This window comes from Carassius gibelio, chromosome A3 (assembly GCF_023724105.1).
Source record: "Carassius gibelio isolate Cgi1373 ecotype wild population from Czech Republic chromosome A3, carGib1.2-hapl.c, whole genome shotgun sequence".
NCBI classification, from domain to species: domain Eukaryota; kingdom Metazoa; phylum Chordata; class Actinopteri; order Cypriniformes; family Cyprinidae; genus Carassius; species Carassius gibelio.
The window spans coordinates 1,731,424-1,799,884 of NC_068373.1; the positions used below are offsets into that span (position 1 = coordinate 1,731,424).

The window sequence follows — 68,461 nt, forward strand, 5'->3', positions numbered from 1 at the left end:
ATTCGTAAACAACCTTGTTGAAAAGGGAATTGTTGTTGCCGATTCACTGTTGCAAGTAACGCCTTTGCGCGCACCTGCAACCAGGGTTACTATTTCAAATGCTCCGCCAATCATTTCCAACGAGCAAATTATGAAAGAACTGAGTCGCTTTGGAAAGTTTGCTGGATCCATTAAAATGTTGCCGCTCGGGTGCAAGAACGCAGCTTTAAAACGTGCTGTCTTTTCAAAGACAAGTTTTCATGTTGTTAAACGCGCAATCTAAGGAACTGGACATCTCGTTTCGTATTCAACATGGGGACAGTTCCTATATGATTTTTGCAACAACGGATAGCTTGAGGTGTTACGAATGCGGGGATTTAGGACATAAAAAGTTCACGTGCCCGCATAAGATACAATCAGAAAATGAAAAGAACGAAATAGATAAGCAAACAGTGCAAATCGAAAAAAACGAAAGTCAAGATAAAGAAAAAAGGCCCATAGTCGCAAAGGATGTAATGACTGCTGGGAAAAAACAAAAGATAAACGCGGTTAACGAGAACGATTCGGAGGCTACGGTATCGGCAGAGAAACCCAGCATTATCCCTCAGCCTGGTTCTCCACCCGAGAAGAGTGCTTTAGATCCAAGCTCAAAGTCGGAGGTGAGTGAGTTTATTTCATCTATGCGAGCTGGTGATAAGGATGTAGGCGCGATTGTTTTGGGGGATGTAGTGGATGTTGTTAAGGAGAAGGAATGTGTGTATGTTGAAGAGGCTGCGAGTGTTAGCATGTTACAGAATAATGTGATTATGGAGAGAGATTGATTGTAGTCAGGCGGTGGAGGAGGTGTACTCTGTCGGAGAATTAAATGCTTTTCTGGATTTAACTAAAGGGAAAAAAGTTGATGTTGCAAAATATTTCCCAGATGTTAATAAGTTTATAAAGTCCGTGGTGAAAGCACATAAGTTGACGGGCTACGAGGTCATTTCAAAACAGAAACGATTTCGACTGAAAAAGTTTCTAACAAACGTACGTAAAACTCAGAAAGAAAACGCAAAATTGTCAAAATGGAAAAAATAAAGCACATGGGTGTGGGATATAACCTAATTGTTGTTTTTCTTTTCTCTCATTTGATCTTCCCTGCCATGCAGATTCTTAGATTAGGATCCTTGAACGTTAATGGGTTAAGGGATGGAGGAAAAAGAGTTTTAGTCTCTGAGTTTCTTAGGCTTAAAGACTCAGAAGTAATATTTTTACAAGAAACCCACAGTGATATAAAAAATGAATCAGAGTTAAATTTGTGGTGGGAAGGAAAGTTCTGTTCAAGCCATGGCACAAATGTTAGTGCAAGTGTAGCTATTTTTATTTGCAACTCATCTTAATGTTAACATTTTATCAGAAACAGAAATAGAGAGAGGGCGTATTTTGATGGCGAAAGCAAAAGTTGAAAATCTGATTTTAGTTTTTATAAATATTTATGCTCCAAATAAAGGGGCAGATAAAATAATCATGTTTAGAAAATTAGGAGAGTTTTTAAAACGCTACACTTTAGATGGTATGTTAATCATTGGTGGGGATTGGAATTGTTCTCTTAAATTTCTTTTAGATAGGAATAATGAAGAACCACATCCTGTGAAGAACCACATCAGCTGCTGTTTTAAAAAGTTTTATAGTTCAGAATGATTTGGTAGATGTATGGAGAGACAGGAATAAAGAGGTGAAGCACTTTACATGGACCAAAGTTTCGCAGGGAAGGATAAGTGTAGCCAGACTGGACAGGTTTTATGTCAAGGGTGCTGAAAAAATAGAATAATGGGGTGTGATATTGTTCCATGTTGTCTATCAGATCACAATTTTATCACAGTGAATATTGTTTTGAATCAAGCTAAATTTAAAAGTCCATATTGGAAATTTAATACTGCATTGTTGAAAGAAAAAGAGTTCATTGAGAAATTTGAAATGTTTTGGAAGGAATGGGTTTCTAAAAAAAAGGATTTTGATAATTTGATACAATGGTGGGAAATAGGAAAGACACAAATAAAAATATTTTGTCAGCAGTATTCATGTTTTTCAACAAGGAAAATAAAACAGAAAATTTCTGAAATAGAACAAGAGATTTTATACATTACATCTGGAATGATTCAGGAATCTAATGCATGTTCAGCTGGCATGTTGGGTGAAAAGAAACGCGATCTAGAAGATTTGTTGCAAGTGCGGGCAAAAGGTGCCCTTATAAGATCACGATTTATGTCTGCTCATGAGATCGATGCTCCCACTGCATATTTTTTTAATTTAGAAAAGGTGTCAAAACAACAAAATGAAATGTATTGTCTGACAAAACCCGATGGACAAAAGACTTTTGAGGCAAGAGAAATGAGAAAGATTGCGGTGGACTTTTACTCAAACTTATAGAACTTATAGAAAGGAAGAAACAGATCCTGAATGTGTCTCACAGATTCTGCAGCAGTTGCCTTCTCTCACTAAAACACAGAGGGAGAGTTTGGACAGTTCTGTATTATTTGAGGAGTTGACTGATGCCGTTAAACAGATGAAGGCGGGAAGAGCCCCTGGAATCGATGGACTATCAGTGGACTTTTTTAAAGTTATGTGGAACTACATCGGAAAAGATTTGTATGAGGTGATCCAAGAGTGTTTTAAAGAAAAACGCCTTCCCCACAAGTTGCCAATGGGCAGTATTAACATTATTACCCAAAAAGGGGGACTTGAGTGATCTTAAAAACTGGAGGCCTGTGTCAATTCTTACAACGGACTATAAGCTAATACACTCTTAACCCGAATTAGTTGACTTTACTCGCAAATCTCGAGGAAACCCGTTGCCTTATACCACTTTAGTTTTTACACAAGCTGAAACTAAACATGTCGAGTTGTATTAACATAAAACCCTAACTTTTACACAAGCTGAAACTAAACATGTTTAGTTGTATTAACATGGAGCCCCAAGTTTAGTATTTATATTTATGACTTATTGCTACTCAACATTTAACACAATTACTGTATTTTCCTCTAATTTAATTCGCTTCTGATTTAAAAAAAAAAATATGTTAAAAAACATTGTTTCAATTAAATAGGATGGAAAAAAAGAAACACCTCTAAATGCTGCATGCATTTTATTTGTAAGAAAAATGGTAAAACACAGCCAATCTTATGACAAACTTAACATCAGGTCAACATCAACACGTTCAATCTAAAATGATGAATCTGAAAAAAGTCATTTCAAATCATTGAAACAATTGTGTGAGGGTGTCGTATATTTTTGTTTGTATGTGTGGGTGTTGTCCGTGTCAGTGTTGTGTCTGTGTTGTCCATGTGTGTTGTGTGTGTGGGTGTTGAATGTGTCACAAATTTACAAGAAAACAACCTTGATGTCTGTGTGTTGTCCGTGTCTGTGTTGCTGTGTGTGTTGTGTGTGTGGGTGTTGTCCGTGTCTGTGTTGCTGTGTGTGTTGTGTCTGTGTTGCTGTGTGTGTTGTGTGTGTGGGTGTTGTCCGTGTCGGTGTTGTGTCTGTGTTGTCCATGTCTGTGTTGCTGTGTGTGTTGTGTCTGTGTTGCTGTGTGTGTGGGTGTTGTGTCTGTGTTGCTGTGTGTGTTGTGTGTGTGGGTGTTGTGTCTGTGTTGTCCATGTCTGTGTTGTCCGTGTTTGTTGTGTGTGTGGGTGTTGAATATGTCACAAATTTACAAGAAAACAACCTTGATGTCTGTGTGTTGTCCGTGTCTGTGTTGCTGTGTGTGTTGTGTGTGTGGGTGTTGTCCGTGTCTGTGTTGCTGTGTGTGTTGTGTGTGTGGGTGTTGTCCATGTCTGTGTTGCTGTGTGTGTTGTGTCTGTGTTGTCCGTGTCTGTGTTGCTGTGTGTGTTGTGTGTGTGGGTGTTGTCCGTGTCGGTGTTGTGTCTGTGTTGTCCATGTCTGTGTTGCTGTGTGTGTTGTGTCTGTGTTGTCCATGTCTGTGTTGCTGCGTGTGTTGTGTCTGTGTTGCTGTGTGTGTGGGTGTTGTGTCTGTGTTGCTGTGTGTGTTGTGTGTATGGGTGTTGTGTCTGTGTTGTCCATGTCTGTGTTGCTGTGTGTGTTGTGTCTGTGTTGTCCGTGTCTGTGTTGCTGTGTGTGTTGTGTGTGTGGGTGTTGTCCGTGTCGGTGTTGTGTCTGTGTTGTCCATGTCTGTGTTGCTGTGTGTGTTGTGTCTGTGTTGCTGTGTGTGTGGGTGTTGTGTCTGTGTTGCTGTGTGTGTTGTGTGTGTGGGTGTTGTGTCTGTGTTGTCCATGTCTGTGTTGTCCGTGTTTGTTGTGTGTGTGGGTGTTGAATATGTCACAAATTTACAAGAAAACAACCTTGATGTCTGTGTGTTGTCCGTGTCTGTGTTGCTGTGTGTGTTGTGTGTGTGGGTGTTGTCCATGTCTGTGTTGCTGTGTGTGTTGTGTCTGTGTTGTCCGTGTCTGTGTTGCTGTGTGTGTTGTGTGTGTGGGTGTTGTCCGTGTCGGTGTTGTGTCTGTGTTGTCCATGTCTGTGTTGCTGTGTGTGTTGTGTCTGTGTTGTCCATGTCTGTGTTGCTGTGTGTGTTGTGTCTGTGTTGCTGTGTGTGTGGGTGTTGTGTCTGTGTTGCTGTGTGTGTTGTGTGTATGGGTGTCGTGTCTGTGTTGTCCATGTCTGTGTTGCTGTGTGTGTTGTGTCTGTGTTGCTGTGTGTGTTGTGTGTGTGGGTGTTGTCCGTGTCGGTGTTGTGTCTGTGTTGTCCATGTCTGTGTTGCTGTGTGTGTTGCTGTGTGTGTGGGTGTTGTGTCTGTGTTGCTGTGTGTGTTGTGTGTATGGGTGTTGTGTCTGTGTTGCTGTGTGTGTTGTGTGTGTGGGTGTTGTGTCTGTGTTGTCCATGTCTGTGTTGCTATGTGTGTTGTGTCTGTGTTGCTGTGTGTGTTGTGTGTATGGGTGTTGTGTCTGTGTTGCTGTGTGTGTTGTGTGTGTGGGTGTTGTGTCTGTGTTGTCCATGTCTGTGTTGCTATTTGTGTTGTGTCTGTGTTGCTGTGTGTATGGGTGTTGTGTCTGTGTTGCTGTGTGTGTGGGTGTTGTGTCTGTGTTGTCCATGTCTGTGTTGCTATGTGTGTTGTGTCTGTGTTGCTGTGTGTATGGGTGTTGTGTCTGTGTTGCTGTGTGTGTTGTGTGTGTGGGTGTTGTGTCTGTGTTGTCCATGTCTGTGTTGCTATGTGTGTTGTGTCTGTGTTGCTGTGTGTATGGGTGTTGTGTCTGTGTTGCTGTGTGTGTTGTGTGTGTGGGTGTTGTGTCTGTGTTGTCCATGTCTGTGTTGCTGTGTGTGTTGTGTCTGTGTTGCTGTGTGTGTGGGTGTTGTGTCTGTGTTGTCCGTGTCTGTGTTGCTGTGTGTGGGTGTTGTCCGTGTCTGTGTTGCCGTGTGTGGGTGTTGAATGTGTCACAAATTTACAAGAAAAAAAACATTGATGTCTGTGTTTTGCTGTGTGTGTGGGCATTGTCCGTGTCTGTGTTGCTGTGTATGTTGTGTGTGTGGGCGTTGTCCGTGTCTGTGTTGCCGTGTGTGGGTGTTGAATGTGTCACAAATTTACAAAAAAAAAACATTGATGTCTGTATTTTGCTGTGTGTGTGGGCGTTGTCCGTGTCTGTGTTGCTGTGTATGTTGTGTGTGTGGGCGTTGTCCGTGTCTGTGTTGCCGTGTGTGGGTGTTGAATGTGTCACAAATTTACAAAAAAAAAACATTGATGTCTGTATTTTGCTGTGTGTGTGGGCGTTGTCCGTGTCTGTGTTGCTGTGTATGTTGTGTGTGTGGGCGTTGTCCGTGTCTGTGTTGCCGTGTGTGGGTGTTGAATGTGTCACAAATTTACAAAAAAAAAACATTGATGTCTGTATTTTGCTGTGTGTGTGGGCGTTGTCCGTGTGTGTTGTCCGTGTCTGTGTTGGCAGAGTGTGCATGTTGAATGTGTCACAAATTTACAAGAAAAAAAAAACATTGATGTCCCCTGAGATTGAAGTGATAAATCCATAAACAAAACAAAATTGACAGGAAACACCCACTCAAATGTACAAAAAACGCAAACAAACAGGATGTTTCATCTGCTTAAATGAAGGGAGAACAGAGCATGAACCAACAACATATCAGAACAATAACTAATTTTTTAAGATTTACACCACAGGTAAGGAAGTAAAAAAAAGTCAACAGCTTAGTACAGTAGACTTGACATCTCTTTACATTGAGAGCTGATTTTTCAAACTCTGTAGCTTTGGCTTTAGGTCAGTTTGGCCTAACAAGAGCAATACCTGTTGGATGAACTGAAATGTGAGCTTCATTGTCTTGGGGTAGTTAAGATGGAGTGCATACGTGAGTCCAAACAGAATGCACATTGCTTTTGGCAGATCTGGAATGTTGTCCATCACGACTTCTCTCTCAAAGATGATTTTCAGCGAGGCTGGACTGAGATGCTGGGAAGATGTGAGCACAGCACCTTCACGCTCAATAAGAAGTATGCCAACGTCAAGGTCACGAAAATAATCATCATCATCTGATTCCTAATTAATGAATAACAGAAGAGCACAATCATTACATTATATTTCTCATTTGGAAAACAACTTTAAATCAATATAAGAGTGTCATGGTGAAAAAAATAATGGAAAAATTATAAGAAAGCAAAAGCTTACTTACAAAGCCTGCTTTGAAGAAGTTTGTGGGGTTGTCCCCAAGGATGATAGGAAGCCCTCTGAGCATCTGTGTCCGGATCGCAGTTGGCTCTGTAGTCTTTTGGGAATTAAACACAGTACCACAACCATCAAATAAGTGATCTATAAGAAAGCTTAAAAAAAAACAAGCAATTTTTGGATTGAATTATACAACTAATAGAGTAGCATTGTGATATGATGTTTATACAAACCCTGAGAAAAACAAAGCCAAGTATAGACAGTGTTGGGAAGGTTACTTTGGAAATGTAATAGGTTACAGATTACAAATTACCCTATTTAAAATGTAATAAGTAGTGTAACTTTTCAATTACTTTATAAAAGTAAAGTAAATGATTACATTGGATTACTTTTTAATTACTTTTAAGTTTCTAATATATATTTTCAACTAAACTATTTCCAAAAATAAATAAAAGTCAGGGTTAATGTTGTAGTAGTACTGAACTCTGTTTACTGTTAGAATTTCAAAATCTTTCATCACTTGAATTAAGATCATATTAATTTAATTTTAAAGCACAGTCATCACAAAACCAGAGTTCATAACAAAAAAAATTGTTTAATACTGTTTTAGGAATCAACTCTTTGCATAGCTATAACAGGACACGCTGGCGAGTAACAGTGCCTTGAAAAAAAAAAAAACAACCTAAAAGCATATACATAAACCCAAATAGGCAATAAAACCATTATTAAAATGGTTAATACAAAAAAAAAAAAAAAAAAAACATTGGTGTCTCATAGCCATCAATGCAATTAGGGAAAGAAATTAATTAAATCTGGGGTGTGTGTGTGTGTGCTCTTTATCCTCCAAAAATCAAACTGGACAATAGAGCAACATATAAAGTGCCCACACAAACACATCAGTCATCTTGGGCTAGGTTCCTGGGACAATGCTGTTTGTTGTAACGGAGCAGTAAGACCTGTTCCATGTGGTCATCACTCATTCTGTTTCGAGATGAGGTCAAAAGATTGCCTCCATGACTAAAAAGACGCTCCACTGGAGCACTGGAAGGAAATGTGGTGTTGTACTTGATAAAAAGTCTCTTAACTATGGGAAATGCTTTAAGAGAAGTCAGGTTGTTATCTGAATCTTCGAAGTACTTTCTGATTCATCATGAGTTGTGCTGTCAGATGATGATTTGGGATTATTAAAGACAAAAAAGTTTTCCTCTGACTCATCAGATTTCACAGAGTTGCCATCTCTCACTGTAGCTGGACTGTGTAATGGTTCCAGAGCAATAGCTTCCTGCAGTAATGTTCTCCTCATGTCTTGTCTCTTCTCAGGGCTAAGCCAGCTTAAGCAGAACTTTGGCAGGGTTGTGGTCACCATCTTTGCTTCATGGCTGGCTAACACTGATCCAAAGCGTTGTTCTATGGCCTCACTGATACTGGTGACAATGTGTGCATTATAAAGCAAATGAGGCATCTTTTCAAACAGCTTTGTCTTGAGGCTAAGCAAAGTAGGAATTAAAAATCCTAGGTAACACTTGCTTTCACCCTGGAGAATGTCAATGGCAACAGCTAGAGGCTTCAGAACCTCTGTGTACTCTTTAAGGAATGCAGACTCTTGTGGATGAAGCCTTGGCACATCAAGTTTATCACAGATCTCCCTCAGCTTTTCTTCTGGGAGTCCTGCAAGTGTTGTGATAGCCCTGAACTCAGAGTTCCATCTTGTGACCGATGGGACAGAAAAATGCATATTGGCAATCTCCTGAATCACTTCTGTGGCCAATGAAGATCTATGTGCTTTATTCCAGATAGATGAGCATTTAGCCATGGCACTTCTGTATATCTTACGTGATGGCCCATTTGATGCTGCTTTGTGTATCTCATTGGTAGCAATTCGATTTAATGTATGAGCAGCACAGCGCTGATGCTGTGGAAGAAAAAACTGCTCTCCATCTCCATCTTCCTGAAGAAGACAACTCACATCCAAAAATCTCACTTCATCACTGCAATCACCTGAGTCATCTTCTCTTACACCAAACTCACGGAATGCCTTTACAAAATTACTTCCATTGTCAGTCACAGTGGATTTGACTTTGTTTTGAATCCTCTATTCAGCATGGATTTCGTTTAGTTTTGCTGCAACTGCACCATAGGTGTGTCAACCTTTGAGACGTGTATATGCCAATGCTGCAGAATGTCTCTCCAGCGTGTCTTTGTCAATCCAATGGCATGTGACCCCGAAGAAACTGCGGTTTTTTGCTGACCAAATGTCTGCTGTTGTGCAGACAGTGTCCACATTAATAAGCTTGGAGATGACAGATTCCTTCATTACACCAAACTCTCTGTCAATGCGCTGCATCAGAGTTTTTCGGCACATTACCTTCTTTCCGCCACTGATCCCCTCAATCAATTTTTTGAAGGATTGCTGCTCCACCAATGAAAAGCACTGTACATCATCAACCAGAAAGTTGAACACCAGCTGGTTCACACGTTGCTGTGACACGCTAAGCCCTGATTCTATCCTTGCTTGCTTCAAAGGTGGTTGTGAAGCCACAGGGGTAGAGGAGTTGGGGATGCATTGTGGTTTGCGGATTCCATCACATCAGACTGACTTGATGTTGTGTCTTGCATCAATAAAGTTCTTGGATGTTTCCTCAAAAAAATGAGATGGTTATTTGTAGTTATATGTAAGAGAAAACACAATTCTAGATCATTACACTGTAGTAAAACATGTTTTTTTTTAATATAATAAAAAAATAGTTAAAATCTGCACACAATTTTTTTTACCACTATTTGTGTGTGAAGGGAAAACATTACACACAAGGCCTAATATTTATTTCTCACTAACAGAAGCAAGGGTAGATTCTAGTTTCATACTGCAAAATCCAAACAGACTTCCCCAGTGTAGCTGTCATAAAATCCATGACATTTTAGAGATTCATTAAGAATCATTCATTAAGAGCCAGAGATTTTTCCACTAGGTGGCACGTTAGGTTTACATTCTAAGAAAAAAAGTTTCAAACCCTCGAGAAAAATAGGTTATATTTTTTTTTAAATGAAACAGCAGCTAGTTGTCATCATTCAAATGAGTCACTTTTCAGGTGAAAATCAGTTGGTGTCCTGAATTTCAGAACTCGATGACTTTGTAAGTCAGTTATATTAGATTTGACATTACTAACACATTGTCAAGGGGAAAAAATGTGATATATTTCGTTCGCGGTACGGACATCACTAAAAACCAATAAAACCCATTAAAAATTATGCATTTGTTGCATCCAGTGGGGACATAATTACTGATTATAATGACTTAAGGGGTGGTCACACTACACTTCGAACGTGCACATTTTTTTCGGACGCCACTGTGAATATGGGCGTGAGCAGGTTTTTTTTTTTTTTTTTTCACGTTGCAGCTACAGTAAATCATCTGACTACTCCATCACTTTTAATTATACAGAAACGATTAATACATGAATTCAAAAGTAAAGGCTCTGTTCTTATTTCTGTACACTCACAATAATGATAAAAAAACTATATTATTTTATAAAATAAAGAAAGGCTGTTACATACCTGCAGATGCTTCCTCAGGTTCGACATTAAAGCCTTTGATGTCGAAAGCATTTTAACAGCTGGCAAACAAATTTTGCACTGAACTGTCAAATTTGCGCCCTCATCGGACTTCAGGATGAAATTATTTTTACATTTCCAGCAATGAAATGCATTCTTCTCACTCGCCATGGTGGCAACTCTCAGACAGCTTGTAAAGCTTTTAGCGGCGATATGGATTAACGTAATTGGTAGACGTGGTGCGTCGCAAATTCAAACCAGAGAACCAATCAAAAGCATCAGATTAGCCACGTTAAGAAATTCTAGCCACAAATTTATATTATTCAACATATCGTAGGCTTTTAAAGAAAACATTCAGATGTAACCCTTTTTGTAATCTTTAAAATTTTCGTAAGTAACTGTAATTTAATTACACATTTTTTCTCAGTAACTGTAACGAATTACTGTTACATTTATTTTGTAATTAAATTATGTAACGCCGTTACATGTAACTAGTTACTCCCCAACACTGAGTATAGAATATGTATGGACTTACATTGGTCTGTTGTGAAATCTGTGTCAACAACTGTCCAACATTCCCTCTCTTGGATCAAAATAACTCAAGGAGACGAGGACTGTGCCGATCGATGCTCTCATAAAATTCCTGCTTGAGGTTCTTGCCCACAATCCTGCTGAACAAAAAACTGAACTAAGACCAACTGAACTATACAAGGCAACTAAACCATCTGCAAAGTAGTGCTGAAAAACATCCATGAATGTGCATTAAATGTAGAATACAAATTTGTGTGAAAGTTACAGCCATTATATGGACACTGAAATACTGTTTATGTGCAGGGTGCAGAAAAATCACATGACTGACAGTGAAAGGTTACTTCAGGAGTTTCACTCAGTTGTGCAGCTTGTGTTTTCTGGTGAATCTTTGCTAAGTGGACCTTAAGTGCATTGATGGATTTGAATGTGCACAGTGCACACACATTTTTGGTTTAAGCAGGGAAATGGGACAGTTCTACGATAGTTTCCGTGTTTTAACCGATAATGTTTCAAAAGGTAACCCCTTTTCTCACACATAAACTCACAGTACTTACACTTCCACAGCATCCTCACACCACAAGGATCTGTAAAAATAGAAACAGGAAAGATTTTAGCTCAACGACTCAGTTCAACAAAACATTCCGTTCTGTATTCACAGGTGCAATATTTGAAAATAATGATTTAATATTAATATTATCTGTATTTATGTCAAAACCTAGAGACTTTCAAACATCAGTATGCCATTTATTAATATGTATTTGTGTCAAAATTACATAACATCTTTTCCTTTTGTATTCTTCCTGGAAACGCTTCCAACATGCTTGCGTGTCGTGTGAAAAATTGGCGTCGGTTCTATTTCTAGCAGGCAGTAAACTCTAATCTGTTAACATGTGAGCCTAAATATAAACGCTCACGCGACGCAGCCAGTGTGTAGTCGGGCTGAGAGTGAGTGAGAGGGAGCGAGTACAAGACTCCTTTGCCCCGACAGCGGTTGAATCGCTTTTCTATAGTGTAAAATTACATTTATATTAAATGATACAGTCGAGCAACCCTTACGAAAAAGAACCATGGTTTTATTATAGTAAAACTGTAGTAACCCATGGTTTTTTGGCGTATTGACTGCCATTTGTAAAACCACAGATTTACTACAAATACCATGGTTAAACTATGGTTAATATAGCAAAACCATGGTTAATTTGTGGTAACCATGGTTTAACTACAGTAACCATGGTTTTTTGGTTTTATTTGTAGTAAAACCATGGTTAATTTTCGTAAGGGAAACTCGCCGGTATGTGAGCCATTCAGCTGGCACTTTTTTGAGTAACGCTAGTTAGCTATTGTTAGTGTATTAACACCATGCACAAGTTCAAACAGAAACATTAGACGGAAAAAAGCTGCGTCAACAAATTATCTGCAAGCTTTTGGGTATTAAAAAGTCCAACAAAGATAACTAGGCTACAATACTTATTTTACATACTAACCGTTCCACTTGGAGTAAGATTGCTTCCAGTCAGGGGGTACCATCTGCTGCCGAGGCCTGTGCTTGTCCCTCCAGGTGTAGGACGCACATAGACAGTGGTCTATTCACGTGACCTAGCAGGTTTTTGAATTAGCCCCCTCCCCTTCCTTATAAAATTAGACATACCAAGTAATCTCTGCTAAACCTGATTAGTGCAATGAATTTTTCAGCTAAGTAGTACAAACAACTAATGTTGTTTAGTAATGATAGCCGGTTTTTACTTAAAAGAATAAGTAATGATCACTCGCAAGTTTAATTAGAAACAAAATCTGGGTTTACATTGTAGCTAAAGTGTTGGCAAATAGGCTGAAAACTGTATTAGGAGACGTAATACATCAAGATCAATCCTACTGCATACCAGAAAGATCCATATATGATAATATTTTTATGATCAGGGACATTTTAGATTACACTAAACTACATGAAGTGAATGTTGGTTTACTGTTCCTAGACCAGGAAAAAGCATTAAATCGAGTGGATCATGGTTTTCTGTATGATACAATGACTGCTTTTGGGTTTGGAGAAGGTTTTATGTCATGGATCAAACACTTATATATGAATGCCTCTTGTATTCTAAAAATAGGTGGTGGTTTAAGTGAACCAATAAGTTTGCTTAAAGGCATAAGACAAGGATGCCCACTATCCGGTCAGTTATACGCATTAGCAGCGGAACCACTCCTATGCATGTTGAGAAAAGAAATGTCTGGTCTAAAGGTAGATGGTAGCTGCAATGCGTTTAAGTTAACAGCATATGCAGACGACATAACTGTGATTGTGAAAGATCAAAGAGATATTGATGTTGTTACTTACAGTATCTCCTTATATGAGAGAGCGTCTTCTGCTAAACTGAACTGGAGCAAAACCGAAGCATTTTGGTGCACTGAAAAAGAGGAATGTGGTCATATCAATGTAAAACCTGTTATCCCTGGAAATGTAAGGTGGGAAAAAATGGATTCAAGATTTTAGGCATCTTTTTAGGTTCAGAAGAATACCAAAGGAAAAATTGGGAAGACGTTAATGTTAAAATTTGTAAGAGGTTATCAAAATGGCATTGGATTGTACCTCAATTATCTTATAGAGGGAGAGTACTGGTCATTAATAATCTTGCGGCCTCTATTTTATGGCATAAATTAATTGTTTTAAATCCACCAGATGGTTTTATTAAAGCAATTCAGAGAGTGTTGGTAAATTTTTTTTGGAATGGACAACACTGGCTAAGAGAATCAGTACTGTACCTGCAGTTAAGTGAAGGAGGTCAAGGCCTCATGGACATGGTCCAAGGTCACTGCGTTCAGACTGCAGATTGTGAAAAGACTCCTGTATAAGCAGACGCAGAACTGGACTGAAATAGCTTGTGCTTTATTAAGAAGAGTTGGGCGGATGAACCTGGATAGACACCTTTTCTTAATGAATTTGAAGGAAGTAGATTTTAATGGACTCCCTTCTTTTTATGAATCAGTCTTAAATTTGTGGCAAATATTTATTGTTAAAAGAGAGCTGTCCGAAGTAACCCATGAGTGGGTGCTGGAAGAACCTTTGATTTTTAATCCTCTCTTATCTAGTGGGATGTTAAAATCTAAAGGTGTATGTGCAAGCTTAGTTAAAGCAGGAATATGTAAAATCGGGCAGCTTCAGTCGGGGGGCAAATGGATTGCTGCGGAAAAACTGGCCTCGAGGATTAGTGTTCGTTCTGTTAGGACTGTTGAAAAATTATTAGCTGAATTGCAGGAGTGTTTTACTGTACCTGTGCAAGCAGAAATGGTTGAAACTGTTTTCCCCAGATTCAGGGTGGGTGTAAATGTAGGGATTTGGCAGGAGGCCGATGGAAGATTACTGTCTTTTAAAATACCTGAAATTGGTCATTTTGACACAATATCAAAGAAGGCATTTTATCTTGTATGCGTTAAATACTTAAATTTAAGAGCATTGCAAGATATTCCAGAGACCAAATGGACTAATTTACTTGAATCAGAGGCCTCTCCAAAAGGATGTTGGAGGACATTTGTATAAGAAAACAATTGAGAAAAGAAGTGGAGATTTGCAATGGAGGATTTCTCATTGGATTTTAGCAACAAACCGTTATAAAGTTCATCTCAATCCTTTGCAAGGAGAAGAGTGTTTGTTTTATGGGCTACCAGAAACAGTGTTTCATATATTTATTGGATGTCCCAGGCTAGCAGGAATTATGGGTGTGTTAAATAACCTGAGTCATGATTTTGGTTTTATTTTTACAAATAGTTTTTTTATTTTTGGTCCAAAATATAGCACCTCAAATGAAAGAAAAATTGTCCTGATAAATGTTTTATTTGCCATGGCTAAAATGGCAATGTGGCTGACAAGAAAGAGAAAAATGCAGTCCAATAGTGAAAATGATCCTTTGGACATGTTCAAAGCTCTGGTAAAGAGTAGGCTGGTTATGGAGTTTAAGTATTATAAACTGGTGAATGATACTGATTCTTTTTTCTATTTATGGGGTGTTGAAAATGTTCTATGTAAACCCAATGAAGAGGGAGGATGTGATGTATTGCTGTAAAAGATGCTTTTTAATTTTTTTTTAAAGAGTTTTATAAGGTTTTGCTATTTATGTATTAAGATGTTGAAGGTGTATACTTTTCTGGTATAGATTGTAATTAAAGAGATGTTAAAAAGTCAAAAGTCTCTGTCTCTCTCTCTCTCTCTCTCTCTCTCTCTCTCTCTCTCGCATATTAACCAAAATCATTAGACATGATAGAAACAGGGCGGAACTCCAAAGTTTCACGTGGAGCATTCAGAGATTTTTTTTTTCTCCATGACAGGCTGCTGGCTCCCACTTTTAATTTTTCTTTATTTTTTTTGTAAAAGCACTCTCTGTATTAGATTAAAGCCCTCAAGTTTGGTTACTGTATTCTTTCAATTGCTCTAAACAAGTATTTTGGGTCACCTTTTTTATTGAATGCTAGACAAAGTTGTTGTTATTTTCATCTGAAAGAAGAACTTTTTTCAGTAAGCTAGGCCCTATGTGTTCAGTAAGCTTGTTTCAGTAAGCTATGTGTTTTCAAGGCTTCAAGGTTTTATTGAATGCTATCTCTATACAAGTGCAAAGTAATGCATTCTTAGGCAGTTTTTTATTTTGTAATTTTAAGAGCAATAAACATATTGCAATGTTAAGGAATTCATGTTTTTTTCATTCAGATATGTAAATCAACATGTATAAATTGTTAGTAGTCAATTAATGGGGAGATAATCGAAATCGAATCGGTCTGAAAAAATTAATCGTTAGATTAATCGATGCATCGAAAAAATAATCGCTAGATTAATCGTTTAAAAAATAATCGTTTATCCCAGCCCTACCCTAGACTGGTTCTCTCTCTCTCTATTTAACAGCATGAGCTCAATTAAATACGTCTTCCTTCAGGTAGAATGAATGTTTTCCTGCTTGCTAAATGTTGGTCTCATGATCAATAAGTTGTATTCGCCTCAATCTGATTCAGTAAAGTCAAACCACAGACAGTGAAGCTGCATCACTGAGCTTGAGTCCCGCGCACTGTGAGGAAACAGAGAATTTATCTTGGTCTTAATGCCTTCCACAAACATCCACGATCACAAATAACAATGATTTTCATAAAATAATTATTAATTATTAATTGATGATTTCTTATTATCATTATGGTCTTATAAAAAAAAAGTGTATATATATATATATATATATATATATATATATATATATATATATATATATATATATATATATATATATATGGATAAAAAACTAAATGTTTTCATTTCATTTTCATTTCGGTTCATTCTTGCTTTAAAAAAAAAAAAAAAAAACTTCAGGTTCCATATGCAGAGTGAAATGGGAACGGTAATGCATTTTGCAATAATTATTAACTGTTTTTATTCTTGAATTTTTTTAAACTACTAACACTTTGCATTTTTTAATTATGCCTTATGTGTGTCCAAAAATGGAGTATTTTCTGTTTCAGCTGTTTGATCACGCTGGTGTCTCGTGCACATATTCACTGGAAACAGCAGTTGTTCACCAGACATTCAGTGTTAGCAGCAATCCACTTACTCCACATATTGTTAATTATGATTGTTTTCCCATCGATACTGAATTTACCTCACGAATAATACTTAAGCTTCAAATGGGCAACATCACGAATATGGAAACGGATTTCTCCCGAGTGAGAGAATGAGAAAGCCCAACCTTACCCTATGCTTAGCTTTAAATTATTATAATTTTTTGTTTGTTTATAGCTAAGCATTTCTTTTTATATACTGCAATTATATGTATCCATTAGAATTCTATAATTTTAATTCTTGTTTTGTTCTGATATATTTGTTAAATTTAAAGTATTTGTTGTAAAGTGAAGGGAGTTAAATATATCCTGTTTGTGCATTATAACATTATTAGGCCATCCGTTATTATTTCTAAATGTAATAAAATTCAATTTATACATGAATTATATAATATAAAAAAAAAAAACATGCAGCAAACGAAAATAAGTGATTAATAGGCTACATTAAAATTAAACCTATACACGATTAATATATATTTTTTTTCTCTCACAAACTTAATTTAATTTTTAGCGTGTTTAAAAATAAAGAAAGAAAGAAAACATGCAGTAAATGAAAAAAAATCGGTTAATCCATTAAAATTAGTTAATCTGGGTTAACAGTAATTAGAAGTATTATATACTTCAGAGCAGAGCCTGCATGGGCCTAATCTATGATATTTTTTTGTTTTGTTTTTTTCCGTTGCATCTGAAAATGACTTTGTTCATTACATTCACTTCACACGCTCTGCCGCAGATCCGCCTCCGCATTGCTCAGCTGTGGACGATTTAAAAATGTTTGATATAAAGGTTGCTGTCCCATTTTATACAGGAGTTTTTCATGTAAATGTAGTGATATGATCAACCATTTTTTTGGGAAAGTGGTACATTCCACCTGTATAAAAGGGGATGTGATTGACATCCAGGTAGCATGTCATTTGGGGTCACGGACATGACGTCATCTTGTGTGCGCCGTGTTTATGTCCAGCAGTGTGGCTGAGGAGAGATTTTTTTAGATGCGGATAAACTTCTATCTCTACAAACCTCCAACTCGTACGCCAGTGAGTGCGCGGGTCGGTGTGAGTCATTATCTGCAGGTATGTCACATGTGTATGTCTCATATAGGTGCTAATGTAGGTGTTTGCTGGGGATCCTGAGGCGGTAAATTTTGCATTTAACACGTTTTGTGTTTTTAGTGACACGGGGGGCCAGGAGGTGTTGCAGCAGGCTTTTGTGGTCTATTTGAAAGTATTTGCACGCGTTTCAGTCTCGGCACCGGAGAGCTTCTGGGCGGGGTGGACTGTCCTTCATTGTGCCTGCTAATTCTTTCAACTACTCTTCTGCCATTTACCGGACGGTGAATGTTGTGGTACTGCATACTTTGATCAAATTGACCGACTTAATTGTAGCGCACTGGGGGGTTACCGTGACAACCGGAACCGCTCGCGTTCCCGGCCTGAAGTGACTCATTGCCCTCAAAATTCAATTCAATTCAATTCAAGTTTATTTGTATAGCGCTTTTTACAAAACAAATCGTTACAAAGCAACTTTACAGAAAATTATGTTTCTACAATATTTAGTAGTAGCTAGTAGTTTGTGCACATTTGACAGGATTTTAGAAAAACTAAAAAATTATAATAATACAAGACGTAGTCAGCTAGACGATGAACTATCAATATTATTAAGTTATTATATGATTAAGTCACACAATTAGGAATAATTGTTAGTTCTGTTTGTTCATTCAGGGTTAGCATCATCTGGGGTCCTCTGAGGGTCAGCATCATCTCTTCTCAGGTGTTCTGGATCCAGACTGGAGCTTGTGTAAATCCTAGTTACCACGGGATGTGAATCCCGTGGCAAAACATAGAAACAAAATACAGACATCATTAGCATAGCTGCTGATCCAACAAAGTAAAATTAGTTTAACCCAAGGTAATGAATAAAAAATAAAAATGCACCTTTGATCAGATGCAACTACACTCACAATTAAAAAGATACATTATTCGAATGCTTGGCGAAAGAGATGTGTTTTTAATCTAGATTTAAACAAAGAGAGTGTGTCTGAACCCCGAACATTATCAGGAAGGCTATTCCAGAGTTTGGGAGCCAAATGTGAGAAGGCTCTACCTCCTTTAGTGGACTTTGCTATCCTAGGAACTACCAAAAGTCCAGCGTTTTGTGACCTTAGGGTGCGTGATGGGTTGTAACGTGGTAGAAGGCTAGTTAGGTACGCTGGAGCTAAACCATTTAGGGCCTTATAGGTAAGTAATGATAATTTGTAACTGATGCGGAACTTAATAGGTAGCCAGTGCAGAGACTGTAAAATTGGGGTAATATGATCATATTTTCTTGACCTCGTAAGGACTCTAGCTGCTGCATTTTGGACGACCTGTAGCTTGTTTATTGAAGAAGCAGGACAACCACCTAGAAGTGCATTACAATAGTCCAGTCTAGAGGTCATGAATGCATGAACTAGCTTTTCTGCATCAGAAACAGATAACATGTTTCGTAGCTTGGCAATGTTTCTAAGATGGAAGAATGCAATTTTTGTAACATTGGAAATATGATTTTCAAAAGACAAATTGCTGTCTAATATAACACCCAGATTTCTGACTGTAGAGGAAGTAACAGTACATCCGTCTAGTTGCAGATTGTAATCTACAAGATTCTGTGTAGTGTTTTTTGGTCCAATAATTAATATCTCCGTCTTATCCGAATTTAATTGGAGAAAATTCTTTGTCATCCAATCTTTTACATTTTTAACACACTCTGTTAGCTTAGATAATTGGGAAGTTTCATCTGGTCTCGTTGATATATATAGCTGAGTATCATCAGCATAACAGTGGAAGCTAATTCCGTATTTTCTAATAATATTACCAAGGGGCAACATGTATATTGAAAATAGAAGGGGACCTAGGACGGATCCTTGTGGCACTCCATATTTTACTGATGATAAATGAGATGACTCCCCATTTAAGTAAACAAAATGGTAGCGATCGGACAGGTAGGATCTAAACCATCTTAGAGCCTGCCCTTGAATACCTGTATAGTTTTGTAATCGATCTATGAGTATGTCATGATCTATGGTGTCGAACGCAGCACTAAGATCAAGTAAGACTAGAAATGAGATGCAGCCTTGGTCTGACGCAAGGAGCAGGTCATTTGTAATTTTAACAAGTGCAGTTTCTGTGCTATGGTGGGGCCTAAAACCTGACTGAAATTCTTCATACAGATCATTTTTATGCAGGAAGGTGCTCAATTGAGCAGACACAACTTTTTCTAAAATTTTAGACATAAATGGAAGATTTGAAATAGGCCTATAATTTGCCAGTACACTAGGATCTAGTTTTGGTTTCTTAATAAGAGGCTTGATAACCGCCAGCTTGAATGGTTTTGGGACGTGTCCTAAAGATAACGACGAGTTAATGATATTGAGAAGCGGTTCTTCGCCTACAGGTAACAGCTCTTTCAGTAATTTAGTGGGTACAGGATCTAATAAACATGTTGTTGGTTTAGATACAGTGATAAGTTTATTTAGCTCCTCCTGTCCTATGGTTGTAAAGCACTGCAGTTTATGTTTGGGTGCGATGGATGAAACTGAAGTGTTAGATGCTGTAGAATCTACATTCGCTATTGTATTTCTAATGTTATCTATTTTATCAGTGAAGAAATTCATAAAGTCATTACTATTTAACGTTGGTGGAATATTTGAATCAGGTGGCGTTTGGTAATTTGTTAACTTAGCCACTGTGCTAAATAAAAACCTTGGATTGTTTTGGTTATTTTCTATGAGTTTGTGTATATGCTCTGCCCTAGCAGTTTTTAGAGCCTGTCTATAGCTGGACATACTGTTTTTCCATGCAATTCTAAAAACTTCTAAGTTAGTTTTTCTCCATTTGCGTTCAAGACTACGAGTTACTTTCTTGAGAGAGTGAGTATTACTGTTATACCATGGTACAGTACGTTTTTCTCTAACTTTTTTCAATTTGATTGGGGCAACAGCTTCTAATGTATTAGAGAAAATAGTGCCCATGTTGTCAGTAATTTTGTCTAATTCATGTGTATTTTTGGGTACAAATAGCAGTTGAGATAGATCAGGCAGGTTATTTGCGAATCTGTCTTTGGTGGCTGGAACAATAGTTCTGCCCAGACGGTATCGCTGCGACATATAGTTAATATCAGTTATACGCAGCATGCACGATACGAGGAAATGGTCTGTAATATCATCACTTTGAGGTACAATATCTATAGCAGTAAGATCGATGCCATGCGATATAATTAAATCTAGTGTATGATTAAAACGATGAGTGGGCCCGGTGACATTTTGCTTGACTCCAAAGGAGTTTATTAGGTCAGTAAACGCAAGTCCTAATGTATCATTTGTATTATCAACGTGAATATTAAAATCTCCCATGATTAGCGCCTTATCAACTGTAACTAGAAGGTCTGAGAGGAAATCTGCAAATTCTTTTAGGAATTCTGTATACGGCCCTGGTGGTCTATACACAGTAGCCAGAGCAAGAGATACATTAGATTTCTTTTGCATGTCTGACAGAGTAACATTTAGCATTAGTATTTCAAAAGAGTTAAACCTGTATCCTGTTTTCTGGGTAACATTGAGAATATCACTATATATTGTTGCAACACCCCCGCCACGACCAGTCTGACGGGGCTCATGTTTATAACAGTAGTTTGGTGGAGTAGACTCATTTAGACCAAAATAATCATTTGGTTTTAGCCAGGTTTCAGTCAAGCAGAGTAAATCAAAACTATTATCTGTGATCATTTCATTTACAATAACTGCTTTTGGTGTGAGTGATCTAATATTTATGAGCCCAAACTTTAAAAATTGTTTTTGTTCATTTACTTTACATTTTTCTGGTTTAATTACGGTAAGATTTTTTCTAGATCCTACATTATATTTATATTTTGACCTCACTATTCGGGGAACAGACACAGTCTTAATAGGTTTTACAGCACAAGTACTTTTATCATTTAAGCGGGTGGAACAAAACTCATCATAATGGTTATTTGAGAATTGACTTACTAGTCACATGGAGCGAAGTGTCCTGGAGATGTTGTCAGAGAGAAGCTCCGCTCCGACTCGACTGGGGTGTAATCCATCAGCGCGAAACAGTCTAGGACGCTCCCAGAAAAGATTCCAGTTATTAACAAATAGCAGTTTCTGTTCTTTACACCATGACAACAACCATTCATTTAAAGCAAAAAGTCTACTGAACCTTTCGTGTCCTCGTCGATACGTGGGCAGTGGTCCTGACACGACGATCGTCGCTGCGGGCGTCGTGCTGCGAACCGTCTCGATCAGGCTCCTGAAGTCCCTCTTCAGATATAAATATAAATTTATATCTTTATACCCTCTTCAGATAAAAATAATTTGACTTTAACTTTGTGGGGGGTAATTACAGACGAATCATTAAGTGTTTGACGCAACCATTGTGTTTAACTGTCGTTTCTCTGTCAGACTAGTTTCTTTTGAATTGCTTTACTTAAGATTGTATTTTATTTTATTTTGTTTGTATGCATACTGTGACACGTCACAACCTGTTGTGTTGCCCACAGTTTGTGAGTACCAGTGAGTGAGGATTGCCAGTGACCTGGTGTCCTTGTTTCCGTCAGGCAGCGAGTGATAAGTGTTTCTGACCAATAATAACCTGATGTGCATATGTGACTGTGTATGAATGTGGGTATTTTGTTTCTTATTTTGTTCCGTTTCCTTTCCCTTCAGAATTGGGGTACCAGTCCTAGCCAGTGTCGTGTGTGGTGGTGCGGCTGTAGGTTTGCGGTGTTCACAACGTGGGTGATGATGCTGTGTGGTTAGAGCACAAGTGTTTGCTGTGTTCATTGGATAAGTAACTTGAGTCCCCCAGTTCTGAAATCGGAAAATTGTTTGTCTTTCATATTTTTATGATCCATGCCTATCCCTTTTTTTAGTGCTTATTAAAATAATCAATTTTGTATATATAAATGAGTGATTTTGAATAAATTGTTGAATTCTGTGTACTGTGTCTGATATCTGTCTCAGCCACCACGTATCTGTGTGCTGGTGATACATTTGTATACCGGTAGGTCCCCGGCCAGTTTCCGGGGTGGCGTAGTCTATATTTCTTGCCATAGTTGGCGCTGGGTTAAATTCCCGACAACAGCATTGCCACATTTGGCGTATAGTCGGCAGGGTATTGTGGCTGCTGTACAGATTCAGAGACATTGTGTTATTTTTTTTTTTTTTTTTTTTGTGTTTTCTAGTTGTGACAATACAGTGGAGATTCGTCTGGTAAGTACCCCTAATCAAATTTAGCTATGGAGGCTGAATTACAGGAAATGAGAGAACTAGTGGCTCAGTTGAAGGCTGATAATGAGAGACTGCGACAGGAGCGGGCACCGGTTGAGTTGCTTGATCCTGGCGCAGCCTCTAGTAGTGTGTCACGGCCGGTAACTCCTAGTTCTGTCGACCCAAATGTCGGTACCGTTGAGCGCTTTGTGTTTATTCCCCGTGAACGGCGTTGTCCAAAATTTAATGGTAGGTCTGGTGTAGGCATTGAAGAGTGGGTCGAAGAAGCTCAGGCGTGTATGCGTATGCGAACCATGACTGTTGCTGAACAAGCTTTCTTTTTGTTTGATCATCTCGAAGGAGAGGCTTGGGATGAAATCAAATATCGACCGAGCATTGATAAAGATGATCCAGAAAGAATTATTTCAGCACTGCGTGAGTTATATGGTTGTGCAGAATCCTATATTGCTCTGCCTGGAGGTTTTTTATTCGCGCCGACAATTGGAGGGAGAAACACTACAAGAGTTCTCCCTGGTATTGTTGGGTCTATTTGATAGACTTAAACAACAAGCCCCACATACCATCCCAAATGCAGACAGTGTAGTAAGAGACCAATTCATTGAAGGTGTGTTAGATAATGCATTACGTCGAGAATTAAAACAACTGGTTAGACGTCAGCCTGCTGCAACACTGTTGGACGTGCGAGGGGAAGCTATTCGCTGGGAACGAGAGGGGATGCCGGGTGGTGCCAGGGGGCGAAGTCAATCTGTTCCACTGGTGCGGGGAATTCAATGTGGGGTTCAAGGCGATACTGGGGTTCGTTCAGAGCATGGGGATCGCCCATCTGAATTGGTTGAATTACGGGAAATGTTTAATCAGCAGCAAAAGCAGCTTGACCAGCTTACTCAAATTATAACCCGAAGCCAAAGTACCCAGTTACGTGGTCATTCGCCACGTCCCACTTCTGTGATTTGTCGACGGTGTCAGCAGCCCGGTCATTTTGCCCGTGAGTGTAATTGGCGACATCATTCTCCCGGCCCGCCTACTCATTCCCAGACTGATTCGTCCAGCGACGCAAGGCCAGTTAGGTCTAGTTTCCCGAACCAGTCGGGAAACTAGTCCCCACCGTGCTGCAGAGTCACAGTTCGGTTGGGGGTATGCGTGGCTCCCGTGTTTTACAGGATGACATATCCGTGTCTCGTTTAGTCTCCCCATGCCCACATCTTGTTGTTTCCATGGGGGGTGTCTCAGTACTCTGTTTGTTAGATACTGGTTCCATGGTATCAACCATTACAGAAAGTTGTTTTAGGCTTTGGTTTGAACCGTGGGGCCAGGATCGATTACAGTCATGCCATTGGTTGGAGCTCAGAGCTGCCAATGGACTCGAAATTCCTTACATTGGGTACATGGAACTGGACATTGAGCTGTGTGGTCACGTGGTATCAGAGTGTGGAATACTTGTGGTTCGTGATCCTCCAGGTGGCAGCTCTAGCATCCCTGGTATTCTGGGGATGAATGTTCTTGGGCGCTGCTACAGGGAGCTTCTCGGACAGTATGGATCCACCCTGTTTGAGTTGCCATTAATGACGAATGAGGTGGAATTGTCTCAGGCTTTTCAAACTTGCCAAAGGGTTGATGGTGTTCTCACTTGCGGGGGTAATGTAAAAGTCCGGGGTCGTAGAGTGTGTCGTCTTCCAGGCGGCACCTTAAAGTTCATAACCGCAACGTGCTCATCCATATTTCGTGATAAGATTGTGTTATTTGAGCCCCTTGAGACTGGGTTGCCAGCTGGCTTATTAGCCTCCCCATCCTTAGTGCGTGTTAAGGGTGGGACAGTTTCTGTGCCTGTCATTAATGTTGGGGTTCTTGATGCTGTTTTATATCCCACAACCATTCTTGGGAGGTTGAGGGAAGTGTGTCTAGTTGACTCCCCTGTTGGGCTGACCGAGGTATCGCTGGCAAATGCTCAGATAACGACCTGTGACACGATCGTTGCGTGAGAAGTAGGGCAGGTTAAAAATGTCGAATTGCAAGGGTTGTCGGACGAGGAGCAGGAACAGGTAAGGGCTCTCCTCTTGGAATTCCAGAGTGTGTTTTCCACTGGTGAGCGGGATGTCGGGGGTACTGACCTCCTGTCTCATGAAATTCCGCTAATTGACGAGACTCCAGTCCGACAATGCTATAGACGAATTCCTCCATCCGAATATGAGTTGGTTAAGACCCATATCAGCCAGCTTTTAGATTCGCAAGTGATTCGAGAAAGTTGCAGTCCATATGCCTCTCCAGTTGTCTTGGTTAAGAAGAAGGATGGTAGCCTACGCATGTGCGTAGACTACCGTCAGCTAAATGTTAAGACTCGAAAAGACTCCTTTCCATTGCCGCGAATTGAAGAGACACTAGATTCTTTAACAGGGTCTCGCTGGTTTACCACGTTAGATCTGGCCAGCGGGTATAATCAAGTCCCTGTTGCTGAATCTGATCGTTATAAAACCGCTTTTTGTACACCTTTTGGGTTATACGAATGGAACCGTATGCCCTTCGGCCTGTGCAATGCCCCAGGCACTTTCCAGCGCTTGATGGAGCGGCTCTTTGGCGATCAGCGACACCAGTCTGTCCTGTTGTATCTTGATGACATCATTGTCTATTCCTCATCCGTGCAACACCACCTGTAACGGTTAAGGATGGTACTGGAATGCCTAAGAGCTGCTGGCCTCAAGGTTAAGCTGGAAAAGTGCGCCTTTTTTAGGGAAGAGGTGCAGTACTTGGGACATGTAATATCGTCCCAAGGAGTAGCTACAGATCCTGGTAAGGTCGAGGCCGTAGCTCAGTGGCCCTGTCCCAAGACTGTGTCACAGCTGCGGACCTTTCTAGGTTTTGTTAGCTACTATAGGCGATTTGTAGAAGGGTTTGCCCAGATAGCAGCGCCGTTGCATCGGTTAGTGACCGAGGCAGGTAAAGGGAAGGTGAGTAATCGTAGACAGGAGTTGGGGGCGTTGTGGTCCGAACAGTGTGAACAAGCATTTCGGACGTTGAAACAAAAACTTACTACCGACCCATCCTTGCATATGCAGATTTTAAACTTCCGTTCATCTTGGAGATCGATGCCAGCCATGTAGGGCTAGGTGCTGTCCCAAGAGGTTGATGGCAAGGTGAGACCAGTGGCTTATGCTAGCCGGAGTCTTCGTTCATCGGAGCGTAATACTGCGACATACAGCTCCATGCGGCTGGAGTTTTTGGCCTTAAAATGGGCCATGGCCGAAAAGTTTCGTGAATACTTATTGGGACATCATTGTATCGTACGCACAGATAACAACCCGCTGAGTCATTTGGTAACCGCAAAATTGGGCGCCACCGAACAGCGGTGGGCGGCTGAGCTAGCAGCCTTTGATTTTGAGGTGCAGTACCGGTCAGGTATGTCCAACCGGAATGCGGATGCATTATCACGGTTGCCTTCAGGAGGGCAGCCTTTGGAAGGCAATAGTCAGTTAGGAACGTTAGTCCCTGAACTGTTGAGGCGGACCACCACTGTAAGTTCAGCCTCACCCACCACTGTGAGGACTGTGCAGGCGTTGCCAAGTCGATCTGGGCCCGAACTGTTGCTATTGCAAGAGGAGGATCCCACAATTGGTGCAGCCCTTAAGTATTGGCGTCAGGGGCGAGGCCCAGGGCCTCAAGAGCGACGACAATTGTCTAAGCTGATCTTGGTGCTGCTTCAGCAGTGGGACCGTCTGGAGGAACAGGACGGCCTGTTATATCGACGGGTTTGCCGTCCCGATGGCGGTGAAGAGGTGCTACAGCTGGTGCTGCCTGCTGTGTTACAGACTGAGGTACTGACCCAATTACATCAGTGTCATGGGCATCAAGGCATTGAACGAACCCTGGAGTTGGTGCGACAACGTTGCTATTGGCCAGGGATGTCGGCTGATGTAGCACATTGGGTACAGCGATGTGAGCGGTGTCAGCAAGCCAAGGAGGCTGCACCAGTTGCTCGGAGTTACATGGCACATCTACTGTCCTCCCGTCCAAACGAGATCGTGGCCCTTGACTTCACAGTCTTGGAGCCTTCCCATTCTCGGCACGAAAATGTGCTGGTTATGACGGATGTTTTTAGTAAATTCACATTGGCAATACCTACTCGTGATCAACGAGCAGAAACCGTGGCCCGTGTTTTGGTGGAAGAGTGGTTTTATAAGTTTGGAGTTCCGGGGCGGATCCATTCTGATCAGGGCCGGAACTTTGAATCCCATCTCATTCAGCAGTTATGTAGCCTCTATCAGGTGGGTAAGTCTCGCACCACGGCATACCATCCAGCCGGTAATGGCCAGTGCGAACGGTTTAACCGGACTTTGCACAATTTATTGCGGACGTTGCCCACTGGGAGAAAGAGGGACTGGGCTTCTTGTTTGTCCCAGGTGATATTCTGCTATAATACAACTCCCCACCAGGCCACGGGTGAAACCCCTTACTTTTTGATGTTTGGGCAGGAGCCGAGACTGCCGGTGGATTTCTTGCTTGGCCGAGTGCAAGAGCCAGTGTCTGGTAGAATCCACCATTGGGTGGAAGAGCATCAGGCTCGTCTCCGAGTGGCCTTTGAGGGTGCCCGAGAGCGGCTGCAAGCAGCAGCTCAAAATCGTAAGGCCAAGTTTGATCAAAGGGTTAGAGAGCAGCCTTTGGCGGAGGGCCAATTGGTCTATCTGCGAGAGCATGGATTCTTGGGACGACATAAAATCCAGGATTTATGGAGCTCGATAAAATATCAGGTAGTTCGGGCACCCCGGGGGGGTGGGTCCGTGTATACAGTAGCACCTGTACATGACCTTGGTAAGCTCCGCCATGTTCATCGTACCTCTTTAAAACCCTGTGTTTGTGGCAGTCCGACTCTGACGGAATCTCTGGGGGATCAGTCTGAACGATCAGCACCCTTGATGATGGAGGATGAAATGGAGGATGAATTGGAGGATGGCGATGTAGCCTATGTGGTGGAAGCGCCACCAGTAAGTGAGAGGGGTGCAGAGGTGAGTAGAGCTCCTTCCGAAGGGGGATTAACTCCTGCCTCTGGAGTCGAGAGTTTGGCTATCAGGCCTGCAGTAGGGGTAGGTGAGAGTAGTGCAAGTTTACATCCAGAGCCCGTATCCGTTGCTTTGGGGATGTCCAATATATCTGGACGGGCCCCAAGACGAACTGGACGTGTAGGGGCAGGCCAGCATTCAAACCTGTACCGCTTACCACGAGCTGTAGGGAGTGAGGCTAATCAAATCTCTGTCACGTCTACCGTGGGTGCTAACTCCGTGGTGGCCTGGTTTAGACCTTGGGATTAGCAGAGTTGTTCATCATTGGGACTACGATGACTAATGGGGGGGTGGATTGTAGTGATATGATCAACCATTTTTTTGGGAAAGTGGTACATTCCACCTGTATAAAAGGGGATGTGATTGGCATCCAGGTAGCATGTCATTTGGGGTCACGGACATGACGTCATCTTGTGTGCGTCGTGTTTATGTCCAGCAGTGTGGCTGAGGAGAGATTTTTTTAGATGCGGATAAACTTCTATCTCTACAAACCTCCAACTCGTACGCCAGTGAGTGCGCGAGTCGGTGTTAGTCATTATCTGCAGGTATGTCACATGTGTATGTCTCATATAGGTGCTAATGTAGGTGTTTGCTGGGGATCCTGAGGCGGTAAATTTTGCATTTAACACATTTTGTGTTTTTAGTGACACGGGGGGCCAGGAGGTGTTGCAGCAGGCTTTTGTGGTCTATTTGAAAGTATTTGCACGCGTTTCAGTCTCGGCACCGGAGAGCTTCTGGGCGGGGTGGACTGTCCTTCATTGTGCCTGCTAATTCTTTCAACTACTCTTCTGCCATTTACCGGACGGTGAATGTTGTGGTACTGCATACTTTGATCAAATTGACCGACTTAATTGTAGCGCACTGGGGGGTTACCGTGACAACCAGAACCGCTCGCGTTCCCGGCCTGAAGTGACTCATTGCCCTCAAAATAATTTGACTTTAACTTTGTGGGGGGTAATTACAGACGAATCATTAAGTGTTTGACGCAACCATTGTGTTTAACTGTCGTTTCTCTGTCAGACTAGTTTCTTTTGAATTGCTTTACTTAAGATTGTATTTTATTTTATTTTGTTTGTATGCATACTGTGACACGTCACAACCTGTTGTGTTGCCCACAGTTTGTGAGTACCAGTGAGTGAGGATTGCCAGTGACCTGGTGTCCTTGTTTCCGTCAGGCAGCGAGTGATAAGTGTTTCTGACCAATAATAACCTGATGTGCATATGTGACTGTGTATGAATGTGGGTATTTTGTTTCTTATTTTGTTCCGTTTCCTTTCCCTTCAGAATTGGGGTACCAGTCCTAGCCAGTGTCGTGTGTGGTGGTGGTGCGGCTGTAGGTTTGCGGTGTTCACAACGTGGGTGATGATGCTGTGTGGTTAGAGCACAAATGTTTGCTGTGTTCATTGGATAAGTAACTTGAGTCCCCCAGTTCTGAAATCGGAAAATTGTTTGTCTTTCATATTTTTATGATCCATGCCTATCCCTTTTTTTAGTGCTTATTAAAATAATCAATTTTGTATATATAAATTAGTGATTTTGAATAAATTGTTGAATTCTGTGTACTGTGTCTGATATCTGTCTCAGCCACCACGTATCTGTGTGCTGGTGATACATTTGTATACCGGTAGGTCCCCGGCCAGTTTCCGGGGTGGCGTAGTCTATATTTCTTGCCATAGTTGGCGCTGGGTTAAATTCCCGACAACAGCATTGCCACATAAAGAAATCGAATTATATTATTAACACAAGTTAATTTAGGCTATTTAACTTGCACAATAGCCCTAGACTGGTTCTCTCTCTCGCTCTCTATTTAACAGCATTAGCTCAAAAAAAAAAACCGTCTTCCTTCAGGCAGAATTAATGTTTTCCTGCTTGCTAAATGTTGGGCTCATGATCAATGAGTTGTATTCGCCTCAATCTGATTCAGTAAAGTTAAGCTGCATTACTGAGCGCGAGTCCCATGCGCTGTGAGGCGGGAACAGAGAATTTAGCTTGGTCTTAAAGCCTCCCGCAAACATCCATGATCACAAATAACAATGCTTTTCGTAAAATAATGATTAATTATTAATTGATGAATTGTTATTATTATTATGATCTTGTGAAAATAATAATATGGGCTGAGAGAATATAATGAATACAAAGAGTAGTGCTGCTCTGTACAGGCATGTTTCAGAGTAACACACCGTTCCTCAGAGCCAAAAAACAAACCGCATTCAGTTCAGCTGGAGAGGGTTGGGTTTTTGGGGTTAATTATGTGTGGCTTGTGAGGGTCAAGATAAAGGTGTAAATTGCTCTTTCATATAGACAGTGTCTTACGAGGCTTTCAAAGTTGATAAACCAGTTTATATAGGACTGTTGTTTGGTTATAGACAAAAAAATGGTCTGTCCCCACGTAAGATTTTTCTAGTTCTAGTCGTTCATTTGTTATATTCAACTAATCAGAGGTTTATATTAATTATATTAATCAAATCTTAATATATTCCGCGCTCAAGCACATGCATTAAGTTTTCCACAAAGTACATGCAGAAGTAGCCTAATAATTGTGAAAAATGAGACATTTAAATGATTTATTAATAAACAAATGTTTTCTTGCCTGCTTCAAGATGAAATTCACAGTGCTGGCTCTCTCCGACAGAGAAATGCAACATTCATAGATTGTTGAATATTGAATATTAATACGCCCTGTCATTAACGCAAATTAATAATTTTTGCACACATACTTGCATATGAATATTAATTCACATTTTGCATTACAACAAAAATATTTTTTTACATGCAATTATCCAAAATGAAATCAAACAAGATTTGTAATGAAGATAAAATAAATAAGAATAAAAGCTGCACATCTACCATCACACGTGCAGTGCAAACCTTGCACACATTTTACACACCTGCATTTAAATGCAGCTGCATTTTTTTTTTTTTTCATTAAATAATATGAAATTATTTTTACATTAAATAATATTTAGGCCATATGCTTTCATACTACTCTACATATATAAAAATCACTTAAGTTGTCAATTACTAATGCTCTTTTTTACATCGTGTGAATTTTGTTGATTATAATTAGAGAACTTTAGTTTAATCGTGAGGAACTTTTATTAATCCGTCCATTCTTTAGATTTTCAAAGATTTAATCATGCAGGTTTAATTTGATTCGTTTCTTGTTTTAGGCTAATTAGACTTAAATAATGGGAACAAAATTATACAGTGCTTCATGTTTAAACATGCAACAATTTCTTAATTTACAGACAAATGTTTTTTCCCCAATAAGTTAAAGGACAGTTAACGAATAACAAAAATGCATGTTGTTTTATTAAAGGAAAAAATATATTTATGTTAAAAATATATATTAAAATATAGGCATAATTTATGAAAATATTGACATTTTGCATATTAATCCATGAAGCCAACCCCCCTAGGTGTTGTATTAATAGTTAACCTCAAGGTGGCAGTGGAATGTTGAAGTGTTAATGTGCTGCTTGGAAAAGAGAACGAGAAGTGAGATGTTCTAAAAAGACAAGCTTGGCATGTGTTAAATAAAAGAGCATCGAAGGAATTACTCCGGTCTTGTGTTTAATACTCCAATACACAACAATTGGCGACGATGGTTTCCGTGCCTACGCCTGCATTTTTTCTGCCATGCAGTGTAGAGCCTGCGATTCCTTTTGCTACCTGGCGAAAAATGTTCGAAAATTACTTGCTTGCTATTAATGCTACAGGAGACTCATGGCCGGATGCCAGGAAACGTGCTATTCTACTACACAGTTTGGGGACTGAAGGCCAGAGGCTGTTTTACACGTTTCCTAATACTGGTACTACATTTGCAGAGGCAATGTCAGCATTGGAGAATCATTTTGTCCCAAAGGTGAATGTTGTGGTCGCTCGACATCACTTCTGCCAGCGTTCTCAACGTGCTGATGAGACCATTTCACAGTTCCTGTCTGCTTTGTGGGACTTATCTTCATCATGTGCTTATGGTGACATGGAAAGTGAAATGCTGCGCGATCAGCTGGTTGAACGATCGTATGCTCCAGCAGTGCGAGACAGACTTCTGCTGGAACCATCACTGACACTTGACACCGCTATTGTCATTGCATGTCAGGTGACAAGCGCTCTCTAATTCGGACATGCTCATGGCACAAAGTGCAGTTCAGGCCGTAGCTTCTAAACCCTTTCATCGGAAAAAGCGTGATGCACATTCTAACGGAGCAAAATCTGTGGCTGATACTACACGGCGCGTGAATCGTGCGTGTTACCGTTGCGGAGCTACAAATCACCTCGCTAATGCTGCCAATTGCCCAGCTGCTCGAGCCAAATGCCGTACTTGTGGAAAGACTGGACATTTTTCTAAAGTTTGCCGTTCTTCTAAGGACGTTCGGGAAGTGGTCCCGGACGTGGTTGTTCTTTTAACTGATACTGTAAATACCTCTGCAGACAAACTTTTGTGCAATATTCATGTTACAACGGCAAATGGTGCTTCTATTGAGACTGAATTAGTCTGCTGTGGAACCAGAGATGGTTGCTTTCGTTACTGGATTGCCTACATTGTCTGTTGAGGATTTCATGGCTGCTTCGGAAGCTTGTCCTGAGTTAACCCAGCTGCGCTTGCGAATCGGGGAGGGCTGGCCAAAAAAATGCTGTGACCTGGATCCTGTTCTGGTGCCCTTCTTTCGCATTCGTGATGAACTGTGTGTGGATGGTGTGCTAGTGAGGAGAGGTGAACATCGTGTTCTTGTTCCTTCTACCTTGCGCTCTAAGATGATAAGCCTAGCACATGAGACACACCAAGGAATTGTCCAGACGAAACAGAGGCTGCGTGAATTATTCTGGTGGCCTCAGATGGATGCTCAAGTACAGTCGGCTGTCTCTTCCTGCTTAACGTGCCAATTGAATGACAAATTGGCTAAAACGGCACCAGCTCCTCTTCAGCCTGTCAGCCTACCATCTGGACCATGGCAGAAACTAGCGATCGATATCGTTGGACCTTTTGAGAGAGGCCTGAGGTAGCATTTTCTTAGAATGTCACTGCTGAGGTGGTCACATCATTCCTCCAAACAGTTTTCAGTAGAGAGGGAAATCCACAGTGTGTTGTGACTGATAACGGGCCTCAATTCCTCTCCAGTGTGTTTGCAGCATTCTTAAAGGAGAGAGGAATAAGTCACATGCGTAGTACGGTCTATTTTCCACAATGCAATGGGGCTGTGGAGAGGAGGAACAGAGTACTGAAATAATGCATTCTCTCTGCAGAACAGATGGGGAAACATGGAAACATGCAATGACTGAGTTCTTGCAAAGCTACAGAGCTACCCCTCACAGTACTACAGCCGTTTCACCTTCTGAGCTTCTCCATCATCGCAAAATGCGTACAAAGCTGAATGTCTTTCCTGTTGGCCCCAAAAGTGACAAATGTGCTCGAGTGAAAGAGACTGTGAGTAACAAACAGTTCAAGAGTAAAGAGTACACTGACAAAAGACGTGGTGCCAAGTACCACACTTTCAAACCAGGAGACCAGGTGAGAGTGAGACAACCTGGGCATGTGAGGAAGGGTGTTTCTCAGTTCTCACCACCACTGAACATTGAGCAACAAATCGGAAAGAGTACTTTCGTTCTGAGTGACAAAAATAAATGGAATGTATCGAAACTAGCTCGCTTTACAGCCCCAGTTACCACACAGAATGAGAACTTGCAAGCACCAGTGAAATTTAATTTTAGGAAGAGTAATAGAGTGTGTAGAATGCCAACGTGGTTGAAGGAATATGATTTACAGTGAAGTGAAGTGAAATTGTACATGCATGAAAGGAAAAAAAAAAAAGTAAAGAAAAAATGTATCTTTGATTTGGTTATGTTGTGAGCTTGTGAACAGTTATAATTGCTTAAATACTTAAAACTGTGCATTAGAAAGAGTAAAACAAGGTCAGTTACATTGGTTAAGTTGTTGTGAGTTATTAACAAGAACACAGTAATCTTACGTGATTTTGTTCCCTTACAAGAGTAACTTTGTTCTGAATACTAATCTGTGATATGAAGAATCTTTCAAGTAAGAGGGGAAATGTTGTGTTCATAGTTAACCACAAGGTGGCAGTGGAATGTTGAAGTGTTAATGTGCTGCTTGGAAAAGAGAACGAGAAGTGAGATGTTCTAAAAAGACAAGCTTGGCATGTGTTAAATAAAAGAGCATCGAAGGAATTACTCCGGTCTTGTGTTTAATACTCCAATACACAACACTAGGCTACCACTTTTAATGCTCCGCAAACCACAATTTCTTTTGAATAATATAACGCATAATTAATATAATATAAATAATATTGCACACCTTTTAAATGTGTCAAATCTAGAAATATGGTTTAATACCATGTAGATTAGAGAAAATATAATCACAGGTTTAGGCACAGGCTTGACATTTATCCTGCTTGAATTCGATCTAAGAAATGCACGTAACTTCAAAGAAAATTATTTTTCTACAATATTTAGTAGTAGCTTATGGTGGTGACTGTCAGTTTGTGCACGTTTGACAGGATTTTTAGAAAAAATTAATACAAGACGTAGTCAGCCAGACGATGAACATTATTAATATCATTAATTAATAATTATTATATGATGCAGTCACACATGTAGCAATATTTGTTGGTTCTGTTTGTTGATTCAGGGTTAGCATCATCTGAGGTCCTCTTAAGGATCACCATCATCTCTTCTCAGGTGTTCTGGATCCAGACTGGAGCTTGTGTAAATCCTAGTTACCATGGGATGTAAATCCCATGGAAAAACATGGAAACAAAATAGAGACACCATTAGCATAGCTGCTGATCCAACAAACTAAAATTAGTTTAACCCAAGCTAATGAATAAAAATTCACATATGATCAGATACAACTATAAGAGATACATTATTCGAATGCTTGGTGAAAGAGATGTGTTTTTAATCTAGATTTAAACAGAGAGACTGTGTCTGAACCCCGAACATTATCAGGAAGGCTATTCCAGAGTTTGGGAGCCAAATGTGAGAAAGCTCTACTAGGCTAGTGACAATGCCCCTGAATTTTCGAGATACCCCTACCGGAGGTAGAACTAAACCCAACAATGTTTTTCCTCATCTCTAAGGTCTCCCATATATGAAATGGATTCTTGGCTAAAAATATTTTACTGCTAAGATTGTTAAATGAACAGATATTGTTATACACCACAAAACCAATTAAGGACTAAAATATAGCCTGTCCGTATGGGAGTTAAGGCATATAAACTAATGCAGATCAATCACACAAGCTCTGAGAGCTTTGAAACTTGGCATGTTTGTAGTCAGGAAGTTGATTTAACTACTAGAAAAGACTGGATGTGAATATCTTGATGTATGGAATAAATAGACACATGTAAACACATATCTAAAATAAGCGGACATGCACAAATTTAATATCTATGCAGAATGTTTTCATTTACTTTGTGCTTGCTTTGCCTGGCATTATCATAGAAACACATATGATATCTTGTTGGAAAGGTGGGGTTGTGCTGAATCCAGCAATACCAAATATGTAAATATATGATAAAAGAGAAGTGTTCTGTCACTCAATGTATGATGTGTCCAAAATGAATGAAAATGGAACACTGACATAATTGAGTCCAAACCCATTCATTATCAGTGGTGAGAAGAATGTTGAGAAATTCAAATATAAGAGACATCAAAAAATATTTAATATGGCACCTTTTACTATATGGAAACAAAGATTGAAATCGAAAGATAACCCCTTACCATAGCACAAACAGGAGACCAGGAGTTTTAACTTAATGAACTTTTTAATAAAACTATAACTTAACTTCACACAATACAACTTAAATTACTGTCTTAAATAAAACAAATGGCTATCTAACTAAAGAAACAAACACTCTTTGGGGAAATGAGCCCTGTCTTCTCAGGCTGTTTAGTTTATTTTCTAGCAACAACCATTTGGAACATCAACTGCTTTTGGGAACCGTTGGAGAAGGGTCTGGCTGCAGACTTGCACTTGCACTCTCAGACATTGCTTCTGCTAGCAAGGCCACTTGAAGTCTTTATTTTTTATTTTGTTCTATTTATTGATAACTTTTTGTTTGAATTTCCCAACATTTTATAACAGTTGCCATGTGGCAAAGACAAGAAAAAATAAACTAAATTACAATGTCAATTGCAATCGCTACTTGCACTCTCCGCTACCTGTGACTTCACTTGCAATCAACACAAATCGTGCATGTTGCCAATGGAGACGAGACGCTGTGGTTGTGATTAAACGATTAAAACTAATTTAGTACTATAACGTACAGGGTCCTGCAAGAAAAAGACAAGCACAGACCTTGGCCACAGAACAGCAGAATATGAACGCAATGCACAAAGTCTTTCGTTAAGCGTTTTCCTCCTGTATAAAAAAACTAACACTTAATATGGCATAATGTATTCAGACACATTAAGTTAAATTAAAAGATCAAATTCGATATATAGTTATTATTCAATGTATTGCAAGTCAAGCAGATGGCTATGAACACAATGTGCAAACTTTGTCCTCCCATACAATAACGCTTAATGTGGCCTAATAACAGACTAAGATGATAAAGACAATTTAGTAGGCCTAGGCTAGCCTATATGTCTTGTTGTTGACTCTAAGTATATACAGACCAGCAAATATGAACGGGCATTATGCATTAAGTGATTTTAAAGGATCAACTCCGTACAGGCAAGCAGACGAGTACAGAACGCAGTGCGTTAAATTGTACATTAAACGTTTTCCTCCTATAGAAAATCATTATAAATAAAACACAATGTAGGTTAATGGACAAAGACAGTGATATAAACAAGTTGTAGACAGTTTATTCTATATGGAAAAATGCTTAATGTGAAACTTTGCGTGTTTCGTTTATTCTGGGCTCACATGCTTGCCTGTACATATTAGTTATGTATTTTAATAAAGTAGAGAAGCATGAGTTTGGCCTTTCTCATCTATGTCCATTATGCCACATTTTGCGGTATGTGAGGAAAATACTATATACATATTCCTTATATTAATGAACTGTACATTTAATTTGATATTTTAATAGCATCTTAATATATTAAGCCATGTTAAGTGTTTTTTTTTTCTATGCTTAGCTAGAGACTTTATGCAAATGTTCATATTCTGGTGTTCTGACCATGGATTTGCCGATCTTGTCTTTTTCTTGCAGGACCCTGTACGTTATAGTACTAAATTAGTTTTAATAATTTAATCACCACCACAGCGTCTTGTCTCCATTGGCAACATGCACGATTTGTGTTGATTGCAAGTGATGTCACAGGTAGCGGAGAGTTCAAGTAGCAATTGCAAGTGACATTGTAATTTAGTTTCTTTTTCTTGTCTTCACAACCTGGCTTTATAAAATGTTGGGAAATTCAAACGAAAAGTAATAAAAAAAAATAAACAAAATAAAAAATAAAGACTGCAAGTGATGTCACTAGCGGAAGTGCAAATGTCTGAGTGTGCAAGTCTGAGAGTGCAAGTGAAAGCCTGCAGCCAGACCCTCTTGAAACATTTTGGGGTCAACCCCCCCATGATGTTACAACTGCAACACACCACTCATCCACATTGTCACCAGTGACAAAGTGGGTCATATTTGGACAGTCAGGGCAAGAGCAAAACCCTGTGCAGGTCAAGCCCACAGAAAGACACTGGCATTTGGTGGCATCGGTGCAGTTTCCATCTTTACAGTAGAGGTGGGTGAGGTCTCTAACTCCTTTAGGTGCTGGTGCCTTCTGGAACATCACAGATTAAATGCAGCCACCTTCTCTGAGCCTCCATCCTCTACCTACTGGGTTCCAGAGAAGAGGTTTGGCCAGGTGGCTGTGACGCCACACTGCTGTTTGGTACACGGCTCTCAGCACATGTTGCTGGAAGCCATCTTCTGTTGGGGGTAGATTTGCTGCTGACACCTCAGCTCATCCAGGTTGGTGCTAGGATGCCCATCTTGGTGCCTCTTCTTTGTCTTTCAAGATCTTTGATTGAGTGTTGGTGGTCATATCTATCAAAAACTATAACGACACAGCTGTGACCTTCCTTTCCCATTAAAATTGCGATCTTTTTCCAGACACACTCACCCAGGTCATTGAACGTTTGAAAGGCTGAATCATTGAGCATTTGAAGAAGATCCATGCCATCAATGATATATGCTGATGGTTCTTTTACACTTGGCAGCTGCTGTTGTCTTCTTTATGCTTCCATCATCAAAAAACAAAGAGGGTGGGACAAAATCATGTTTAATCTGAGATACGAGATTTTTATGACTTGGGAGCGGGGAGATACGAGGTTATGCACTCATTGATAAGAATGATACAGACACAGACGTCGCTGCTGCCAGCAGTGTTCATCAAAGTCTGCGGTCGTGTCGGGCCTTTTGACAAGAGATAAGGCTTTAAGGGGTAACTAAACCCCTGGTCAGAGCCTGACTCCACCCACTGGCAATATTTGAAAAATGCTGAAAAGTGGGCAGAGCACAGCGGAGATAGAGGGGACAAACCAAGGGCAGGGCTGAGCCGGTGGGGCGTGAACCTGAGACCCTCAGTGACAGATTAATTGACAGCTGCTGTTAGAGTCGCTAAAATGGAGAGTGACTCTAGTGACGCAAGTAGTTTTGCTACAGAGCGTTCATTTGAAGTAGAGGACTTTTCTCCCCCACCTTCACCTGAAGTGGAGGATGTCGAGGTGTCTGAGGACACAGGGCCAGGGCCTGAGCCATATCAATTCAAGCCACTGGCTCAAACTGCGGTCTTAACTCCCGGATTCTGATAGGCATCCGATGATGCTAGCGAAGCAGCCGTGCAAGAGAGAATGGGCCAGTCTCCGAGTAAGGCACTGCGTCGCTTTTCAGCGTGAGCTGTGTGGAGCATTACAGCTGTGTGGAGCATTACCGAAGCATTACAGCTATGGATTTTTAACAAAACAAGCCTACTCAAATGTATCTAACCTAACGATTTTCATTCGTTATTGTAAGAAATGAAAAAGAGTTATGCAAAGATAGGCTTACTTGGCGCCAGTAGACAGACCTTTTTTCTCCCATAAATAAAACCTGTTAGCCTACTTGGGGCATTTTACATGCACAGTGCCAACTTTGAGTCAGTAAAATAATAATAAAAACAATAATTTAATGCTGGTATCCAAAACATTTAATTCAATACAAGTAGAATTAGAAATTAGATACATTTTAAAACTTCAATGCACATGTATAATAAGCCTAGTAATAATAACCCTAGTACTATCGATCATAACATACTTCTACAGAGACTGGAAAACTGGGTTGGGCTTTCTGGGATGGTACTCAAATGGTTCAGGTCATACTTAGAAGGGAGAGGCTATTATGTGAGTCTATTAGAGCATAAGTCTAAGTGGACGTCCATGACATGTGGAGTGCCACAAGGGTCAATTCTTGCACCGCTCTTGTTTAGCCTGTGTATGCTTCCACTAAGTCAAATAATGAGAAAGAACCAAATTGCCTATCACAGATATGCTGATGATACCCAGATTTACCTAGCCATATCTCCAAATTACTACAGCCCAATAGGAGGATCTTTGATGACATCTTTGTACGCATACGCGAGTGGTTGTGTGGCAACAAAACAAACAGTATGGCAGGCTGTAAAGACGCAACGAGCACTTTCAAGTGAGTTAAGGCCCGTTCACACCAAACACGATAACTATAAAGATAACTATAAAGATAACGATATTAGCGTCCACACCAGCGAATGATATTGTCTGTGTATTTGAAGCGGACGCGGCACGTCTGCTGCTTTAAATTCTCGAGCTCATTACAGCAGGATTGATTCTGATTGGTTGGCAATGTTTTATCGTTCATCAGGTGGAAAAATCGTTCTGAAAGTGATTCCAACGATATCGTTTCTTTATCGTTATAGTTATGGTGTGGACTCTGCTATTCTTTAATATTGAGAACGATTTTTAGAACTATATCTTTATCGTTATCTTTATAGTTATCGTGCTTGGTGTGAACGGGCCTTTAGCGGGCAAAATCCTCAATATATAAGCACTTTAACATCTGAAGACCGGAGGAGGTTTGGAGAGAAGCTCAAAATTTGTATTGGTGACAAAATCGAAGCTATTCCATATGAGATCTGGGATGACAAAAAACGTTGGTCCGACTCGCCCGTGTCTTGGCCACGAATCTGCTGGGGAGACATTTATTCTTATTTAATAGAAACCCCTGGACCCTTCACTCATGAAAGATTAAAGGCTTTCAAAAGTCTGAAGGCCTATGATTATTTTGTTTCTTGAAAAGTTGGGCCAGTCTTTTCTGCCAAGCAGAAAGCAGTGATCGTGCTAAAAGCAGAGGTTAGACCTGGCCAAGCAGAGTCACAGCATGATTCGCATCTCCCGTGGGTGTTCGACAAAGAGAACGGCGAAATAATCACTGCTCACTGCGACTGCAAATCCGGGTAAGTCTTCATTGATCAGTGTTCTTATTTACTTATTTATTTACTGAAAATGTAGTGACTGTTGTACCAATTCAATTGTTTTCAGTGTGAGACTTTCAATGGCGTCTGTACTAATGGTGAAAAATTGTATATCACAGCTTACACATTTCTCCTTCTTTCAAATCCAGTCTTGGAGAAACATGCAGTCGTGTAGCAGCTTTAATGTTAAAAGTAGAAGCAGCTGTCAGGATAGGACTTACAAATGCTGCATGTACTAGTGAGGCTTGCAGCAAAGCACAGCTACAGAATGATGTGAGGAACATAGTCTGGTTGCTGTGGATTGCGGTTTGGGACACCTGAATCAGAAAGCGAAAACATATGACTCGGTTGATTTGACTCAGTTTTATTTATTTTTATTCAATCTTCTATAAATACATAGTCACTAAGACTTACCATGAACAAAATGTGCCTCACAAACTCGTTCAGAAGCTGCAGGCTTTCTTCGGAACGTCCAGGTTCAATCGCCTAATTGCACGCAACCATTTCTTTCATTTTTCGCTATCCTTTTCGGAGGGAATTCGAAAAAACTTTTTATCAGGCCCCCAACTAACCGTACAATCGACCACACAGCAAGAGTGAACCATCCTCTTCTCTAAATCCTCCTCCAAACGTGCAAAACAATCAAATTACAGGTATCTAGCGGTGTTTCCTGCCACACGATTCCCATGATGCAACGCGACAAACATAAACAATGACGTCACAAAAGATCCGCCTATTGACTCCCTCTGCCAATGCATTGATAAAATTAATAGTTGGATGTGCCAGAGCTTTCTTCAGCTAAACAAGGAAAAAACTGAAGTCATTGCATTTGGAAACAAACATGAAGTGTTCAAGGTGAATGCATACCTTGACTCTAGGGGTCAAACAACTAAAAATCATGTCAGGAATCTTGGTGTGATTCTGGAGACCGGTCTGAGTTTCAGTAGTCATGTCAAAGCAGTAGCTAAATCAGCATACTATCATCTCAAAAACATTGCAAGAATTAGAGGTTTTGTTTCCAGCCAAGACATGGAGGAACTTGTTCATGCCTTTATCACCAGCAGGGTGGACTATTGTAATGGGCTCCTCACCGGCCTTCCCAAAAAGACCATTAGACAGCTGCAGCTCATCGAGAACGCTGCTGCCAGGATTCTGACTAGAACCAGAAAATCTGAGCATATCACACCAGTCCTCAGGTCCTTACACTGGCTTCCAGTTAAATATAGGATTGATTTTAAAGTACTTTTACTCGTATATAAGTCACTAAATGACCTAGGACTGAAACATATTGCAGATATGTTCACTGAATATAAACCTAACAGACCACTCTGATCATTAGGATCGAGTCAGCTGGAAATACCAAGGGTTCACACAGAACAAGGGGAGTCCTCCTTTAGTTACTATGCTGCCTGCAGTTGGAATCAGCTTCCAGAAGAGATCAGATGTGCTAAAACACTAGTCACATTTAAATCTAGACTCAAAACTCATCTGTTTAGCTGTGCATTTATTAAATGAGCACTGTGCAATGTCCGAACTGATTGCACTATATTTTCACTTTTTTTTTATGTAAAATCATTTTCTAACTGTTTTTAAATTCATTTTAGTTAAGTAGTTTTTTTCATAATTTTAAAAGTTTTAAAATTGCTTGTCTTTATTTTTATTATTTTTCTTCATGATTATTTTACTTTATTTTATGTAAAGCACTTTGAATTACCATTGTGTATGAAATGTGCTATATAAATAAACTTGCCTTGCCTTACCTAGTAATAAGTAGACATTTAAAATACATCAATAACTGATATCATAGTTTAAAATAGATAAAATCTGAGTTAAGGCTTGCTTTATGTGTTGCTCGATGAGGATTTCTCAATCGTTGCGACTTTAAATCCTGAGGACACAAAATGCCGTGGAAGCTCCTGCCGTGGAGTGAAGAAGAGGTGGCGTTACGAGGATTCTCAGACAGTTGAAGTGTCCAATGGAGTTAAGAGATTTGCTCTCAATCTATTTTCAACACTTTAGATTGTTTACCACGAGGGGTTTGACCAATAGCATTGAATTGTGAAAAAATATGAAATAGACAAAATTTGGACATGCGAGGATTCTGCCTGCCAGTGACGATATTTAAATAAAGGTGTTCCATTCCAATGTTAACCTGATTCAATTGGATCTGTGGTTCATATGAATTGTATAGTATACTGTGCCTTATGAAATGTATTATTAGTAAATGTATCATAAATATAGATCAGCACTTACCTAATGTAAGTTACTTTGCAGTAACCATGAATTTGTCAACATTCTTCTCACCACTGATAATGTGATTTGGACTTGAGGCTATTTTGTCCAGTGTTCTTTCATTTTGGCCACCTCATACATTGAGTTACAGAACACTTCTCTTTTATTATATATTTACATATTAATAATTTAATTTGTGTTGTGTGAAGTTAAGTTATAGTTTTATTAAAAAGTTCAAACTCCTGGTCTCCTGTTTGTGCTATGGTAAGGTGTTATCTTTCGATCTCCATATAGTACAAGGTGCCATATTAAATATTTTTTGATGTCTCTTATATTTGAATTTCTCAGCATTCTTCTCACCACTGATAATGAATGGGTTTGGACTCAATTATGTCAGTGTTCCATTTTCATTCATTTTGGACACATCATACATTGAGTGACAGAACACTTCTCTTTTATCATATATTTACATATTTGGTATTGCTGGATTCAGCACAACCCCACCTTTCCAACAAGCTATCATATGTGTTTCTATGATAATGCCAGGCAAAGCAAGCACAAAGTAAATGAAAACATTCTGCATAGATATTAAATTTGTGCATGTCCGCTTATTTTAGATATGTGTTTACATGTGTCTATTTATTCCATACATCAAGATATTCACATCCAGTCTTTTCTAGTAGTTAAATCAACTTCCTGACTACAAACATGCCAAGTTTCAAAGCTCTCAGAGCTTGTGTGATTGATCTGCATTAGTTTATATGCCTTAACTCCCATACGGACAGGCTATATTTTAGTCCTTTATTGGTTTTGTGGTGTATAACAATATCTGTTAATTTAACAATCTTAGCAGTAAAATATTTTTAGCCAAGAATCCATTTCATATATGGGAGACCTTAGAGATGAAGAAAAACATTGTTGGGTTTAGTTCTACCTCCGGTAGGGGTATCTCGAAAACTAAAGCACTTTTTGACCATTTGTCACTAGCCTACTACCTCCTTTAGTGGACTTTGCTATCCTAGGAACGACCAAAAGTCCAGCGTTTTGTGACCTTAGGGTGCGTGATGGGTTGTATCATGGTAGAAGGCTAGTTAGATACGCAGGAGCTAAACCATTTAGGGCCTTATAGGTAAGAAATGATAATTTGTAACTGATATGGAACTTAATAGGTAGCCAGTGCAGAGACTGTAAAATTGGGGTAATATGATCATATTTTCTTGACCTCGTAAGGACTCTAGCTGCTGCATTTTGGACGACCTGTAGCTTGTTTATTGACGAAGCAGGACAACCACCTAGAAGTGCATTACAATAGTCCAGTCTAGAGGTCATGAATGCATGAACTAGCTTTTCTGCATCAGAAACAGATATCATGTTTCGTAGCTTGGCAATGTTTCTAAGATAGAAGAATGCAGTTTTTGTAACATTGGAAATATGATTTTCAAAAGACAAATTGCTGTCCAATATAACACCCAGATTTCTGACTGTAGAGGAAGTAACAGTACATCCGTCTAGTTGCAGATTGTAATCTACAAGATTCTGTGTAGTGTGTTTTGGTCCAATAATTAATATCTCTGTCTTATCCGAATTTAATCGGAGAAAATTATTAGTCATCCAATCTTTTAACACACTCTGTTAGCTTAGATAATTGGGAAGTTTCATCTGGTCTCGTTGAGATATATAGCTGAGTATCATCAGCATAACAGTGGAAGCTAATCCCGTATTTTCTAATAATATTACCAAGGGGCAACATGTATATTGAAAATAGAAAGGGACCTAGGTTTATGTTCTACATTTTTGATTTGGTTAGATTAGGTTTAGATTAAGGATTGTTTTGTTATATTTTGTTATTTTCTTTGGCGCCGCTTTTGTTCTTTTCCCATTTTATTGTTTCCCATTTATATGTTTATAATATCACATTGTACCAAGCACACATTATTGTTGTGTTGTGGTTTTGTTTTGTTTTGTTTTGTTTTGTTTTTGGGGCAGCAGTGGCTCAGTGGTTCATGTAGGTTGTCTACAAACTGATAGGTTGGTGGTTCAATCCCCGGCTCCACCTGACCAAGTGTCGAGTTGTCCTTGAGCAAGACCTCTAACCCTAGCTGGATAGCACCTTGCATGGCTGACATGGCTGTGCAATTGCCGTCGGTTGTGTGAATGAGTGAGTGAATGTGAGGCAATTTGTAAAGCACTTTGGATGACCATGGGGTCTGTTTAAAGTGCTATATAAATGCAGTCCATTTTTTTGGAAGTTGTGGCCTAATGGTTAGAGAATCGGACTCACAATCGAAGGGTTGTGAGTTCGAGTCTTGGGCCGGCAGGAATTGTAGTTGGGGGGAGTGCATGTACAGTGCTCTCTCCACCCTCAATACCATGGCTTAGGTGCCCTTGAGCAAGGCATCGAACCCCCAACTGCTCCCCGGGCGCCGCAGCATAAATGGCTGCCCACTGCTCCGGGTGTGTGCTCACAGTGTGTGTGTTCACTGCTGTGTGTGTGTGTGTGATCTTTGGATGGGTAAAATGCAGAGCACAAATTCTGCGTATGGGTCATCATACTTGGCTGAATGTCACTTCACTTAACTTTTGACTGGGTCCAGTGGCCTTTTGGCTTGTTGTGAATAAAGCCCAGTTTATTTGTCAGCAGTACATTAATATATAAATGTTACAGTACATGCCCTAGACACTTTCAGGTTCGTAACTTGTCCAAACTTGTTTTGAGATGTGTTGATGCCATGAAATTTAAAATCTACTTGTTTTTCCCATAAAATTATACATTTTCTCAGTTTAAACATTTGATATGTCATTTATGTTGTATTCAGAATAAAACATTGACATTTGAAACTTCCACATTATTGCATACTGTTTTTATTCACAATTTGTACAGTGTCCTAACTTTTTTGGAATCAGGTTTGTAGGAAGCATAAGTGATTGTGAATCAGTTTCAACTGCTTTGGTGCAAAAGAAAGGAACAACAGGTAACAGCAGGCAACAGCAAGACAACCCCCAAAAAGGGAATGATTTTGCAGGGGATGGCCATTGACATTTGTTATCTTGTTATTCTTCCTGATGGATTTGTCTTTAGTTTTTGTTGTTTTGTTAGGGTCCTTATTACTGTCTGTAGCATGAGGAAGAACCTGCAACCCAATCAGGCTGCAGAAGTAGTCAAGCTCCTCTGGGATGGCACATCCAAACGTGCCATCGCAAGGAGGTTTGGTGTGTCTCCCACCACAGTTTCAAGGGCATGGAAGAAATACCAAGAGATAGGCTGTTAGACGAGGAGGGCTGGACAGAGATGTAAATGGGCAACAACCCAGCATCTGGATTGGTATCTTCTCCTTTAATAGTAATAATAATAATAATTCCTTACATTTATATAGCGCTTTTCTAAGCACTCAAAGCACTTTACATTGTACAAGGAGGAACAGGAAGAGCCCGACATACTCTAGTGGGACCTGTGCAGCTCGATTGGCATTTGCCAGAGAACACCAGAATTTGCAAATCTGCCACTGGTACCCTGTTCTCTTCACTGATGAGAGCAGGTTCACTTTAAGCATGTGTGACAGGCTTAAAAGAGTCTGAAGGGGCCATGTGGAACATTAAGTTGCCTGCAACATTATCCAGCATGACAGGTGGTGAGTCAGTAATGGTCTGTGGAGAAATATCCTTGAAAAGTTGCACAGACCTCCATGTGTTAGTTAATGGTTCCCTTTCTGCTGTTAGGTACCAGGATGAAAACTTCAGATCCATCATCAAGACTAATTGAAAACCTCTGAGACATTATGTATTTGAGAATCTAAAGCTGCCAAGTAGCACCACAAACTATCCGGGAGCAGGAGATCCCCCAATGTGCTACACTGCACCGACCCAGACAGGTTTATTATTTTGAAAGTTGGACCCAGGCCCGTGCAGAACTGAGAAATATGAATATGGACAAAAAAATTGACTACCTGGAACTGACATGGACTGTCAATTTTTTGAAAACTAGACCTGAACCCAGCTGGGAAGACATAGACTCGTCTGGACCCGATCGGCCCACATTCCACAGCAAAATGCTATTAGCAAGTCGATAAACAAGTTGCGAAAACTTTGCTTTTAGTCTTACCTAATGTAAGACGCCTTCTCTCTTGTACCTGACTGTGATGCACACAATCCTCCTTGCCAAGAAAGTTTAATCCATGTTATTCTTCTCTTGCCAATTGAAATGCTTAATACACTCATTATTCCAGCATTAAAAGTCCACTTGCTGTCACAGTGACGGATGACAAATGCTATGCTGTGCTCTCTGAGCTGAGCCTGAGCAAAAAAAATTGATGTAACAAGACGGTTCATTCATAATATTATTATAAAAATTGGAGAAACTTTAAAGCACTGTATGGCAGAATAGTCCCGCCTTCTAAATAAAAAAAGCAAGTTGCCAAAGGTGCTGTCATTGCGTCATTATAGTATATAGTCTGCATATAAATAAAGATTTTTTTAAATTGAATATTTCATTCGAGATCCAAAGTGATTTGAGTTCCCTTAATTTTTTTAGCAGTGTATTTTACATTTTAAAGTTTCAGAAATTTACATAATCACAAAATATAATAAAAGTTTAATAATAAAGTGTGCTTTATAAAAATGAACAATACAACAATTTTTTTCCCCAAAACTATATTGTGACGTATCGTTATTGTGAGTTCTTTTGGACACAATAATAGTTTAGTGAAAAGTCATAACTGTGACAGTAAAGCAAATATACCCCTAATTATAGAATAACCCATTTTGACAAATGTATTGGTCATACAGTTGTAGTATGTGCACACAAAGGCACATACCTTACTGGTTTCTGTTTACTGTGTATAACCAACAGAGGTCTCCATTGGATTACAAATATCAATATGTATCAGTGCTAAAGCAGATTTGCAGCTTCTGTAATGTGATCACATTTAAAAGGATGTAACCAGAGAGCTGAGAGTCACTGAGAGAAAGAGAGAGCACTGAAAATTGGTGAAGAGATTCTAGAGCTGACTATACAACATTACAAGACTTGGAAATGGCAACTATTACAGGTCAGTTCAATTTAATCACTTTGTTTTATCTGCAAATAACAAAATGCTATCATAACAGCTAAATTGAAAGATACTGTACTGCTAAAATATTTTTTCCTTAATATACTTTAAACCCACTGAAAATTCTGTCTGCTTCCAACACTCTTCCATATATTAAAAGCATAATTATGCCATTGTATGTGTTTTATGTTTTTATTGAAATATTGTGTACCATTAAGCAATATATTGAATAATAATAATAATTATATATATATATATATATATATATATATATATATATATATATATATATATATATATATATATATATATATATATATATCTATATATATATATATATATATATCTATATATATATATATATATATATATCTATATATATATATATATATATATATATATATATATATATATATATGTATATGTATATGTATATGTATATGTATATATATAGGCACAACCGTGCAGTTGCAGACTGCTTAGCTTGACTCACTCTCTTACTTTAGGAAATCTGAGGATTGTGCTGCTGGGTAAAACTGGATCAGGAAAGAGTGCAACAGGAAACACAATCCTGGGCAGAAATGCATTTATTGAGGAATTCAATCCAGAATCAGTTACTCGGGCTTGTGAGGCAAAAAACACAATAAAAGGTTCAAGGACTGTCACCGTAATTGACACTCCAGGGCTGTTTGACACATGGATGGGTGAAAAAAAGGACATGACTGAAGAAAAACTGAAGGCTAAAATAGAGAAGTGTCTGGAGATGTCTGCTCCTGGTCCTCATGTGTTCCTGCTGGTCATCAGACTGGATCAGAGGTACACAGATGAAGAGAAGAACACAGTCAAATGGGTTCAGCGGAACTTTGGAGAAGAAGCGTCACGCTACGTCTTCACTCTCTTTACTCATGCTGATTATTTGAAGAATAAAACACTGAAGGATCATATAGAAGAGAATGAAGATCTGCGACAGTTTGTTATCAGCTGTGCTGGCAAATATTATTCATTAGAAAATGAAAACAGAGAGAATCAGTCTCAGGTCGTAGAACTACTGGAGAAGATAGATAAAATGGTGGAGAGAAATGCAGGAAAGTACTACACTCGTTCAGTGTATACACATGTCCAGAGAAAATTAAACCTTGAAAAACGAACCAATTTCTTATACAGTAATGTTGGAAAAATATTAGCATTCATAGTAGCACTAGCAGTTGTAGTAGTAGCTATAGAGTTCAAAATGGTTAAAAATTAGGTTAAAATCAAGGATGAAAATGATAAGAAGCCTCTCACTTTTATTCAGATATGAGTTTTTATTTTACTGATGTGCCAATTTTATAAATATTGACCTTGCAATATACAATCAAGAGTGTTTCAAAAGAAAATGTATTTTAATAGCATTGTTTGTTCACCATGTGCCCATTGAAAGGTGGTGGTTAAAATAATAAGTAAACCTTATTTATATTTGCTTTATAACAATTCTTCTTCTGTAAAATTTTTAAACATTGATTTACAATAGAAATATAAAAAAGTAATTCATTAATTTGTTAATAAAGCTTAAAAAACATGCAAAATGAAAACAGTTCTAGTAAAGGGTTATTTTATTCATTTTTTTACCATGCAACACTGAAATTTTTTTGTGTTTGTGTATATTTAAGTGAAAAGTTCTGTTCTGAAATATTATTCTGTTATCCTTCGTGTAAATGTATTTTTCATGGTTTAAAGTGATTTAAGCATTAGATTTCATGCATACTGAAAGTGGTTGGCACAGCTAATTTTAAACTGGGCCTGCAACAAGAGAATGAGGGGGAATTAATTTTGCTACATACTCTACTGTATATGGTGTTTAAGGTTGATTTGTGAATGAATGAATAAACAAATGGCAACTAATCTTTTCACAACATATAGAGTTATTTAAACAATATGATTAACCACAAACACAAAACAAGCTAATTCTCATAACATAAAAGGATCACAATGAAAATATACAATGTCCAAAATAATGATGTAGGTGTATTACGTGTCCAACAAGGATGTTTTTTTCTTAGCCTTTATTTTATAGGACAGTGCAGAGGTGACAGTAAACAAAGGTATGCGCAGTTTGCATGTTTCTCTTATTGCTTCAGATGTTTGTTCTATTCGAAAGTAAGTGTCCTGCGAAGTAGACATCACAGGATATTCTGTCATGATTCCAGTTTAAAGTGACCATATATGTTCGATTTAAAATGCATTGAAGTGTGCGAGATGTGAATTTAAATTGCATTTATTTACAGAGGTATATGATTTCACACTTGTCCATGTGTCAAATCTGTGAATGAATGTTCTGAAGTGAGGTAAACTTCTACAGATTTCCCCTGTTCAGGGAGTAGGGAGCAATGCAGACTGTGTAGGGACCATGTCAATCGGAACACAGTTCATGCACGGCCGGGACAGATCATAACTTTGATGTGCCCTGGGAACAGGCGTCTCAAAGGCCCCCTGACAGCTCCTTTCTTCGACAACAGTGATGCACCTGTATGCCATATCATACAGGATTTACAGAGACACTAATACACAGGGGAAAATAAACACAATAGTATGTACTTTATAAAACACAAATTGATTCATTAGAATTTCAATAATATTAACCAATATCTAAAAACGTTTCAAGCAATATCAATCACTAAAAGCAGTTAACAATAAAAAAAGTTGGTTTTACCAAAGGAATGTCTTTCTTGATTTTCTCAGAGAAATCTCCTCCACAACGTCATCAAAATCCAGTTGCCTCACAAGATCGCATTTAATGGCCATTATAGACAGCAAATTGAGACCTCTTTGACACATATTTGCTTCCTAGTTCATTTTTTACACGTCAAGAGAGCAAATGAAGGTTTTCCTTCACAGTTGCTGACTGGTAGGGTGAGAAAAAGCTCAAGGGCAACATACAAATTGGGGAAAACTGACAGTAGTCCAATTGTTTTTAGCATCTTTGATGGTGATCTGTCCGGCTACACTGAAGTTAAAGATCTGAACTGAATCAGCAAGACAGCTGTTCAAGTCATCCTGGTAAGCAGAAGAAAGGTTATTGGCTCCTGTAATAATGTTGCTGTCAGATTCTGCGTCTGACATGAAAACAACAACAAAGAGACTAATGACGTGTTTATGGGCACCCAGTCTGTGATCAAGGCAACTGACAAGATTGCCAAAGGTAACATTAAATGTGTCCACTTTAAATTTATGGCTTCCACTAATGCTGGGTACACACCAAAATATTTTTTACATCTTATAAGATTTTCAAAATGTGATAGACGACAAACATGAGGATAAAAAATCCTAGATTTAACTGTTTTGCTCCTATAGTGTGTGGTGTGCCATGATGTGACAAAGACAGCACACCACAGTCTCGACTGTGAACACAGGAAATCTCGCAAAATCTTGTGAGACTTCAGAATAAGCATGACGGAAGATATGCACTATTGCAATGATATTGTTTGGAATGATTTTATACACATTCGTGCTACTGCCACAAATCAATAAGCTGTGATCCTCCATCTCTGTTGTCCACATCAATTTCACTTTGTGCTGCACCATGACTGCTTTTCTCTTCCATCATCTCACTTTCTGATTGGATATTGTTTTATTTCATGTGATAATCTTCAGGGTGTGCGCGTTTCAGGCCTAATTACAACTGTGCATTATTTTTTTTATATTCATTATTCGTCAAAATAAGACAATTCACAAGAGTATACTGACACATTTATTGACACATTAAATAAATCTTTCATGTAAAAAAAAACACTTTCTTGATCACATCTCAATCCTCATTTGATTAAACAGACTGTAAAAACAGTAATATTGTGAAATATAACTACAGAAATAATTGTTTTCTATGTGAATGCATTGTAAACTGTAATTTATTCCTGTAAACTGAATTTTCAGCATCATTATCGTGGTTCTTCTGCTCCTTCCACCATCCCAATTTGGGATTGATGAGCCACAGCAGATGTTTCCACTTTGAATGGTTTAGCCTTGCTGTTTTTCTCCAGCATCTAAAGTGAGAAAGAAAACAATATCTAAAATGTAAATGTAAAAAAATAATAATACAAAAACAATGGTTGTCCCAAATGTACAAATTAAAGTGTACTCATTTTTCATGAGGGATTATTAACCCTAAAACCGTATTCTGGACAAATGTGGGCAAAATAATTTTCATTTATTTTTAAAAAATACTTCCCTTGATCTGAGCGGTACAAGATTTGGTTACTTTTCCTACGTTTGCCTCCTGAACACACACATTTTTTTGAGTCAATTCTACAATGTTAAGTGGGTGAAAAAAAATAAAACTCCTTAATCTTGTATTTGGGTCGAAAATGGGCACCCATAGAAATGAATGGGAAAAACTGTAATTTAGAGCATTCTTGTTTTTTTGTAAAAATAAATTAATAGATCCAATACAATGCATATCTAACATACACACAAATGAAGGGCTGATCCTGTACAACATTCTCATCATGGCAAAAACTCACACTCATACACACACACAAACAATGCATTCAATGAGCCTATGACACAGCTGGGCTAATGTCTGACCATGTTTTTTGGTATGATCCAATCATCCACCTGGCTTATCTCTCTCTCTCTCTCTCTCTCTCTCTCTCTCTCTCTCTCTCTCTCTCACACACTCACACACACACACACACACAAACACTCACACACACCAGGGCCGTGCACAGACCTTTTGAGGGGCATGTGCTGAAACTGAAAAGGGGCACCCCCCTCCCTTTTTTTTATATCAAGATTATTTAGGTTACAAATTAGTTTTTTTAGCTATATAGACGGAGCTTTTTCCTGTGGTAAAATGCATTTGGCCAAAATCGCATTTTATTAAAGATGAAATGCTACTGTATGCACAGGCTATTTAAGTGTTGGCTATGTATTGGCTATGACTAGATTGCAAAATCTAGCCCTCTCTCTCAAGCGACGTCCCACATGTCTCAGTCAGTGAGTCAGTCAGACATCAAATAAATAAAATATGAGCCTTTATAGACATAGTGTTTAGTAGTACTTATTCAAACAACAAGATATTTATTTACCCTTCGCAAACTTTGCTCAGCTCGGCTGTTGTCTACTGTGCGGCTGCTGTGGAACTTTTGATTCAATGAATATAGAGGGGGCGGAGTTATCAGCTTACTGACCGCTTGAGGATCGAATAAGATTTACACAAGCTCGTTTTAAGAACTTTCATTTGCAAAATATTAGTAAAACAGACAGACAGACGTAAAGGGTGACCAATAGCATTGATAAAAAACTTCGGAGTGTAAGGGCAAAAAGGGCATGTGCTCTGCACAGGTTGAGCCCTACTTGTGCACGTGCCTGACACACACACACACACACTCACACACACACACACACAGACACACACACACACACACACACACACAATGCATTCAATGAGCCTATGACAGAGCTGGGCTAATGTCTGTCCATGTTTTTTGGTATGATCCAATCATCCACCTGCCTCATCACCCTCTCTCTCTCTCTCTCTCTCTCTCTCTCACACACACACACACACACACACACACACACACAAACAAACAATGCATTCAATGAGCCTATGACAGAGCTGCACTATTTTTATTTTTTATTTTCAAATAAAAACTGAATTGAATGAGCCAATGTCTGACCATGTTTTTTGGTATGATCCAATCAACCACCTGGCACCTGACACCTTCAGAGTCAGATCAAACTGCTACTGCAAGGTTTGTTGTTACTTCCAAACAAAACGTTTATGTAGCATATGCTACCTAAACCTGCAGTGGCAGTTATTTTCTCAGTTCACTGCAAGCAGCACAATGAGAAGGAGGTTTAGTGCAGCAGAAACCCTGGATATTCTCCTGAAATCCAGTGGGGAGGAAGGAGACCAGGCAAACTGTGGTTTGGAGTCAGCAGAGGATCAAGGATCTGAAACGGACAGTCAGACTGAGTTTGACCCAGATTATGTCGACACAGATGAAGACTCCGAGGTAGAGGATCCTGGTGTAGCAACGTATGCATCCAAAAATTGGGAAATTGTCTGGACTGCTACTGCACCTGACCAGACACAAGGGAGAGCAGCTGCAGAGAACATCATGAAGATGACTCCTGGGCCAACGAGATATGCTTGTTCACGTGTTGAGGACGTAAGGTCAGCTTTTGAGCTTTTTTTTCCTGAGCAAATTCAAAAGACACTGATAGAAATGACAAATTTAGAGGGAAAAAGAGTCTTTGGAGAGTCATGGAATGAGGTGGATTGGGTGGACGGTCAGCACAGGTGACGATAGGAAGCCGGATGTAAGCCTTGACCAGGTATTTTACTATTTATTTATTTATTTTTTGTTGCATTTTTTTACAAATTTTCCTATAAAAAATTGTTTGTGGCTTATAATTTGTAACAAATGTATTAATTGCTGAGTGAATAAATGTAAATGTACTTTTGTCAGTATAACGTTTGATTTTTATTAATTTTCTGTGTGTGTTATTCAAGATGGTGGCTGCTTACAATTGTAAGCGAAAATCGGCTTACACGCCGATAGCTAAGTTAATAACACAGAGATATTTGAAGCAGTTTTACTCACCGCCTGCGGTTCCAACACACAATCGTGACCCTTTTTCGTTGGGATTGCATTATCCTTAAGAAATAAACGATGTGCAAATCCAGCGTCAACCTGGGCCTTGTTTGTAAAACAAGCATCTTCGAAATGCAGGGGAAAAAACACAAACACTTGCACAACACTTTATGCTGTTTCTCTTTTGGTAATCTGTGCAGGGTTGTCTTGCCCTGGCAACCAAAAACACACTCCTTTTGTGACATTTCGCGACGCTCTCGCTGTGATGAGTGATTGTCTGTGCACAGCCTCTCTCTGCTCTGCCTCTCTCTTCCGGCAGACACGCCCTTAGCACCCATATAAGGAAATTCCGCTCCATCTAACGTCACACAGAGCCATACTCGAAAAAAACTTTCCGAAACTTGTGACAAACAGGAAGGAGTATTTTTGGAACAGAAATACTCCTTCAAACGTACAACTTAATTTTTGAAACTTTGTCCATGTTTAGCATGGGAATCCAACCCTTTAACAGTGTAAAAAACTCAGTATGCATGAAATAGCATTTCACCCCCCCTTTAATTTAATACCAAAATGAGACAGCAGGTGACAGCAAAGTCAATTCATCTTTAGGTTTTAGCTCTAAGAACTTATTGAAATGATATTTTAATGTAGTTAAAAAAATTAATTTAAAATTAAATTGTCATCAGCAACATCTGTCACTCATTACTCATCTCTATATATTGGCCTGTCTAGTGTCTTGTGTTTGTCAAAGCATTGTTTCCTGTTACCCATTTCATGTTTTGCTCTCTAGTGTGTTTCTGCATTTGGATGTCTGTGTCCCCCCGAAACCCCGTCCACTCATCGCACATCACCATTGGATCATCACTCACCTCTCGGCTCGCTTCCCCGTAGTTCCTGTGTCACTCTCTCCTGCTGCCTACTCATCACCGCCCTTCGGATCCTTCACTCACCTGCATCTTTCTGGACTGTGTTTCCCCGGACAAGTATCATCTGTGTTCCCATCTTTATGTACTGAGTCATTTATATATTAAATATGCATTACTCGCATTTGATTCCTGCCACTCACAAGCAGTGAGCACCACTTCACTCTTCGACTTCATCCATCACAGCGTCACCCGCATGGATCAGCAGCAGGAGAGTGTTGTTAACACTGGACGCGCGATCCAAGCGCTGGTGACACAGGTGTCCGAGCTAACCAAGCGGATCCATCAGCTGTCCTCTTCCACTGTGCCAACAGCACTGCCTGCGCCGCCCGTCCCCCGGGAGGTCTTCCATGACACTCGGCTGTTACTACTGACTGCTTTTTATTTAAAAAAATAAATACAAAACAAAAGGGCACGGAAAATAACAACTGATAACACAAATTCGGTGGTCCAGGAGTGTAGCAGCCAGCAGTCCTTCTCTCTCTCCCTCGCTCCTTTTTCTCCTGGTGTTTTATACTCTCCACGCCAATTACTGCAAGCAGAGACAGGTGTTCGTTATTTGCGCTTAACCCACTCACTCACCGCGCGTCTCCTGATGCTCTCCCCCGCTGCAGGGTTCGCTAAAACACGCCCCCCCCCCCACCACATCAAGTGTTCCATGCAGTTTGCATTACAACCCCGCACCTTCGCGACGGAAGAGTCCAAGGTTGCATTTGCTCTCACTTTACTTTCAGGCAGGGCCGCCTTATGGGGGACGGCAGTGTGGGAGAACCATCATCCGTGTTGCACCTCGTTCCACGCCCTCTCCCAGGAGATGAAGAGGGTTTTGGATCGGGCCCCGGCCGGCAGGGAGGGCGCTCACCAACTAATCAGACCTCCGACAAGGGAAATTGTCGGTGGCGGATTACTCCATCCAGTTCCGCATCCTGGCGGCCGCGTGCCAGTGGAACGAGGAGGCACAATGGGATTCCTGCCGACCATGTTCATAAGGAGATGTACCTCCTCGAGTTGCCCCCAACAATCAATGGTCTCATCGATCTGGCGCTCCGGGTGGACACCCGCATTATTCGCCTTGGTAAACAAACCAGTCCATCACGCCTTCACATCTCTCCGGAACGGGGCCACTCGAGTCAAGAGAACATGGTCGGTCCCGCCTACGATCACGAAACCATGCAGGTGGGTAGAGCTCGACTATCCCGGAAGGAGAGAGAGAGGCGGAGGTCCCAGGGACTGTGTATGTATTGCGGTGGCTCGGGTCATACCATTCATTCATGGCCGGTAAGAAAAGCCAGCCCAGTAGTAAGTTTGAGGCTACTATTGGGTGGGATCTCCGCCGGGAAGTCCTCAACCACATCTTCAACTCTCCTTCTGGTGAAACTGCGGTGGGAGAACAACACTCACGACTGTCACGCCCTTCTGGACTCTGGAGCCGAGGGGAATTTCATTGACACTGCCTTGCACGTCACCTGAACCTTCCTGTCCTTCCCGTGTCTAGTCCTCTCCATGTCACCGCACTAAATGGCCTGGAACTGCCACGTCACTAAAACCACTGAACCCTTAACTCTGCTCACTTCAGGAAACCACACCGAAAACATATCCTTTTACCTCATGGACTCCCCTGTCGCTCCCATTGTTTTAGGTCACTCCTGGTTGGTTAAACACAATCCACGAGTGGATTGGGGTTCCAACACCGTCACTTTATGGAGTGAAAGTTGTCATGAGTCTTGTCTGGTTTCTGTTTGTCCTGTTGTGCCTGTTTCTGTCTTTGAGGAGACCATGGTTTTATCAAACGTGCCCGCACAGTACTTGAAGGAAGGAACTCCTGAAGGAAGTGTTCAGTAAGTCCCGCGCTGCTTCTCTTCCTCCGCATCATCCCTATGACTGTGCCATAGACTTAGTTCCAGGTAAGTCTCTGCCTAAGGGCAAGCTTTACTCTCTTTCTATTCCGGAGAGGGAGGCCATGGAGAAATACATTTCTGATTCCTTGGCATCGAGGTTCATACGCCCTTCCTCTTCTCCAGCGGGGGCGGGATTCTTTTTTGTGGGTAAGAAAGATGGTTCTCTGCGACCTTGTATTGACTACTGAGAGCTGAACAACATCACGATAAAGAATACCTATCCTTTGCCTTTGATGTCTTCAGCTTTCGAGAGGTTACAGGGCGAATCCATATTCACAAAACTATATTTACGTAATGCTTATTATTTGGTCCGCATCAGGAAGGGGGATGAATGGAAAACCGCCTTTAACACCCCTAGAGGGCACTTTGAATTCTTGGTGATGCCGTTCGGGCTCTCCAACTCGCCAGGGGTTTTTCCAAGCACTCGTTAATGACGTGTTGAGAGACAAGGTAGATCAGTTTATATATGTTTACCTGGATGACATACTGATTTTTTCTTCATCTTTCCAGGAACATGTGCAACACGTCAGACGAGTGCTCCAGAGATTGCTTGAGAATGGTCTTTTTGTCAAGGCGGAGAAATGCATATTCCATGCGCAGTCTGTTCCCTTCCTAGGGTATATCGTCTCGTCCGAGGTAATACGTATGGATCCTGACAAGGTTATGGCCTTGATAGATTGGCCAAGTCCAGATTCCCATTAGGCCCTACAGCAGTTTCTGGGGTTCGCCAATTTTTATTTGTAATTTCAGCCAACTGGTCTCACCTTTGACTGCCTTGACCTCCCCCCTACTCCGTTAAGGTGGTCTAATGCAGCCAAAACTTCATTTAGCCAACTTCAAGAGCCGCTTCGTTTCGGCTCCCATCTTAGTAGCCCCTGATCCCACACGACAGTTCGTGGTGGAGGTCGACGCATCAGAGGTGGGAGTAGGTGCAGTTCTTTCCCAACGTGCTGCCTTGGATGATAAGATGCATCCCTGCAAGTTTTTCTCACATTGTTTTTCTCCTGCTGAATGCAATTATGACATTGGTAACTGAGAATTGTTGGCTGTCAAATTAGCTTAAGAGGAGTGCCGTCACTGGTTGGAAGGGTCAAGGGAACCTTTCATTGTTTGGACCGATCATAAGAATTCAGAATATATTAGAACTGCCAAAAGACAGGCTGGGTGGGCACTTTTTTCCGCAGATTTGATTTTGCTCATATGGGAGGTCGAATCAAAGGTCAAGATGGCCTTAGAAGGGGTAACGCCTCCACCCGGATGCCCACCGAATCGTTTATTTGTGCCGGAAGAGTTACGGTCCGAGGTTATTCAGTGGGGTCACTGCTCTAATGTTGCTTGTCATCCAGGGATAAGCCGAACCAAGGGTTTAGATAAGTAACGATTCTGGTGGCCACTTATGGCTCGCGATGTACACGATTTTGTTTTGGCTTGATCAGTTTGCGCCAGTGGTAAGTCATCTAACCAACCTCCTGATGGGCTTCTTCAACCGCTGTCTGTCCCTTCGAGACCCTGGTCACATATCGCTCTAGATTTTGTTACCGCCCTCCCGCCCTCTAATGGCATGATGGTTGTTTTGACCATAGTGAACCAGTTCTCAAAGGCGGCACATTTCATTCACTTGCCCAAATTACCTACAGCCTAGGAGATAGCGGTCACTGTCATTGATCATGTCTTTTGGTTACATGGCCACCCGGTAGACGTGGTTTCTGACAGGGGATCCCAATTTAAATCCAAATTTTGGAAAGAATTTAGCAAATTGTTAGGAGCGACGGTTAGTCTGTCTTCGGGTTATCATCCCCAGAGTAACAGGAAGTCTTTTCACTATGTGGGTGAAGTCTGTGTGTTAAGCGTCAGCACTGATTGTTTCTTGTGGCAGCTGTCACTCATTACTCATCTCTATATATTGGCCTGTCTAGCGTCTTGTGAGAATTGTTTCCTGTTACCCATTTCATGTTTTGCTCTCTTGTGTGTTTCTGCATTTGGATGTCCGTGTCTCCGCAGAACCCCGTCCACTCATCGCATATCTCCATTGGATCATAATTTACCTCTCGGCTCGCTTCCCTGCAGTTCCTGTGTCACCCTCTCCTGCTGCCTACTCATCACCGCCCTTCGGATCCTTCACTCACCTGCATCTTCCTGGACTGTGTTTCCCCGGCCAAGTATCATCGGTGTTCCCATCTTTATGTACTGTGTCATTTATATATTAAATATTCATTACTCGCACTTGCTTCCTGCCACTCCTTTCACCCAGTCGTTAAAACATTTCAGTGCACTGTAAAAAAAAAATTGTGATTGAGGCAGCCCTTAACCACTGAGCAAGGTACCTGAGTGATACACACCCAGAGTTTATGTCCACACCTGATCACACTCGCCTGTTTGTGACTTTATAGTTAATAAAACTGAAGACCTTGATTAATGTGTTCAGGTGCACTGCACTAGGTTGGTGCAAAACTCGGCATGGAAGTGGACCTTGAGAGACAATGTTGAGATCTCCTGCAATATGTTCTGAACATGCACTATAAAGAGGCTGGATGACTTACAACACTGGTGTCCAGTCCTGGCCTGGAGGACCAACGTTCTGCAGAGTTTCTGAAACTTTGCACACGCATAAAACCTGGTGAAAATTTTTCACAATTATTAGGCTACTTCTGCATGTGCTTTGTGGCAAACTTAATGCATGTGCTTGAGCATGGAATATATTAAGACTTGATTATGTAAATTTAATATAAACCTCTGATTAGTTGAATATAACAAATGAACGACTAGAACTAGAAAAATCTTACGTGGGGGCAGACCATTTTTTAGTCTATAACCAAAACAACAGTCAACCTGCTCAGCAAGTTTAAGGCACTGTCCATATGAAAGACCAAGAGATTCACACATTTATCTCGACCCCCACAAGCCATACATAACTACCCCCCAAAAACTCAACCCCCTCCACTTGAACTGAACTCGGCCTGTTTTTTTGGCTGTGAGTAAAGATGTGTTTTCATGTTACTGGTCTAAAATGTGCCTGCACTCAGCAGCCCTACTCTTTGTATTCATTATTTTCTTGCAGCCCATATTATTATTTTCACAAGACCATAATGATAATAACAAATTATTAATTGATAATGAATAATTATTTTATGAAAATCATTGTTATTTGTGATTGTAGATGTTTGCAGAAGGCTTTTAAGACCAAACTGAATACTCTGCAGCTGCTCCCCTCACAGCACTTGGGACTCCACTCACTGATGCAGCTTCAACGTCTGCGGTTTGACTTTACAAAATCAGATTGAGGTGAATACAACTTGTTGATCATGAGACCAACACTTAGCAAGGCAGGAAAACATTAATTCTACCTGAAAGAAGACGTATTTCATTGAGCTAATGGTGTTAAACAGAGAGAGAGAGAGAGACAGAGAACCTAGTCTGGGGCTACAAATCCAAACAACAGAAATGTTATGCATTTTATGAATAATGAAATGTTATGAAAAGTATGCATTTTATTTATTCACATGCTGTATGGTTGAAATAATATTTTAGTACACAACTTTAAGTTCCATTGTTTAAAAAAATGCTTTATTGGCTAACTTTCATGAACCTTCAGTTGTTATGCTCTAAAATTCAATGCCATTTGTAATTTCACAGTATTTTCGCCTTCTAAATCACTCACCTTTAAAGTCACAATTCTATTATGGTCAAATTTACTCAGGCCAATGGAATTTTAAATGACATTATTTGATTATGATTTATTTATTTGTTTATTTTGGAATAATTGTAGCCTACACAAATAGGTAAAGCAAAACAAATATTTGGATCGTTACTTTCTTAAAGAATAAACACTTATTTTCTACATGAATAAACATGATAAGATATTATTAAATCATAGAAATAATTTAAGCAATTAAAATACTACTAAAATACTTAATTTAATTACTATTAAATTGACTTTAAAATATCAAGGAGTTTATAAGTTAAAAAGGGTTAAATGTCACAGTGCATGTTAAATAGTCTAAATGAACTTTTGTTAACAATATAATTAGAACTAACAATATTAGATTTTTTTTAAATGAACAATTCCTGTATAAAATGGGACAGCAACCTTTATATCAAACATTTTTAAATTGTCCACAGCTGAGCAACGCGGAGGCGGATCTGCGCCAGAGCGGGTAAAGTGAATGTGATGAACAAATTCATTTTCAGATGCAATGACATGTACGTTTGTGAGAGGAAAAAGTATATGAGTCGTTTATAGGTTGCATTTTAACGGATTAATCGCCTATTTTCATTTGCTGCATGTTTTTATTTTTACATTTTTTATATTATATAATTCTTGTATAAGTTGCATTTTATTAGGTACATTTAGAAATAATAACTGCTGGCCTAATAATGTTATAATGTACCAACAGGATATTTTTAGTTCCCTTCACTTTACAACAAATCCTTTAAATTTAACAAATATATCAGAACAAAACAAGAATTAGAAAATATATAATTCTAATGGATAAATATAATTGCAGTATATAATAATATAGTCTTAGCTATAAACAAACAAAAAATAATAATACGGTTGGGCTTTCTCATTCTCTCACTAGAGAGAAATCATATCTGTGATGTTTCCCATTTGAAGCTTTATTATTATTCATGAGGTAAAATAGGCTTTGTAGTTCACTCATGCTTCAGTATCGATGAAACATAAAAAAAAAAAAAAAAATTTAAATAATTAACAATATGTCAAAGTGGACCGCTGCTCGCACCGAATGTCACAAATGACTGCTGTTTCCAGTGAATATGTGCGCAAGGCACCAGTGCGATAATACGCTGAAACAGATAATACTAAATTTTTGGTCACACATAAGGAATAATTAAAAAATGCAAAGTGTTAGTTGTTTGAAAAATCAAGAATAATAACAGAGATAAATAATAATTCTGGCTAAATGCTGGACCGTTCTCATTGCTCTCTGCATATGGAACCTGAAGATTTTTTATAAACCAAGAATGAACCGAAATGAAAATAAAATGAAAACACTTAGCTTTTTATCCATATATATATATATATATATATATATATATATATATATATATATATATATATATATGTATATATATATTAGGGCCGGGACTTTAACGCGTTAATTGAGATTAATTAATTACACAAAAAATATTGGGTTAATTAAGATTAATTAGTTACAGAAAAAAATTTGCCGCATTTTTTATAATTTATTTTTGCACCGCGGAACGTTTTTCACTGGATGAGTATCGGCGGACCGATTATACTGAAGCACTGGTCTGCTAGACTTGGTTGGACTAAAATAAACAATATTTTGTTGCTTAAGCTTATGTATTCAGTCATTATTCAATGGTATACTATAAATCCATGTGAAAAAAAAATTACTTCGCACTGTTCTCAGATCAAATATTTATATGCGATTAAAATGCGATTAATTTCGATTAATTAATTACAAAGCCTCTAATTAATTAGATTAATTTTTTAATCGAGTCCCGGCCCTAATAAATATACACACACACACACACACACACATTTATTTATTTATTTACTGTTTAATAACAATAGTATGCATATGATCCTTTATGTAAAGGTCTTCTTAAAATTTTTCGATGAGTAGACTGTAGCCTAAGACTGTCCTACATTTTGAACTTAACTCACTGTAAATGTTTTAATATTTTTTAAAGATGTTACAATGTTATATCATAAGGTTATTGCTGTTTTACTTCTTACTTTTATCTCATTTTACAATTACATTCATTTTGCAAACAGTCCCTTTGCGCCACCTGGCGGTAGTTACACAAAAGATTTTAACACCCGACCTAATTACAGTTACCGCCGCAGCCCCGCGACGGTAGTGCCCATTTAGGTTGTCCACCTACTGTAGTAGCATGTCAAAAGTGCATCAGTTGACATTCAACAACTAACTGCCTGTAGATTATAAGGCGCATTTTAATTTCTAGTCAGCTGACTTTCTGTAAATTGTGTTACCATCCTCTAAGTTGTCTACCAACTACTCAAAATCAACCTGTCAGTTGAAAGACTACAGTCAAGTCAACATATGATCAAGAGCACATTATATCATCCTTACTTAAGGCTCTCAAATGTGTCAAATTAATAATTATCTAACCATTTAATTTTTATCAAGATCACTAGTTTATTATCTGTTGATAGTCAACTAAACATTGGTCGTGCATCTGTTGCTTGTCAACTAGTCTAAAGTTTACATTCAGAAGATCATTAGTAGACATTCTTAACTAAGCATCTGTAGATATATTTTAGGACTACCCAATTAAAGTGAAAAACTGTTGATAACAGTTGAAAGTCTATAAGCTATCAACAGAAAACATACAGCCATCCATTAATTATATGCAAGATATTTACCGTTAAAAATGAGAAGTTAATACCAGATTTAGGGGGTTAGAAGTAACAGGATGGAAATACTGGGATCTGCAGGCCCGTGTTGCAAGTAAAAGTAGATTTGTGCTTGCTTCAGCTGCTGTAGTTGTTGGCTGATTTGACAATTGCTGAAACCTTGTCTGAATTAATACAATCCTGTTTGAAAAGCATCTTTTCCTCTCGTTTTGGCCTTCAGGCCCTTTTAAACGGCCTCCAGAGAAGATACACTTGGGATGCTCTTTTCCTGTTGTAGTATGGACTGTAGAAATAGAGGCTTTTGAAATGATGTAGCATGTTTAGTTTTATAAACCATTGTACCAATAGACATGTCTATAGCAGTAACGTTAATTGCAGTAATGTGATATTCAAATTCAAGCCGTTTCTAAAGATATTTACTTTGCATGCTTTTCATATTACAGTCCTAAAAAGACAATAGAAAATTTACTCACACTTGCTGTTCTACAGCCAAACATGAGGCATTGCGTTTTTTGAAAAATTCAGAGTAATCATGCCAGTAAATGGTGAAATATGTCCCTAAATAATTGATCCTGCCAGATCCTTGCATGAAACTTATGTCTGTATCATCTCAGTGAGGTTTAAACATGCACAGTAAAGCAAATGTAATGTCTTTAGACATTTCGGTGTGGATGACAACTCTGGAAAAATGCCTTTGCTTCGTGGTTAAAAAGTGGCATCGTCACCTGACAGAGTTAAGTCATAATGTCGTTTAACAAACTTTAGCGTCTTCATAATCGCATTCTATATATAAAGTCTATTTAAATTGTTCAGATGAGCAAAGCACAAGGTTTTCTTGCATAATTAGCATTTTAAATTGTTTGGTCAGACAGTTCATATATAGGTGTATATATATAAACGTTCATAAATCGGGGATTAAACGTGGAATTATGTTTTGTATGCTTAATATGTAAACAAGCATATGTGCACAGTACCTATAACTGCGCTTTGCATTTTGCAAGATTTGCATGCTAAATGGCTAACTGACCCGGTTTACTCTCATCAATTTTGTTAAGATAAGATATGTACCAGTTCATTGCGTTTACGAACGACATGTATCCGTTTAATCAACTCGACATGTATAAGCTGTGTCCCAAAGTGAAGTGCATGGACTCCGAAGTGCGCATTTGAAGTGCGAATGCGTCACAGCAGCGCGACGAAGGGTGTCCCAACGTGAAGTGTGTGGACTCCGAAGTGCGGATGTGGAGTATGATTGCATCACAGCGTCACAACGTAAGCTGTCCCAAAAATTGGCTGTGTCCAAATTCAGGGTCTACATCCTTCGGAGTACTCATTTGAAGGATGTTACGTCACAGCGCCGCGACGAAGGCTGTCCAAATTCGTAGGATCCTTCAAATGTGGCCCACAAATGCGTCCTCCTTTTTCCCGAATTGGAAGGATGGGTGTGGTGGATCCTTTCGCGTCCTACCAATCCCATAATTCTTTTCGGCAGGACGAACGAGCGGTAGCTTAGTGGGGGAGGAGTATTATTTTCGATGTTTTTTAAAAACTGGCTTTTCAAAAATACATATTTTCAGTGGTTTTCTAGTTAGGCATTTTGTTTTAGCGTTAAGCATTTTTTTTTTACATTTGTATGTGTATATGTAAAAAAAAAAAAACGTTTACTTTCGTAAACTAGCTTCTTCCTTACTGCCTGTGTGAATACCCCCTTACACACAGCTTATTTGTTAGTGATTGAAGCTGTTTTTAACGCTTCTAAGGACGAAAGAGCAGACAGAAGCGTTTATAAAGCTCCGGGGAGAGAACGATGAGCTCTTCACCCGCGTCTTGCTTAGCGCTGTCACGGTTGCTAGGCGACAGGATATGAGCAACGGGTAAGGGAGGGAACTGAAAGAAGGGTAGGCTGTCCAAATTCACAAACCCCTCCTCCTTCAACCGGGTAGGAAGGATCCTAAGGAGGATGCAGACCCTGAATATGGACACAGCTAAAAAGTCAGAATGCGCACTTGGAGGGGCGCATTTGAAATGCGAATGCATCACCGCGGCGCGACGAAGGCTGACTAATTTCGACAGCGACTTCAAATGCGCCCTTCAGTTCCCATGAAAATGAAGTGTACATCTGATGGACACTTCGCACCCTACCATATCCCAGAATCACTTGCGTGCATACGACGACGGTGTTTATATTCAAATAACAAGGCAGGTGAGAGTTCTGTAGGAGACTTCAAATTGAAATGTAAGTATTGTGTTTTCATTTACCTTAATATCTAGCCAAAGTGTTAAAAGCCAGTGTTTTTTTTTTACATAAAGCCCACAAACAATAAGACAGTCAAGTCAAGATTATTTATAGTATAAGGCAATTGTCTTTCCCTTTGTTATATTTCTGAAGTGCTGTCATGCAAGAGATGTCCACAAATGTTTAACCAAACTTTAGCACTTCAGTATTTAGTATGCATGTCCTGCTGTGTCATATTTTCTAATGTCATATTTTTTGTTTCCATTTTCTCATTTTAGTACTATTCTGGAGAAAGTGAGCCATCTGGGGAAAGACTTAATACAAAGTTAATAGAACATTTTTAGCTGAAATTCATTGTGCTGTTGTTGTTAAAGGGATACTTCACCGTGTTTTCATATTAAACTATGTTTTTACCTTTACGAGTTGATACATACCTCTCTCGTCTCAGTGCGTACACTCAAACGCTTTGGCGCGCGGTGACACTTTGAAAGCACTTAGCTTAGCCCATTCATTCAATAAGGGCCAAGCAGAGAAGCTACCAAACACCTCCACCTTTTCCCTATTTAAATACAGTTACTCGTGTAGTGTAACTCGACCTAGGACGGTAACACAAAACGTTGCGCTTTTCTAAGCGTGTAAAATGGATAACTAAATTGTGTGGCGGAATACCATGGCTAGTGCTTGTAAGCACTTCGTCTTGGCGCAGCAATATCTTCACTGGTGAAAAATCCTCTCACTGGCCCCCGCTCCCTCTAGTGAAGATATTACTGCGCCGAGACTAAGTGCTTACAAGCACTTGCCATGGCATTCCGCCAGTAAGCATTTTAACTGATATGTGTGCTCGTGTATTTTGTAGTTTTTCATATCATTAACGTTACATTTTTCAAGTAAGCTCCAAACCAGTACCTGCATTTAAAGTTGTAATCTGACAAAGGACGCAGCAAACCAGTGTAACTTGGCCTCGGCCTTGGTTATGCCAGATGCTTCTCCACTTTGACGTAAAACATAAAAACAAAAACCTCTCTGGCTCCACCTCTCCTGGCAGGACTGTCCTCTCATCAGTGCTCTGCTCGCACTGTTGCTATGCGACAGAGCGCTAATCGGAAACACCAGGTGGAGGAATTAGGAAATCCTGCGAAGGCGAAGCATCCACGCACTTCGGAGGGCCCTTCGTGCACTTCGGAGACCGGTCTTCGAAGTCCGTGGCCTTCGAAGTGCGTACACTCAGCTTTGGGACACAGCTATTGAGTCTGGGAACATGACGTCAGCAACGCAATGCATTCTGGGACTTTGGGACACGGACGCTGCTGTATGTATTGTATTGGATTGATAATAGACTGTTTTGTTTGCTCTCTACAGCTAAAAAATAAGTTACAATGGTAAAAGCTTGTTGTGTAATTAACTGCCATACTCATACTCATGACCGGCATGGAAAAATAATTTGAATGGAGTGCGATTTTTCAGCTTTCCCGCTGGAAAACCGCACCTTGATCTCAGGTCTCCGAGTTAACAAAGCGGCGTCACATGGCTTGGTTAGCAGCAGTAAGAAGAAAAAGAAGGATTGTCCCTTTGGTCTGATATATACACACGTATGTATGTGCATTTATATATATATAAATATACAGAAATGTACGTTATATAAACAACTTTTTTTTTGGATGTGATTAATCGATTTGACAGACTTACATTAAATGTTACCTATGCATGAACCACATCTCCTGCATTATCAGTGTTATGCATATTGCATACCACCTGTTACAGTAATAAACGGCAAAATTGATCAATTCTGTATCTCTTTATTTGTGCATCATAACACACTGAGGTTAATTTGTACAGTTTACAATAATTAAAAAGTAAAGGGGCAGTGTAACACATAAAAGGTAATTAGGTAAACAAGTATCAAGACCACAGGTAGGGCAATGAAAATTGAAAAAAAAGGAAGATTATTTAATTCATACGTTCAGTGCACTTCAAGTATCCTTCAAGTATAGTACAGTAACCTTCAAGTATCAAGAACATGGATAATAAGTGAAAAAGGTACATAGAAAGACAATTGTTAAAATTTATTAATTCAAGACCTTTGTGCAGACAACAGTTTTCCGCTCGTGTAAGCTGAGAACAATTCGTTCGCCTAAAAGATTCATTCAAAAACGATTCTTTCACGAACAACATATCACTACAACGCACGGTCTTCACCGCTAGTGGAGGCAGCATCGAACTGCGCCACAGCCGAAAAAGCGAGAGGGGCTTGCTGTGTTGAGAACTGGAGCACGGCTGCGATTCAGCATTATAAGAGAGCTGGCGGGACAATCGTGTTGTCAAATGAGGGGAACTTGGGGATTTGCACGATCTTTTGGCCACAACGTGTGGCTTGGCGAGAAGAGCAGCTGACGCGATGACGCTTCTTGGTGTTCAGCGGATAGATAGCTTCGTCGGAAGGAAAATTTGGCCTGTCTTAAGATGACAGACAGAGCGAACCGAATGCTGACAAACCGTTCATGCCGAATAACTGTCGTGGGACAGGAGGTAGGAAGACTGGATATATATGCTTGTGTGCTAGTTAAGATGATTAGCTAAACGAGATGCACCTGTGCCAAATTGGATGATTATCTGATCGTGCTCCTCCCGAACTTTGTTAATAAAACCACATAATGGCTGCATCCAAAAACTGAAAAATGTTGCCTTCGGAGGTCATCAAGGCACGTCCGAAATCAATGTCAGCTTCATTTCCTGTCTCCTGAGATGCCTTCATCTGGCCGGTTTTTGAAGGCAGCATATATGTATTCTTCGCTGCCTTTGATATCCCACAATCCTGTGCGTTCCATTCTGTGACAGTTAAGCCAAAAAATAAAGATGGCGTCTGAAAGTTGCGGTCGGTGGTAAGTTTGTGTGTAAATGTATGTTTCTGAACAACGTTTTCCACTTTTTATGTAATTTCTAGGGAGAAATTAATATTGCAGTAATGAAATATCCACTTAGTTATTATCAAAGTGCTCTATATTTTACTGTAGATCATTTAACCATTACTCCGCCTCAGAAACCTGTACGAAATCCGTTTCATGAGGTTTTGCATTTCAGCAAGCCAATCATTTGCAACCATTT

General features: G+C 39.6%; 1 protein-coding gene and 1 long non-coding RNA gene across 2 annotated transcripts; one reads left to right on the plus strand and one right to left on the minus strand.

Moving 5' to 3' along the window:
* Nucleotides 1–17,761: 17,761 nt before the first annotated feature.
* LOC127944136 (uncharacterized) lies at nt 17,762–21,615 on the minus strand. Its single transcript, XR_008150278.1, has 2 exons — nt 21,323–21,615; nt 17,762–18,103 (listed from the first exon to the last, which is right to left on the minus strand). It is a non-coding gene; the product is annotated as an uncharacterized LOC127944136 (long non-coding RNA).
* Nucleotides 21,616–32,992: 11,377 nt separating this feature from the next.
* LOC127956890 (GTPase IMAP family member 9-like) lies at nt 32,993–49,858 on the plus strand. The gene is made up of 3 exons (XM_052555159.1): nt 32,993–33,145; nt 47,815–48,523; nt 49,785–49,858. Exons 1-3 carry the CDS (start codon nt 32,993–32,995, stop codon nt 49,856–49,858), a joined length of 936 nt encoding a protein of 311 aa, XP_052411119.1.
* Nucleotides 49,859–68,461: the final 18,603 nt, after the last annotated feature.

Bases quoted from the DNA above. Each gene is read 5' to 3' on its own strand.
- LOC127956890 (XM_052555159.1), top strand. From the start codon at position 32,993: ATGCGTACAAAGCTGAATGTCTTTCCTGTTGGCCCCAAAAGTGACAAA. The intron at 33,146-47,814 runs GTGAGAGTGAGA...GTATATATATAG, and splicing joins CTTTCAAACCAGGAGACCAG to GCACAACCGTGCAGTTGCAG. The intron at 48,524-49,784 runs GTAATGTTGGAA...CGGCCGGGACAG, and splicing joins ACGAACCAATTTCTTATACA to ATCATAACTTTGATGTGCCC.